The sequence below is a fragment of the Crocodylus siamensis genome, chromosome 3, assembly GCF_052110815.1.
Source record: "Crocodylus siamensis isolate JL-2025a chromosome 3, ASM5211081v1, whole genome shotgun sequence".
NCBI lineage: Eukaryota > Metazoa > Chordata > Crocodylia > Crocodylidae > Crocodylus > Crocodylus siamensis.
In genome coordinates, this window is record NC_143397.1 from 155,901,939 (window position 1) to 155,974,027 (window position 72,089).

A 72,089-nucleotide genomic window follows, 5' to 3' on the forward strand; every position below is an offset into this window, starting at 1 on the left:
AACTTCTATGACTTCTGTTTACTTAGACTATAACAGTTCAGGAAGATCACTTACAATGGTCCTTGTTCTTCCACATTGCTTCACTTGTTTCCAGATTTTTCAGTTTGAAACTCAATTTCTTTCAAGTTCTTTCTCATTTGCCACTGCAGACACTCTATAGTGATCTCTGGGTTAAATAAATATAGGCAGACTATGAATGAGATGAACAACTTAACTTAATTGTAGAGCAGTGAGGACCCTTTATCTATCTCCAATTGATTACCTATCTAGCTACTTAACTGAGGGACCATCTTCCCCAGTCTCCTCAGTAAGGAAAGTTTTAAATTAAAACTTCTATTACAATTAATACATCCCATGAAACTGACTTTATTCTCATTTAAGTCTTTTAATCTTTACATTTTAACTTTTCCTAAAATACTGGAGATATAGATTCACTCCAAGTCGGGCAAGAGATGTGAATCTGAATGTCTTACATCCAAGCTGCATACTGCCAGGCTCTGGATTTGTTGAAATTGGTATATTCCTATAAAATATTTCAGTTTTGCAAAACAGGATTTTCAACAGAAAAAAATGTTGAAAACTTTTTGGTCAAACATACTATTGAGTAGAGGTGATGTCACTATGGCAATGCTTTGTCTATTTCTTCATTTGAGTAGCATCGTTGTAGAACATGAATAAATGAATGTGGACAGCAGTGGGAACAGCATTATGAGCTTAATCCTGTTAGTAGACCCAGTGTGTAAGTAAATGGGCATCAGATATCTCATAGATGGGCATAAAAGGGTGGATTAAAAAAATCCTTTATGATCTGAAATACATAGTCCATTGTAATGGAAAAATCCAAGTGTGTAAAAAAAAGGAGTTTAGCAACACTACATCTTTTGTCTCATAGATTTCATAGACATTAGGGCTGGAAGGGACATCGGAAGATCATTGAGTCCAGCCCCCTGCCTCAGGGGCAGGAAGTCACCAGGGGTCATAGGATCCTAGCAAGATAAACATCCAAATTTCTCTTGAAGGCTTTCAAAATAGGTACTTGAATCACCTCCAGTGGCAGGCTATCCCAGACCTTGGGGACTCGGACAGTAAAGAAATTCTTCCTTATGTCCAGCCTGAAATGGTCTTGCAGGAGTCTATAACCATTCGACATTGTCATCACTTGGGGCGCTCTGATGACCAAACATTCCCCCAGATCCTGATAGACACCTCTTATAAACTTATAGGTGGCCATCAAATTACGCCATGAGCCTGCACTTTTCCAGGCTGAAGAGTCTGATAGCTCCCAGCCTGTCATAGTAAGGTCTGTTTTCCTGACCTCTGATCATGCGCGTGGCTCTTCTCTGGACTCTCTCAAGCTTCTCCACATCCTTTTGAATTACAGAACCCAAAACTGAATGCAGTACTCCAGCTGCAGTCTCACCAAGGCTGAGTACAATGGGAGAATGACGTCCTGGGATTTGCTTGACAAGCATCTACAGATGCAAGCCGGGGTTTTGCTCACTTTACTGGCTGCAATATCACACTGAAGGCTCATGTTCATCTTGTGATCAATCATGACCCCCAAGTCCCTTTCATCTGTAGTGCTAGCCAGCGCAGCACTGCCAAGCCTATAGGGATGCTGCTGGTTTTTCTCCCCAAGATGGAGAACCTTGCATTTTTCGGTGTTAAACACCATCAGGTTCTCATCCGCCCATATCTTGAGCCGGTCAAGGTCAGCCTGGATCGCCCTCCTTTCCTCAGGTGTGGATGCTTTACCCCAGAGTTTAGTATCATTGGCAAACTTGGCCAGTCCAATTCAGGCTCCAATGTCCACATCATTAATGAAGACATTGAACAATATAGGCCCAAGGACAGAGCCTTGAGGGACCCTGCTGGTCACAGGGCCTCATGACAATTGACTTCCATCAACCACCACCCTCTGGGTCTGACCACAAAGCCAATTCCCCAGCCTGGATTGTGGTGGACCTGAGGCCACCATTGGCCAGTTTTGCCAAGATGTGATTGTGGGATACCAGATCGAAGGTTTTTTTGAAGTCAAGATATATGACATTAATCTATTCTCCCTTGTCCAGGTGATAGGTCCCCTGGTCATAGAAGGAAATGAGATTGGCCAAGCAAGACCTACCCACAACAAACCCATGCTGGCTATCCCTCAGGATGTTGCCATCAGCCAGTCCATTGAGAATGGCTTCTTTGATAATCTTTTCTAAGACTTTCCCTGGGTTAGAGATCAGGCTGATGGGCCTGTAATTTGCCGGATCCACTTTCCTAACTTTCTTGAAGATAGGCAGCATGTTGGCCTTCTTTCAATCTTCGGGCACTTCACCAAAGTGCCAGGAATTCTTGAAGATCCATGCCAGGGGCTGAGCTGTGATGCTGGCCAGCTCCCTGAGTACCCTGGGGTGTAGATAGTCAGGGCCAGCTGACTTGAACGTGTCCAACTTTTCAAGATGTTCCTTCACAAGGTCAGCATTGATGGAGGGCAAGGAATCTCCCTCAGATGGACCTCCATGTGGGCAGGGGCGTCCCATGGGACTGGTGAAAGACTGATGCAAAGTACTCATTTAGTAGGTTGGCTTTTTCCTGGGCTTCAGTTGTCCCATCTGGTTTAGCAGGGGTCCAATTTTGCCCTTGTTTTTCCTCCGACTCCCCACATATCTAAAAAAGGACTTTTTATTGTCCTTGATACTAGTAGCCAGCTAGAGTTTCATTGCAGCCTTGGCTGTCCTGGTTCACTCCCTGCAGGTCTGGACCAGTGCAGAGTATTCCTCCTTGGAGGTGGATCCCATCCTCCATCTTTCTTTTTAGAAGCAGGAGGTTCACTAGTTCCTTAAGGAGCCAAGGCGGGTGTTGTGCCCTTTTGCTACCTTTCCTCTGAGACAGAATAACCTGAGCTTGTGCACTGAGGATCACTCCCTTCAGGAGCAACCACTCTTCCTGAACTCCCCTCCCCTTGGGGTCATGGTCCCTTAGAGCCTTACCAACAAGCCTCCTGAGCTTATCAAAGTCAGCTTTCCTGAAGTTGAGGATTTCTGCATTGCTCACTGACTTGCCAGCTTTATGGTGGATGATGAAAGTGATCAGCTCATGGTCGCTGTCACCCAGCTTCCCTTCAATCATTAGGTCACTGATTAGGGCATCCCCGGTTGCCAGTACCAGGTTGAATAGCGCTTTACCTCTCATTGGCCCATAGAGCTCTTGTGTCAGATAGAGATCATCCAGACATGAGAGGAAGCTTTGCGATCACTTGGATTTGGCCAAGCCCTCTTCCCACAAGATGTCTGGGTAGTTGAAGTCTCCCATGACAACCATGGACCAGGAGCATGAGGTCTCAACCAATTCCCTGGCGAGCTCCTGGTCAAGCTCTTGACTTTGGATGGGAGGTCAGTAGTAGACTCCCACCATTTTGTCCCCTGAGCCATGTTCCCCATGGATTTTAACCCAGGGGGTCTCCAGTCATCCTCCTTGGTCACCAGTATTGACTTGCAGGGACACGAAGCTGTCTTTGACATAGACAGCTACATCCCCACCTCTTTTGTCCACTCAATCTCTCCTGTACAGGGTATAGCCATCTATACCCATGGTCCAGTCATGGGTGGAGTCCCACCAGGTCTCCATTATTCCTATGATATTGTAGTTATTTGTGTTAATCAGGAGAACAAGTTCCTCCTGCCTATTGCCCAAGCTCCTGGCATTCGTATACAGGCAGACAAATGTCCCTTTTGGGGCCCTAGCCTTGCCTACAGATTGTTCAAGGGCTGGGGCAGGGGTGGGTTTCCTTAAATGCCTTGGCCTGCTGGCTTTGCAAGGGTTGCTCAGCAGGCCAGCAGTGGCAGTAGTCCCCCCATCCCCTGGCAGGCTTAGTTTAAAGCACAATGGAGCAGGTCAGCCAGTCTGGCTGAAAAGAGCCTCCTCCCCAGCAGAGACAGGTAGAGGCCATCCCTTCCCAGATGCTCACTGCCTCTCTCACCAAAGAGCAGACTGTGGTCATGGAAGCCAAAGCCTTCCCGATGACACCAGTGCCACAGTATCTGGTTTACTACCTGGATCCTCCTCTCCCTCCTCAGCCCATAGCCCAAGACTGGGAGGACCAAAGAAAACACCACCCGTGCCCTGAGACCATTTAGCCCTGCTCCCAAATCCCTGTAGCATTTTGTGACCCAGCTAGGAGTGCTTCGAGCTGTGTCATTGGTGCCCACATGGATAAGGAGCATACGGTAGTGGTCAGTGGGCTGGAGGATCCTAGGGATCTTCTCTGCAATGTCTCAGATGTGGGCTCCCAAGAAGCAGCAGACTTCCCAGGCCAAGGAGTTGGGGTGGCAGATTGCCCCCTCAGTCCCCCCCCCAGGATGGAGTCTTTCACAACAAACACTTTGCGTGTTGTCTTGAGGAGAGCGGGGGTGGTAGCTACAGTAGAGCCTGTGTTGCCTGCAGGAGCTGGAAACTTAGCAGGCTCTGCTGGGGCTGCAAGGGGTTCACACCTGTTGCAAAGCTCCAGCAGGGCAGGGACCTTGGTGCAGTGGGACTTGGGGCCCTTGACCACCTTGGTCCATCCCCTTGGCTGGACAGAATGGGAGGTACCCAAGTCCCATCTTGTCCTGGAGGGAGACTGTGGTCTACCCTCTGCCTCCTGAGGGAGGAGGGCCCGGCAGTAGGGTTTGATCTCCTGCTCACAGTCCCTGATGGCACATAGTCTCTGGACTGTGGCCTGGAGCTCCTCCAGCTGGTATGCCAAAGACCCCAAAAGGGAGCAGACCTCTCAAGGGGAGGTGGCCATGCTTCTGGGCTGAAGATCCTGAAAAAGTGACAGGCAGCCCCTGCAGCTGAGAGCCAGAGGCTTCGTCTGTGTGGAGCCTGGAACCATGGGCTCCATCTGGGTGGAGGTCTCTAAGGCCCCAGAGGGGGAGGCCACAGACCCCAAGGAGACCCAAGGGAACCTGAGGGGTGCAGCATGTGGCTATCTGCAGCATGCCACTGGTAGTCCGGCTATGGTTGGGAATGCCTACCGTGGGGGGGAGGGGTGCGCACAGGCAGGGCCTTGGGCCCTCCCACTGGCCCTCCTATGCAAACTCTGCATTAGCTCATGTGCCAGGCAGACAAGTGTGCCTGTTTGTGCTACCTGTTCATGCAGCTCTGGTCACATGGCTCCCTGGGGAACTGGGCAAAGTAGAGGCCAGGGCGGGATGAGACCCTCCTCAGCCCACTCAGCTGCCTTCTCCCACTGCCTGGGGGTTAACACCTTCCCACCATGGACCCTGCTTACCTCCAGCTGTCCTGAGGGTTGGCAAGGTACTCCGCACCTCTCTTAGTCAACAGGCAGTTCCCAAATGATTGCATACCAGACAACTCCAAGTCTAATTACTGTCTTAATTTATTAAATACCACAGCAGATAATTTGGTACAGATACATGCGACATCTAAGTACATCAGTCACACTTATTTGGATGCAAATTGTAGTCAAACTTCTGTCAGAGTTTTCACAATGATAGCTATCCTATAGTTCTGTTCCAAGTTAACCATAGCCATTTCAGAAGATGTGGACTTCCAGCTTCAGAGTACAACTTCTTAGTGATCCCTTACCCCAATATACAAGCCACATCTCTTGGTGACTTGGGGATGCTGACACTTGGACATATCACTGCAAGGATTCTATAATTAGTATTTACATGGAGAGCCACTGATTTCTCGAGACTGCAAAAAGATGTTATCTTGTGTCCTTAGACCCTAACACACAATCCAGTTGTCTAGGCCGTTGCACTCTGATAGCATTTATTTCCAAGTCAGGCCCATTTCCAAGCTACTTCCTATATGTTCTTCACATAGAAATGCTTCCTAATGTAGGAGTTATATTAACAGACATGCCTCCAGTGAACTAAATAGCATGATTCCTTCACCCAAAAGGGAAATAGGATCCACAATAGGGGTTATTACAAAGTATTTACTACATAAGTATGATTTTTAAGCATCAAAGTTCAGTAGTTCAGTTAGAGCTAAGGATAAAAGAAATAGTCCTTTGAGTATATTCTTTAGAAGAACACCTTCATTGCAGAGAATGTTTGTTTGTTTTAACTTTTAAGTTAGTCCTCTTTTATCTGGTTTGGTAGACAGGAACTAATGGCTAAAATACTTAGAATGTAAAAAAGAAAATTATCAATGAGCATGCTGAAAAACTGTAGCTTTTTGCTGTACTTGTTTTTAACTAGTTTTTTCCATTAGTGGGTACTGACTCTGGTGTAAAAGAGGTTCTACGCAAAATTCTATGTACCACAAGTCTAGCCCATAAAATGGAGGTTAAAAGAGGCTTAAAACTGCCATAGGTCTTTTTGAATGTGCATTGGATTCAAGCCTCATTGGATCAAGCTACGTATTTCCTATCAGAGGGAGTTTTGTATGTAGACCTAGTTTTGTTTTTTGCCCAGTATGTAGAGATGTTCCTTTGGTTGATCTGTGTTTATATGCACTCCCTGCACTGCTTTGGGTATTAGTGATTGTTAGACCCTGACTCCATGAGGCGCCCAGCAACTAAGGAGATGACGGTCCAATTACCCGTGGATCCTGTTACTCATTAGCCAGAGCAGAGCAGAGAGCAAACACCAGCACACATTTCTCGCAACAGCTTTATTTAAAATGGAGACAGCTTCGGACCAGTTCCCTCACTGATAGAATGCAGGGAGCCACTGTGAGCAATAGTTTTTTTCCCCACATTTATACTCTTTGGTTTATACTCACTAACATTTATTCTACCCTCTCCCCTCCTATGTTGCATTCATTTCTCCTCCTATCTCAAGCTCCACCTCTGTTTACTGTTTGCTTCATTAGCATGGAATTGCCTACTCATTTAATTCATTTACAGGTCTTTTTGCCATGAGTGCATGTCTAAGACCTTGACTTCTCTTCTTCGGCCAACGAGCCGACTTTGACCAAAACCAGGAAGCTTCTGGAGGCTTCTTCACTAATCACCATTCACCTTTTTGCATATGTTCATCTCGGATTCTGTTACCAATTACATGTTGTTTTTCACATTCCAGTCTGTTTTACTGTCTTAGGTTGTACCATCTTCCACTTTTTTGGGGCCCCTGTATCTTATCTCATTCCTCGCTGTAACTGGTTCACAGCACACAGACACGCACAAATTTACTTGCTGCTTTTCCCTCAGAAAATGTTTGACACAGTTAAAATGGTTACTTATCATAAGCAAATGGCTGGCTTAGCTCTCATTCTGCCTTGTGGTCAGCAGCTCTGCTAGGCCACAGGTTAAAGCCTTGTATTCAGCTGCAAATCCAGTGCTTTCTGAGATCCAAATATTGTCACCCTAACAGGGATATATTTTTCAAATGCTGAATTTGGAGATTTTCTGCCTTCTTCTCCATCATTTTTCTTCGTAAGAGCAGCATTCTGCCTTCAGTGCATTCTGGCAATTCCCATTGACATCAACAGGAGCTCCCCAGTGAACTGAGGGCAGTCCATGACCCTAAATTGGTAAGTGAGTGTAATGCTTGTGAAAGGTGCCAGACTGACAGCTCCAGGGCTGAAAAAGATGAATCTGCTGTTTACACAAGGGAGAGGAACCAGTTCCAGCAGCAATCTCCTCACAGTACCTCACTAACATGTCTTTAGTCTGTTCTGAAGAAGCTGCAGTTTCAGGAATGAAACAATACCACTGGGATCCCATTCTGCAGTCTATATAGTAGTGCAAATTGGGCATTAGGGCATTGAAAAGTGAACATTAAAACCATAGTGTTCGTAATTGGGGGTTCTGGCACAAGGAAGATTTAATTATTGATTCAAAGCGGAATAGATCCAACAGGCAGGAGTGAGAGAAACCTCAGTGGGTTGAAGAGCTGGATCCTTGATTTTACAGAGTTATGCCTGCACCTGCCAACAGTGCACTTGGCCTAGTGTTTTCAAAAGTAGAGGGATAAAATTAATGAGAAATTAAATTTTGTTTGACTCCTGCTGTCTGTTTTTCAGCAAATGAAATACCTACTGAAATCATTGGAAGTTTCAGGTAAGTCTTCTGTGGATTTTTCCCCTTTATCTGCCATCTTCTCAGAGAATGCTCTGTATATGATAATGGATTAAAACCTCTAAAATATTCTACAAAATTTAATTCCATCAAAAGAATTTCAAAGCCACTATGGCATTTTCCAACAGTCATTTTTTTTCCATTAGTGCAAATAATTCCTTTTTTTACCACATTAGTGAAATAATTACTTTTTTTAATTCTGTGCTCTCCTTCGTGAGTCACTCTTCTTTTTCATAATACAAGTATGAATTAGCAAATGCATGATGAGTCACTTAATTAACACTAAAGCATTTCAATGGATAGACTTGAGCATGACCTGGATTTGTTTTATTAACTTTTTAAACCTGTACCTTTGAATTCCAGACAGGACTGAAACTGCAAACAGAAGTGCCTGAAATAGTTTGCCTGATAGAAGTTGTTCTTACAGTATTGTTGTCACCTAAGCAGTATGCATTAGAGAGTTGGAGAAAAAGGTTGCTCTGTATAAGCACTGAAACTAAAGTTTCCAAATTTTGCTAAGTTGGGAAGTGTGGATAGCTCCAGATAAACACCTTCACTGAATCCAATCATTTTGGTTTGCCACCCAGTACTAAAAGCGTAACTATCAATAATGGATTATGGATTCTTTTTTTTCAAGGGGCCAATGAGTTGACATTATTACTCTACAGTTATTAGGTAATTGTTGATTAGGGACCATAAAGGTGTCTTAACTGTCTTCCTAAAGGTAACATAAAAGAAATCCTAGGGAGGCATAGAGACAACACAGAGGTTCTCTGTTGACTGGCTTAAGCACTGGATACCTTACCACAAACATGATCCGAAAGTACCCCTGTCCTGTGCCAACAAAGTATACCTAGAAGAGATGCACAAGCCCAAAATCTTTTCTGAGATTTTGTGATGACACAGTATCTTGCTTGCAAACAAGAGAACCATAAAGAGAATTTCAAGTCGGTTAAGTTTGAAAAAGAACAAGCAGAATAAGACAGGAGTCCGAATGGCAACAGCTACAAAAATGTTCCAGTGGCTGTTCCCATAGTCAGTATTTCCCATTGTATTATAAGGCTGTTTTACTATTAAACATGTAAAAAGATTGTGATGCATCTTTTATACATGTTATACATATTTGCCCCTTAGGATGCCTCACAAAAAGACTGCAAAACACTTCTGTTCATACGTATGCCAAGACCATACTGTAGAAATGAAGTTTTTTTCCTAGTAGTTTGTGATCATACCAATAGTTAAGATACTTTTAAAGGAGTTCTTTAAGGTGGGTGGGTGGCAGGGGTGACAACTGAGGGTAGCAATGAAATGGGACTAACCAAGCAACCCATAAAAAAGCAATTAGAGGGTAAGATGGCTCCTTGGCTTTTGTATTAGCTAATGCTTTTGTGTTTGGTACATGTGACAGCTGTTTGGCTAGCTTGAAAGATCTCATAGCCAGAAAGGCCCCAGTTCAGCAAAGCACTTAAGCAGCCATTTAATTTTAAACAAGTCATCTCTATTTAGTCCATCCCTGTTTAGCAGCACACTGGTTAGTGTTCAACTTTGGGATCGTACTTAAATCAAATGGGACTTAAATACTTGCTTAAAGGGCACTTATACAAGTTACATTTTTCAAGTGATCAGGCCCCTGAAAACATGCTGCACCTGTGCCATGACACATGAGTATAGTCGCAGAGCACTTTTTAAATGGCCCAGTATGTGAAAAATTTACCTTCTCCAGATGAAGACACTCCACTTTAGAGTCCCTTAGGGAACTTTTGTTCCCTAGGGTTAATTTTTTGTGTGTTTCAGGCTGAGCTGACGCAGCCCAGCCCTGCTCCTGGGGCTGTAAGTGGAGGGAGAGGGGGAAGGGAAAGTAGGGACCAGCACTGAGCTTCAGCTGAGGTTTACCGGGCTGGAGCTAGAGGGGGCAGAGGTGGAAATGGAACCTGCCCCACCTCCCCCCCTCCCCCCCGCAACTATTATGGCTGGAGTCGGGATGGGCCTGAGAGGTGAGGGAGATCTGTTCCACCCCACCCCCTCCACTCAGACCAGACAAAGCAGAGATGGGGAGAGGAGCAGCATGAGCTGCCGGCTTGCCCAGACCAAGTGGGAGGGGGGGGGATGATGGGGGAAATGGATCTCCCTTGCATCACAGGCCCAGTCCAGTTTCCCCCAGTATCCCATCTGGTGTAGCTGGCGGGGGTGGGCATGAGTCAGGATACGTCTGTCCGATCCCCCCTCCAGCTGCAGCCAGGCAGCAAATCCCAGCCTGCAGCTCATAGGGGGGTGGGGGTAGGTCAACAGCATCCTTGGATGCTTCTTGAGCACCCCCACCTGCTGGCCAGGGTGGTTCATGCAGGCTCCCCCACCAGGCTGAGCAGGGCTCTGACTCACGGTGCATTGTATAAAGTGCCATGAGATAAAGAGCAGCCAAGGTATGTCTGTCAGCACCCAAAGTTGCTTTGCTGAATTGGAACCTAGCTCACCCCCTCTTGTCTCTGTTGCCTGAAGGCCAGACGTTACTTCTTGTGTGCCTCAGTGCTAAAAGGGGATTTGACCGTGTTATTGCTTTGGAGCTAACAGTTTCCTGTCATAGCTTCTTCTCACTAGCTTATTGGTATTACAGATAGCAAGGTTTAGTTCTAAAGGTGTTTCAGAAGCCATCTAATTTTTTAGCAGCCTCATTACATAGGCTACTGTAAGTCAAAATGGCCTTTCAATTTCAGGATAATTTGGAATGCATTTGTATGTGTAGTTACTTACCTTTTTAAAATGATGAATACTTGCATTGATATTATTTAATTTTTAGATGGCAAAAATAGGATCTATATAGCCTTGGTATATTTAAAATTATATTAAGGTAATTCACCAATGTATGGTTATGACTAGGTTGCATCTTTACCATATGCACATTAAATAGTGTTTGGATTGGTAGTCCCATTAAATTCCATTGGCTTCTCTGTTAATTTATTCATAATAGAAATAATCCTGCATGGAAATTGTCAAAACAGAACAGTGGGGGTAGGGTACATCTAACAAAGACTCTGTTTTGGATAGAGATGAGTGCATAATGGGGAAACAGATGTTTGTTGTAATTTGAAAAGGAATATTGATTTGGGTATCCTTGCTTATTTATATTTACTTTCCCATTAATAGCTGATGGCTGAAGATGAGTACTTGAAATAAAAACAGCATTTTTAGACCTGAATGTTTATTGAAATCAAATGAATATTGATTTTTTTCTTTGATTGTGAAATTTGTTGATCATGCATGCTTTATTTTATTCAACCAGAATGGAATAACCAAGTTGTTTGTGTAGAAAGCCCTTCATTTAAATTGCCATTACTTGCAAGGAAAGCCTCGTGATTGTTCTGTAGGTTAAGAATTATTTTCTAAAGAATTTTGGTATATGTTTGAATAATCAGTAAGTTCACACTGGTTTTTGTTATTACGCTGGTAAATTGTTTTGCTGTCTAGAGGAAGTCGGTTTTGAAACAAAAGAGATATGACAAATGCTACAGGTCATCTGTTGATGTTTTATTTCTCTAAGATTAATTATAAGGAGACACAAAAATGCAATCGATTTTACAAAAATTAAGGCCAGAAGAGTCCACTATATCATGCTCCAAGCAAGGGCTTAAACTAGATGATCTTTGGAGGTCCTTTCCAGCCCTTCTTCTCTATAGGCATTTATAGACATGCTTTGGGAGTGGGAGGGCCGGAGAGTGGGGTGGGGAGAGAGCGCTTTAATTAGAGCAGCTCTGAGAACCGCTCTAATTAAAGCACCCATGGTGGCATGTGTATCAGCATCCCTGTGCTGAAAAATGGCAGCAGTGGCACTTTAATTAAATCTCATTCAATGAGCTTTAGTTAAAGCACTCCTGCTGCCATTTTTCCGTGTGGAGATGTTGATACATGTGATGCTGGAGTCTGCTGGAACATGCTAATTACCACACTCCATCAGACTTGATTAATCAATTCTGTTCTGATGCGCAGTATTACAGCATGTTGAAGCAGCCTCTCTGCACATCTGTAGGTGCCCTATGTCTCTATTTTAAATGATTTCCTGAATGATGTGAACCATTAAGTATCACCCAAACCTGTGAGAGACAGATAAGGTAAAAAGAAAAATCTCAATATATATCATACTTAGAACATTCCTGTTGCTGTTATTATATGAACAACTGCTCTTGCGATGCTTATGTCAGGTGGGATTGTTCTTAAGCAAAGTTTTGTGTTTTGGCTGCAGTGGTAGGGAAACATATGTATGCTGAGACACTGGGGCATGAAGAGCTCTTCACAGCACTGCTGCTGAGGCGGATTTGAGAGAGAAGTGATGGGCATACTCATTAAATGTTGATACATAGTTGGAGAAAGTCTGGATACTTACAAGCTCAGATCCACTTGCACATGCCCTGGTGTTTCTTCAGATCTTTCACATACTCCAGTAACTTTCCCAAGTGCCAGTCTTTCTGTTGTGTGATACTTTGGTATTAATTGATATACATATAGAGCGAGATATAGCAAAAGGATGAATTAGTGTAAGTAGCTTAAATGTATCCAACTTTGATTTCTGCTACATTTAAACAAATGTGTTAAAGAGATCAAAGAACTCCACTATGTTTTCAAAAGCAACAGTTAAAAAAAGAGATGCTAATATCATGACAGTCATTACAGAACCAACACAGAATGCCCTTACAGATGGATCCAGTGCCTGTGAGATGTGCCCATAACATTCTTGATAAAATAATGTTGATGCAAGTCTGTAGTCAAAGTCATTGGCCATAAAAGTCAATAATGATACTAATTCAGTAGTCTTGTGACTGTTAAGCCACAAGAAAAAAATGCTACTCTGTGGTTTCACAGTTATTTTTCAGACTAAGACACCAGTCCTGAAAAGAATTAAATATGGTGTTTCAATTTAAATACATAATTTCACTGAACACCGAGACTATTTGCATGCTTGAAATAAAGCATGAGTAAATTGTTGTAAGACTGAAATATTCAGTTGTTTCAGTATATCTTTTTCCAAAATTATAACAATTGTCTGATGTGAGGACTTGAAATATATTGTTTCAGTACATAGTCTGTACTTCTAAGTTCAACAAAAAAGTGTATTTGAACACTGGCTCATTACATCTTCTAATGTGAAATTGCTAAATGTATGTGAATTAAAGTGTTTTCAATAAGTTGTACTGCCAGCTGGTATTCTATAGCCAGATTTTGCCCAATGAGACTTATTGAAAAACTACAGATGTGAAATGCCCCTCATCAGGTTCATGTGAAGAATGAAAGCTCTCACTCTAAATTAAAGGACTCCTCTCTATATAAATGACTGAAAAACTAGCAGCTTACTTGTACTGGGTGTTTAGACAATTCTCTAGAGGATAAACTTCAATATCCTGGGGATGGCTGCTTCCCAGAAATTCTGTCTTGCCTCCTTTCTCTGACTCTAGCTGCTACCATATGTAGTCAGACTAAGTAGAATATAGTAGGCCTCTAATATTTTGTATGGGGAAAAAATGAGTATGTGATGCACAGAGATGGCACTTTATGGATCCACTGAAATCTCAACAGCCATACCAACTACAGAATCTAATATAATGTGATTCAATTTATTTTATTTTATTTTATACTTGAGATTTCAAAGGATAATACAGAAGTCAGACACGGGTGATAAAATAATGCATGGTGGCTGAATCTGAGCCTCTTGTACATTGCTTTTGTGCTATCACAGGGGGAAAAAATTGTTATTCAAAAGTATCTCTAAGGAGTCCAAAACAAAAGTCCTCATTGCCTAGAATGGCTTGGGTACTGATTTAGGATAAAGTTCTACAACAGGTAGCAGAGCTGGCTTTACAGCATAGCTTTAACCATACTAGTGACAAAACAGGGCTGACTTGTGATGGCCAGAACCAAAGAAATTAATAAGCAATAAATATGTGCTTCTTGGAGACATTTGGAACTTTTGTCTAATATGAAGCTTGTATTTCTGTAACCTGCAAATGTAACTTGTAATTGTTTGTGGAACTGACCAGGCCTCCCTCAAAGACAAAGCTCTAGCTGTAAAATTAGCTGACCTAAAGTTTTTTCTTGCTCAGAATTTAGCCTTGATGATGATAAAAACTGGATTCAACTGCTCAGTTTATCCAGTACATTTCAAGAAAGGACAGCTCAAAAAAGCATAGTCAGAGAGTTTTGAAGGGGCTGGATTTAGGCTGGGTAATGTTAATTTTAAACCTGAAGATGTTGTGTTGCAATTTGCTTATTGGATAAACCCAAGCTTGGGCAGTAACTTACTATAATAATTTCTAACACCTTTTAACCCCATAGGATAACAGCTACAAAGCAATATTATGAATGGCTATACAACTAAAAATTAGCAGAATTTGAATATAAAAGAACACAGACATCATAGTAACCCTCAGGAAGGACAGAACAGAAGGGTCATTGCTGTCCCATACCCCCACAGATCTCTCTGACTCCCTGTGAGAGCGAGGACCAGATCCTGACTGAGGGGCTTCCACTGGTTCTCCTTCAGGCAGCCCAGTTCAGAGACATCTAACTTAGCTGATTCAGCTTGACGTGCATCTTCTAACAGAGGGACTATCGATAAGTTACTAATAAGTGGAAACTCTTGGTTAATTTCTTTATCTGTTTTATTATCACTGTCAATTTTAATCTGTATTGTTATGTTGTCTGCTTATTAGCTTAACCTTTTTATTAACTGTTATATAGGCAAACTATATCTTTTGTTGTCATAAGTAAAATTCATTCCTTTTTGTAAGTGAAACTTGTCATTTCACTTTTCCAGCATCACATTTCCACCATCACCTTCTCGATCCCAAACCAAAAAGCCCAGTGGCTAATAAAGTTGCAGTCTGCAACTAAATTGATATATTCACAGTGCCCACAGGGCCTGTGACACTGACTAAAATGAAACTCAACTGATTCAGACCAGGGACTGAAACTCAGTCTCACACTTCCCAGATGAGGTCTTAATTAGACTTGGTCTGTCTCTGTCTGCCCTGTTGGAGATTAACCTTTTTGTATAAGTAAACATATGTTGGGCTAGAAACTTAAGTATCAATTTCCCATGTCACAAGTGAGTGCCAAATGAGGGAGGCAGTTTCAAGTGCCTGGCCTCAATGAGGTGCAATAAACACTTGAGCCTTGATCTCTTGCTTTCCAGATGAGGGGCTTAACTCCTGAGCTCGCTCTTGCTCTTGCTTTCACTCTCTCTCAAATGGGAAATCCCACAACTCACTGGTTTTTACTTCTGGCCCCTCCATATCTCATTCTCTGTCTCAACTGCCTGTAATTGTAGCTAAGTACTAGAAGGAAAGACAAATAATTCACAGACCCAATCCTTGAAAGGCTGTCCTCAAGAGACAAGCAGCACCCTGTGGATAACTTTGTTGTGGGTTTCAAAGAGAAGAGAGAGGCTTTGAAATACATGGAACCTATATGTCATTGGTCCCCAGCAGAATTGTTATGGCTATATACAATGGTTCTGAGGTTCTCAGAAATTATTACTAATTTACATTGTCTGAATACACAACCTCAGGCAGTTTGAAAGGGACAGACTGTCAAAAATTTCACCTACCCTCTGAAAAATTGGTCCCTTTAATGGTACCTCCAAGAGGGGATGCAAACAGTACGGTAAACAAACTGTGTTTTGTGTGTGCATACATCTGTATATGTGTGTAAAATTCACTGAATATGCATTAAAAGAGTGAAGCTTCTACTCTAATAATTTGCTATTCAGGTAAGAGTAACAAACTTTTGAAAATGTTATACATGTTGTCCTGTGGGGTCAGGCCAACTTTCAGGATCTCAATATTGCGCGGTTAGACAGGAGGGTGTGACAGAATTGCACATATCCAAACACACAAATCAATTAAGTGCATATACACACATGCACACTACCAGCTCAGACACATACACATCCAAACCAGCGTAAACATATTGCATACCTATCACTGATTCAAGCACATACACTATACATCCCAAAAGTTAGACACAGATCACTAATTCATATATCATGCACACAATGCCATATATTATACACACACACATGCAACCTACCTACAAATACGCACAAGTAAGTTCCTAACTTGGATGGTACAGTGTGTATGTGTATGCTTGGGGTACCTGGGATACATGGGGGAAGGTTCAGGTGAGAGAGAGAGTTAAATTGTAGGGAGTGAAAGTTGCCAGAACTGGGATTAGAACCAGTAGACTATAGAGAAGCTGGCTGAGGAACGGGTTTACTTAAGGTAGACCAGGGCTGGAAACTGAGGCAGACAGGTGAGATATTGGTGGGGGGAACAGATAAGTGGTGGCAAGGAGGAGACAGCTAGGAAAGAAACTGAGGCAGAAACCTGGTTGCACAGGGGAAAAGGAAAAGGCAGTGGGGGTAAGACAGTGGCAAAGAAACAGGGGGTTGGAGGCAGAGAGGAGCTCAAGACAGGTGTTGGAGGTGGCAGTGAGCCAGAAGCAGGAGAGGGAGAAATGAGATTCAAGTCAAAGGGGCGAGCAGCAGAGATTGGAGCAAGGCCAAACCATAGTAAAGCAAAACCCAACTTAGGGGTCCAAATAACAGTTTTATTACACAGACAACACACTACACAGCCATGAAGTTATTGGTACACACACACACACACGATGGCAGCAGGAGAAAGAGACTCAGTGGAAGGGCTGGAGTCCAGGTAGGGAAGAGAAACAGAGTCCAAGTCCTTGGTTGAAAAGGGGGTGGAGGGTGATAGCTACCTATCCAGGCTGGAAAGGGGTCCTTGTCCAGTAGGTGTTGTCCAGAGGGGGATCGCCGGCAGGGCCTCTGGGTGGATAGGTGGTGTGTCATGGTACTGGTCCAGATGGAGAGGGTGTCCCACTGGGTCTGTCTTCACTGCCCCTTTTTATAGGGGCAGACCTTGTGTGACCCTAGTGACAGGAGGCATGCCAGGCAAGGGTCAGCCCCCAGTGTACTGAGCATGTGTGCTTCATGCAGGGATGTGCAGTTTCACGTGTCTATAATGGCGGGGTACAATGGTAGAGTTGCTGGTTCTGCAGGGTCTTTTGTGTTTCAAACGCTGGGTTCCTGTCTCTGTTCCTGAGTAAGATCCATGGTTCCTGGATGAATCAATGCAAGGTGATGACCTGGTCGTTACAGGCCATTCAAGCCTGCTACCCTTCTATTTCAATCATTCCCAATCACTCTCATTCATCCGGGAACCAATTTACATGGGAGGGGTATGTGACTCATACAGTTGCAACACGGGATGCCCAGGCAGAGGACACGAGATGGAGGCTTGACATACAAAATGGAAACTTGACATGACTTATGCTAACTTACATAGATAGGCCTAAAACAGTAGTCATACAATACAAAAGCAGTACAAACATAATAATTATCACCTATAAAACAGTGGGTATCGATATCAAAATAGCAGGGAACTTATTTGCAAAGTGGGGAGAGAAAAATAAAACTTACTACCTAAAATAAAATGTTAAAGCTTATTCTATATCTTAGCTTACTTATCCTTATCTATAGGGAATAGAGAGGGAGAGAAAAAGAAAGTCAGAAATGGTTGGAGAAGGGGAGGGAATGCATTTTAAAAGAAAAAAAAGAAAAACGGGGTTTTGCTATAATGTCAGTGAAAATAATCCGAAATATTAAGAATCTGATTTGCATTTGTGCCACATATTTTTACTCCCTTAGTTCATTTTCAAAGAGTTCAGGTTCTTTCATGCTAATGAGGGCTAGAATGCTCCAAAAATGAGATACGTGTACGTACATACATATACATGTACACACACACACACACAAGTATGTATATGTATATATGTGGATGTATGTGTATATATGTATGTATATGTGCATATATAGATGTGTGTGTGTTTACAGGAGGTAGAGTATTTCAGTCACAAGCTCTTACTTTCTTTAAACTATAAGGTCTTCAGTGGTAGACATATTGTGAGAGGGCAATAGCAGGTTCACATAGAAACCTATCTGAATAAGCTGAAGAAGCTTGACAATGAGAACAAAGGTTGTTTAATCTGTCTGCCATATTTCACGGCAGGCAGATTCTATCTTTAAAAATAAAGAGCACTGCCAAAATATCTAGGTTAGAAATTCAATATTTATATAAAATTATATAGCAAAATCCGACTTTTAGCAACCAAAGTAAATAAAAATACACTTAAAATCTCACTATTTAATCATAGCTCTGTTATAAAACTATTGCATAGCTCAAGGGTCAGCAACTCCTAGCACACATGCCAGAGTGTATCACATGAAGACATTTTGCTTGGCGCATGTGCCTCGGTACAGACAGTGGGGAACAGGCCAGGGCTTCTTGCATCTCCCCCACTGTCCACCCAAGCCATAGACTTTGGTGCAGTGACTTACAGCCTCCTGGCTGCCTGCCACAGCAAAACCAGGTTCTGGGCAGGCCCCTGCCACCCACCATGGAGCCTGGACTGCTTGCAGCAGGTGGCAGAGAGGCTGTAAGCTGCTGCACTGGGGTGTTTGGAGTCCCAGCCCAGCTTGTTGCTGGCGGCAGGTGCATGTGTGCCTCTGGGTGGATGGTGAAGAAGGGCCCAGGCCTGCACTGCTACAGCAAGGATCAGACCCCTTGTGGCTCCCCTGCCATCTGCCACTGGCATACCAAAATCTTCCAAGTTGTGGTTGACGTATTTTTGGCACTCTGCCGAAAAACATGGCCAGCCCCTGGCCTAGCTTGTATTTAGTCGTGAGGAAAATGAAAGCAAAGATACAAAAAAGCACACAAATAGCCATATATAGTTCACTTTATATACATAAATGCCCCTTTACATTTCCTCTCTGATAGTATCATTAAATACATTACGTATTTAATCGCAATCAGGCTTAAATATATTCAAGTTCTTCACATGCAGAAAGTTAAGCAACTGCCACATTTTTGCAGGGTCAGGAGCACTGACTGATGTAGCGCATTAGGTTAACAGGGAGTTACATTTCATCATTATGATGTTATATCTTGTAACATTTAATGTGATTTCAGAGAGAGAGAGAGAGAGGAAATACTGGAGGATGGTGAAAATTGAAAGTTAGAAGGTAAATCTTAAATTTAAGAATATTGATAATATTGAGGGTTGGGTATACGTTATAGGAACCAGTGTGTTATTTAGATTAAGTGCAGTACCAGGTACTGCTGTTACCCATAGTCTTCCAAGTTCTCTTTCTGATTAGATGAACAAATGCAATATGCCATGCATGGCTTCCTGAGATCTGCAACCTGGCAATGAATGTCTTGCATTTCAAAACTTGTTTAACTTTATCTCAACTACATAGTTGGTCCAATAAAAGATATCACCCTAAGAAATCCCTACTTCTCTCTAAAAAATGTAACCATTTCATTTTCACCAAAATCTCTTTAAGGATAAGGATAGATTGCTTATTTTTATATGTAAGTTAATTGAGCCCACAAATATTAGTTCCAGGTGTAGAACACAGAAGGTCCGTATTCTTCATCCTAACTCTCATTTTCATACTTCTGTCAAAGATTATACACGATCTGTGTAAAGTAAGCGAGTCTACTGTCTACTTAGGAGTCTCCACAAGGAAGCCAAAAGAGCCACTGAAACTCAAGACAGATCTTTCAGCCAATAGAATTTTAAAGCCAACTTAACTCAGTCTGTTATATTGATGACTTGACTGACATAGCTCTCATAATAATCATATAGCCAAACTAAGCTGACTTGAACTGATAATGCTGTCAATAAAAAGCAAAATCTACACTAAAAAGTATTTGACCTATATTTTCCTTTTCTCTAAGTAGGCACATCTATTGAATATTTTATATAGCATTCTAAATAAAATCAAAACCATGCTTTCTTTCCCTGTTAAAACCTGAGCAATTCCCTGAGATATAAAGAGAATATCACAGGAAAACTATGAATGAATATGTACATGCATTTCCTCAAGCTCTGCTCTAGAGTATCCCAGCACATGTCAACTGTTACACTATTATTAATTCACAAGTTAAATGTATAGCAGCCTTAGTATATTAAATTCCCTTAAATGCCTGGCAAACATCACCCCGTGGGGCCTCAAACTGTTCACCCAGAATCTCTGTGTCACCCCTTCTCTCAGTCTGTTGCATATGATGTGGGGGATATCTGTAGTACACATACATCCTGAGCAGTGCTGAGCTTTTTGGCTTTGGACTAATATCATGAATATCTAAGTAGATGCAAAAGCAGTGTTTTAAAGAGTGTTTCTGGAGTATGTGTGCTGAAAGTTGGAGCAAGTTGTAACTAAGTCTGTAGATGCCCTGTACGCAAATTACTACACGTATGTTTATTTCAAGGTCAGTGTTTTCCAAATTTGCCTCTTACTTCCACATGCTCAGGAAGAGCAGGGTCTGACAGTAAGGCGGGGGGAAGGGGTTGCAGTGGAAAAAAGTGTGTGTGGGCGGGGGTGGGGGGTAGGGGAGCTCAGAGAGCAAGATTATGTTCCATGCAGTAGCAGTGGGTGGGGGGACAAATTCAAGGCAAACCTCCAATAATTAAATTTTATACTTGGAAAATTATAACAAATTTTATACATTTTTCATATATAGAATCTTACTGCAGGGTCATGTTATAGATTTCATAGATTTCATAGACATCAGGGCTGGAAGGGACCTCGGGAGATCATCGAGTCCAGCCCCCTGCCCAAAGGGCAGGAAGTCAGCTGGGGTCATAGGATCCCAGCAAGATAAGCATCCAATTTACTCTTGAAGGTGTTCAATGTAGGTGCTTGAACCACCTCTGATGGCAGACTGTTCCAGACCTTGAGGGCTCGGACAGTAAAGAAATTCTTCCTTATGTCCAGCCTGAAACGGTCTTGCAGGAGTTTGTGACCGTTCCACCTAGTCATCCCTTGGGGCGCTCTGGTGAACAAATGTTTCCCCAGATCCTGGTGGTCACCCCTGATAAACTTATAGGTGGCCATCAGATCACCCCTGAGCCTACGCTTTTCCAGGCTAAAGAGCCCCCTGGCTCTCAGCCTGTCATTGTAAGATCTGTTTTCCTGACCTCTGATCATGCGCGTGGCTCTTCTCTGGACTCTCTCAAGCTTCTCCACATCCTTTTTGAATTGTGGAGCTCAAAACCAGATGCAGTACTCCAGCTGCGGCCTCACCAAGGCCGAGTACAAGGGGAGAATGACGTCCCGGGATTTGCTCGAGAAGCATCTATGGATGCAAGCCAGCGTTTTGGTCGCTTTATTAGCTGCAGCATCGCATTGCAGGCTCATCTTCATCTTGTGGTCAATGATGACCCCCAAGTCTCTTTCTTCTGTAGTGCTATCCAATGTAGCACTGCCAAGCCTATAAGGATGCTGCAGGTTTTTCCTCCCAAGGTGGAGAACCTTACATTTTTCGGTGTTAAACACCATCAGGTTCTCGTCTGCCCATTTGCTGAGCTTGTCCAGGTCAGCCTGGATCACCCGCCTATCTTCTGGCGTGGATGTTTTGCCCCAAAGTCTGGTGTCATCGGCGAACTTGGCCAGTCCACTCCTGACTCCAATGTCCACATCATTAATGAAGATGTTGAACAGGATGGGTCCAAGGACAGAGCCTTGAGAGACCCCACTGGTCACAGGGCACCACGATGAGTGACTGCCATCAATTACAACCCTCTGGGTCCGACCACGGAGCCAATTTCCCAGCCAGCGGATCGTGGTGGAGCCAAGGCCACAACTGGCCTGTTTGGCCAAGAGGTGATCATGGGATACCAGATCAAAAGCTTTTTGAAGTCAAGATATATGACATCAATCTCTTCTCCCTCGTCCAGGGGACAGGTCACCTGGTCGTAGAAGGAAATGAGATTGGTCAAACAAGACCTACCCGCAACAAACCCGTGCTGGCTGTCCCTTAGAATGTTAGCCTGGGCCAGTCCCTCAAGGATGGCCTCCTTAATAAACTTTTCTAAGCTCTTCCCCAGGATAGAAGTCAGGCTAATGGGCCTGTAGTTAGCCGGATCCACTCTCCTCCCTTTCTTGAAGATCAGCACCACATTGGCCTTCTTCCAGTCTTCGGGCACTACACCAAAGCGCCAGGAGTTTTCAAAGATCCATGCCAGGGGCTGGGCTATGATGCTCGCCAGCTCCTTGAGTACCCTGGGGTGCAGGTTGTCAGGGCCAGCTGACTTGAAGGTATCCAGCTTCTCAAGATGTTCCTTCATGAGGTCAGCATTTATGGAGAGTAGGGGATCCCCGTCACCCGGATCTCCCTGTCCCATAGCAGGCATGGGCGTCCCATGGGACTGATGAAAGACTGATGCAAAGTACCTATTTAATAGTTTGGCTTTCTCCTGGGCATCAGTTGTCAGTTGCCCCATCTGGTTTAGCGGGGTCCAACGTTGCCCTTGCTTTTCCTCCGGCTCCCCACGTATCTGAAAAGGGACTTTTTGTTGTCCTTGATGTTTGAAGCTAGCTGGAGTTCAGTTGCAGCCTTGGCTTTCCTGGTTTGCTCCCTGCAGGACTGGACCAGTGCAGAATAATTCTCCTTGGAGGTGAATCCCGTCCTAAATTTGAGTAAATATGGTATATGCTCCTTTAAAGCATACACTTCTAGTTGTAAGCTATCCTAGCTTTAACACAGGCTTTTTGCACTCACTGTAAGTGATTTTGTTTTCTTTCTTCTATCTGACTGATAGATATGTATATGGTATCATGGTCCTCAATTCACAAACCAAAGGCTTGATCTTGTAGCCTTTATTCATGTGACTTTTTCTACTGAAGTCAATGGCTACTTGCAATGAGGGTGGCCAGAATTTGATTTAATGTTGGTTTATAAGAGACAAAATATTTTTTGTTAGAGCTCAATAATTAAGTAACCTCACTATGTTTCTTTTACCAACAGGTTAGATGTCACTGTTGTATTTCTAAAGAGAAAAGGATCAATTCTGTTTTTAGTATAACTCCACTATTGTCTTATTTAAAACAGTATATGCTAAACCAAGATCATTCTTTAATCCCCTGCAAAAGCTAATGTAGTCTAGTAGGGATGTGTTTAGTAATCTATTATAGGCCAATTGAACATGGTATCAATTTCTACAAGGAGGTCAGAAAAGCACTTCCATCTCCTAACACATTCTCACAAATTTTGTGAAAAGGGGGTACTAATTTCAGTTGAAATGGACCTTTTTAATTTTTAGATGTTCTATATGTCTATACCTATATGTAAAACCAAGATCATAAAGCTAAACAATGGTAAATTTCAGAAATAAAATTCTATTCAGTTTAGTGATTTTTGTTGGAAGCCAGTTGATACTAAGAGATATTAAGTGATAAAAAAAATTGAAGGGAAAAAATGGTGATACCGCTCAAAATGTCTTATTATTTGAAGACTTGAATAAGAAAATGAGGGCAAATCTTTACCTTGAGTTCTTTGGTTTAAATGAGATTCACATTAAGGCCACGTGAAAATGATCCAAAGAAAGGGTTGGTTGTCAGTTCAGTTTCTATTTGACATGTATCCACATCACACCATCAGTGTCTTGACTGAAAATGATTACATTTCAGGCTGAATGGCCAATGATCAAGTGAGCTGAGAGGATCAGTTACTTCAGATCATGGAAAAGGCCTGCTAGCAGGACAGATATGAGGGAGTTAACATTGCTACTGTCACTGTTCTACCTGCTCTTTGCATACAGAGAAGACTCAAGACTCTAGGGCTGTCAGTTTTGTCACCTTTCAGAAGAAACAAATTCACTTAAAAAAGGCTGACAGTCCTAAAATTAAACCCAATGAATTTATTTTTATTTATTGACTGCAAAGAACACATACTGCTGTCACTCCATAATTCAGTGAATTACATTTACTTTGAGCTATTCACTTCAAATTTGAAAAGTTCAATATTGCCGCATACCAAAGAAAATTTTAGAAGTGTTACGGTCAGCCATTGATCCCCATAAAGTCTGCACGTTCATTGTACTGATGATATTTAATTAGAAGCGTGACTTTCTAATTCTTACAATTGAATAGCTGGCAAAAAAAAAATGTTTCTATACTCTTATTTCTCCCTCACATTTGTGCTTAAAATCCAGTGATGTTATTACTGGAACTGGTTAACTATTTTAAAACTATGGGAATCCAACTAGAAACCACAGGTCAGACTTTTGCCCTTATGAGGGCACATGTGACATGCATTAGATGCCCTTTGTTCTTTGGTAACATTCAGGGACCAAGGTCCTTACATACCCAATATGAACAAGGAAAAGTGATGGCCTGGTCCCATCAACAAAGATTGTAGATTGAATAAGATCTTAGTACAGGGCCAATCTTGCTGGTATGTTGCCTAGCAGAGTGGGGGTATGATCTACAGTTGAAGCTTTTCAAGTCTTTCACTTTACAAATAATGGCAACTGCCCAGCAGAAATGTAGTGGTGTGGTCCTTCCCCTCCTTCACACAACATGGGGATTACTTTACAGATGGAATAGTTTCAGCTTTCCAGATTCAACCCCCCCCAATCAAAAGGAAGATTATACAACTAATCTTCCAGTAAAATTATTTAGTTTCAGTCTTAGTACTACAATTCTATTTTTTCAGCAAATCTGTATGCTAGTAATGCTCCGCACACTTTCTTAGCTGCCATTTGGTGCCATGATTCCTCAGTGCAAATCATTGAGGTTAAAACAGAAGGTTTGAGAAGGATGAATATTGCTTTTTCAGAGTTGCAGCAAGAATTTTGTCACCAACATGTGACTGCAAACGTTGCCCATCTCTGGGTACTGGCATCATTACCAGTTGCCATTTAAGACTTGTATAAAATGTCTTGAGATTATACTTCTGAGAAGGGGGATCTGTGTGAAGATATAGAGATACAACTAAGAAAATCACTTAAGGCTTGATCTTGTGGTCTCTGTTAATGTGACTTGTTCTACTGAGCTCAATGGCTACTCACAATGACAGTAGCCAGGATTTGATTGAGAACATCCTTTTTTCTTAAGGAGCGGGGAGTCAGTGTCTTTATTGCTTTATCCAGACCTTTCACTTGCAAAAGCTTTCCTTTCCTCTCTTTAGTGTTGGCAAGAGCCACGAAGCAGCTGCGAGTGCTGAGAGGTGTGAGTGTTTTGCAGCCAGTAATAAGCAGATGATAACCTTGACGAAGACGTACATCATCCCGACAGCGTTGGCTTTGCAGAACAGGACAGATCTGCAAAGGCAGGTCTCCCAGATCTGGGAGGAGGGAGAAATCCTAATTTAAGGCTTTCTCGTGTTGCCCCCTTTTTCATCCCCTACCTGAAATCCCTGAGCTGATGCTACTCTTACCACAACCAACCAAAACCCCCATCTCCCTTCCCCCCAACCTCCATCCCATGCCGTCTCACTCCTGGTACCCAGAGGAGAGCATCCCCTACCCAGGGCTGGCACAAAGCAGTACCGCTAGGTGGCATTATGCTACCACTCTTCAGAGACTGGCTCAGCCCTGTACCAGGAGCAGCTGGGCAGTGAGTCTGAGCGTGGGTGGATGTCCCTGGGAGGCGAGGGCTCAGGAACCCAGCACTTCAAGAAATCAGGGGACCCAGCACTTCAAGTTTCAGGAGACAGAAGTGGGGCCCCAGGGGCTGGCCCTCTGGAGGCTCTGCCCACCCCTACAGCTGTCCAGCTGCAAACAGCTGCACGGACTTTCCTGTGGTTCAATCCCAATTCACTGGGGGGTGGGAGAAGAAAGCTGCCAGCTGGGCAGGGCTGCCAAAGAAGCCGAGAGCAGCAAGCAGATGCAGTCTTTGCAGAGGGAATCCCCCCTGGGAAGGGACATGGGTGGGAGAAAGTCCCCCCCGGCTCCCAGGGATGGCAGTAGCCTAGCTCTTCTGAATGCAGCCCAGGGCACTGGGCAGAGCCCCCACCCCGACTGGGAGGTCACTGAAGAGGGGGCTTCTGCTGGACAGTGTCCCCAGGGCAGGCTAGGACGTGTGTCCACGCCTGGAGGTGAGGGGAGGGGGGACGGGGACTCTCTGGCGTGTTCCCCAGTCCCATATAGCAGTGTGTGTGTGTGTGCTCGCGCGCGCGCGCGCGCGTGTGTGTGTGTGTGTGTGTGACAGAGAGAGAGAGGGAGGGAGGGGGGAGATCATTGGCAATGGGCGGGAGAGAGTGAGGCGACTCCAGTTTCCTTTTCTTCTTACCAGCACCATCTCGGCTCATTTTCTCTAAGCAATACAACTTCACGGACAGCTACCTAGCCAGCCCTCCTCTCTCCCATCATGGACCTACCAGGTAACTGACCATCATCATCTCCCACCCCACTAGCTGCTCCTTTCCAAATGAGGATGGGGGGTAAGGGGCACAGCTCCCCATGATCGGGAAGTTGGAGGGGGGTGATGCCCCAGCGAGGTTTTAATTCTCTTTAAAGAGGGAGGCTGGAACTTCTTAGGGAGCATCTGTCAGGCTGTTTTCCCTGTGATGGGTGGGGGATTCAAGCCCCCCGCCCCCCGGGGATTTGAAATGTCCTGCTGAGTTTTAAAGGGCGTGGGGGGGACCCGGCCCAGCCCAGCCCAGATCTGCTGCCCTTTGGAAAAGACACCAAATCGGTGCCAAAAGCCAAAGGATGAGCCCCCCCCCCACGCTCCTCACCAGGGTACCACAGCCTTGGCGAGGATGATCTAGTTGGGGATGGTCCTATTGCCCCCCGACCCCCCCCTCTCTCCCGGACCAGGGTACACAGAGCATTGGCTCGATCTGGCTGGAGATGGTCCCATTGCTCCCGCCCCCCTCCCCCCCCCAAAGACCGGGATAGACCCAGTCTTGTCTGGGATGATCTGGTTGGAGCTGGCCCTGCTTGGATCAGGACTAAATGCCCTCCCGTACTGCTTTCCAACCCTCGTTTTTTGTGCTTCTCTGACGAAATAAATAGCGAGTTAATACACTTCCAGCCAGTCCGGGTGGTGGTGGGGGGGGGGCACCTCAGCCACGGTGGCATCCAGTACAGCTGGCTTTGCTGTAGGAAGGGGCTTAACCCCCCCCTCCTTTTTTGTATAAAGACCCCCTTTTTTGCTGTGAAAGTCTCCTCTCGGTCTAGTCCCAGCTCGGGGGGCTCAGCAGCGTGCCACCGAAGGGCAGCAGAGAGGAGCCCGGGCGAGGGCCCCCGGGCGCTGCTTCATTAGGAGCATTAATGAATGGGGGCGGGGGGGTTGTGTTGCTCTGAAGCAAAAGGGGCTGTGGGGGGGGGGGGATCTGAGGCTGGCGAGCGAGGATCGCTTTTTGCAAGAAGAAGAACTGGGGGGGAAAAAAGGACTGAGCCTTTCCCCTCCCGCCTCCAAGGGCTGCACGGCAGCACCCCGGGCGCGGGGCGGGGGGGGGGGGGGGGGGCGAGGATGTGCCCAATTAGCGAGCCCAGGCAAGGGAGGGAGGCTGGCCCTGCGCTCGGGGGGGCCCTGGCGGCTGGTGCCTGCCAGCCCGGCGGCTCCAGATGCTCGCGGGCTGCCGGGCTCACTGCTCGCCTTGCCGTCGCCAGGCTGCGCGCCGCCCGCCCTTTGAGGACGCCGTGCCGCGGGGGAGGAGGACCTAGCCCCCTTGGCACCCCGCCGCCCGCGGGGCCGGAGAGCGGCGGAGGGCAGAGGCGCAGCCCCCATGCCGGCGCCCGGGCGGAGCGGGAGCGGGAGCGGGAGCGGCTGCCGGGCCGTGCCGAGGATGCCGCGGCGGCGGCGGGGGGCGGCGGCGGAGCCCGCGGGCTGCTGCTCCTGCCTGGCGGCGGCGCTGCCCCTGCTGCTGCTGCTGCTGCCCGCCGGCTGCCCGGTGCGGGCGCAGAACGACACGGAGCCCATCGTGCTGGAGGGCAAGTGCCTGGTGGTGTGCGACTCCAGCCCGTCGGCGGACGGCGCCATCACCTCCTCGCTCGGCATCTCCGTGCGCTCGGGCAGCGCCAAGGTGGCCTTCTCGGCCACCCGCAGCACCAACCACGAGCCGTCCGAGATGAGCAACCGCACCATGACCATCTACTTCGACCAGGTCAGCCCGGGCCCCGCCGCCCTCCTGCCCCCCGGGCCGTCAGCCCCCGCCGCAGCTTCCCCGCCCAGGCTGTGTCTGCCCCATCCCAAACTAGATCATCCCCCCCCCCGCAACTACATCATCCCCGCCCAGGCTGTGTCTGCCCCATCCCAAACTAGATCACCACCCCCCCACCACCCGGCAACTAGATCATCCCCGCCGAGGCTGTGTCTACCCCGAGCAGGGCGCAAGAGGAGCATCCCCAACTAGATCGCCCCCCACCCCCACCCCGGCCGAGACTGTGACCACCCCGGGCTTGGGACGAATAGGACAAGCCCCAACTAGGTCGTCCCCCCAGCTAGATTATCTACGCCAAGGTTGTGTCTACCCCAGTTTGCAATAGGACCATCCCAAACCGGATCATCCCCGCCGAGGCTGTGTCTACCCCGGGGAGGGGGCAAGAGGACCATCCCCAACCAGATCATCCTCCCAGCTACATCATCCCTGCCCGGGCTGTGTTTAACCTGAGCTTGGCGTGGGGGGAGCAATAGGACCCTCCCCAACCAGGTCATCCCCCCAACTAGGTCATCCCCCCTAACTAGATCATCCCCCCAACTAGATCATCACTGCCAAAGCTACGTCTACCCCGGGCTTGGGGACGGGGGGAGCAATAGGACCATCCCCAACTAGATCATTCCCGCCCCCAACCAGATCATCCCCCTGACTAGATCATCCTCGCCAAGGTTGTGTCTACCCCGGTTTGCAGTAGGGCCATCCCCAACTAGATTCTCCCAGCCGACGCTGTGTGCACCCCGGTCTTGGAGGGCAGGAACAGTAAGACCTTCCCCAACCAGATTATCCCATTCCCTCCCCACCGCAACTAGGTCATCCCCGCCAAGATTGGGTCTACCTAGGTTTGTAATGGGACCATTCCCAACTAGATCATCCCCGGCAAGGCTGTGTCTACCGCGGTCCTGGGGGAAGCAATAGTCGAGGAGGGTCCTGCGTGGTCCCTTCCTGGTGTGTGGGACTTGGCTGAACTCGAGCTGTGCTGAAACCCTCCCTCCCCCCCAGGCTGAAGGATGCGCTGGGTTTCCTTAAAGATCGGAGATGCCCCACGCGCTTTGCCGCCCGGACCTCCCCCCTGCGCCGGCAGGCCCCCGGCGGCGGGCTAGGGGCCACGGGAGCCCGGTTCAGCTTCTTTCCGGCTGGAGCCGGCGTGGGTGCCCGCTGCTCGGGGCCATCCGGGCTCCGACACGGGAGCGACGCGCCGGGCGGCACCCGCGGGGGAAGCCCGGAGCTGGCGCAGCCTCAGCCCTGCCTGGAAACCGTCTGGCTGAGCTCCAGAGGGGCCTCCTCCTCCTCCGGAGACGCTGTCGTAGACTCCGAGAAAAACCAGGGGTGGCAGGGACCTCCGGAGGTCATCTACCCAACCCCCTGCTCAAGGCAGGACCAGCCCCAACTAGATCATCCCTGCCAAGGCTTTGTCCAGCCGGGTCTTAAAAAACCCCCAAGGATGGAGAGTCCACGAGCTGTCCTGGTAACCTGTGCCAGTGCTCCCCCCGCGGTGAGCCAGTTCTTCCTAGGGTCTAACCTAAACTTCCCTTGCCGCAACTTGAGACTTATTTGCTCCTTCTTCTGTCATCTGCCACCCTAGCTCCATCCTCTTTCAACGCCCCTTTCGGGGAGTTGAAGGCTGCTATTAAATCCCCTCTCAGTCTCCTCTTCTCTAGACTAAATAAGCCCAGTTCCCTCAGTCTTTCCTTAGAAGTCATGTCCTTTCTGCCTAGCCCCCTTGCTGCCTGAAGGGGTACGGAGGAGGCTTCCCACCCCCCATGCCCATGCTTTCCCTTTGATTATCACGTCTGGTGGGCATTTCCCATTCCCCGTGCTTTTGTTTTCTTGTGCACACCAGCATGTTTCCTATCACCCCTCCTGTCCGTGTTCCTCTAGAGGAGCGCTGCGGGTGGCTGCCGGGGGTCCTGGTTCCTCTGCGGTGGAGGGAAGGGTCGCGCGGATGGCGGAGGGAGGGGGCCTCGCTTCCTTACCCGTGGACACGGTTTCAGCTGAGGAAGAGGGGCAGGAAGCAGATCTGTATGGAGGCTGGGAGGATCTGGGACCCCCCGGGGCTGAGATGCCTCCCCTCAGCCAGTCCCTTCTTCCTTGTGAGGCTTAAGCAGAGACGCTTGGATCCCCAGTCGGATCCAAGGAAGCATCAGTCTCCAGGCAGAGAGGGGCATGGGGGGGATGAAAGCAGGGACTTATGCCCAACGTGCCCCCCTTTTCTGTCCAACTCAGAGAATGGTTGGCCACAGAGGTAGGGAGAAACCCCAGCAGGACGGGGAACAAAAGGGACCTGCGGGACCCCTTCTTCACGGCACGCTTTCAGCTTTTGCTTCCTTGCCACGGCAACAGCTCTCCTCGAGTGCACTTGGGAAGGTTTCTTTCTGTATGTGCCTAGGCAGAGTTACTGCAACCCGGGCACGATGGCTGCAGGGGAGAGGGAGAGAGGGGACCATATCCGTGTAGGGTGGAATCAGACTGAACTGAAACAGCTGGGGCTCGATCCTGATTCTGGTGAGCTCCCAGCCCGCTTCGGCCGCAGTTTGGGGGGGCCTTGGTGATGCCCTGTGCCCGGGGCAGCTCACCTTGTCACTGTAGAAGATGCCAAATCCGGATGACTCAGGATAACATCGCCACACCCTGAGCTTCCCCAGGCTGCCCCTGCGCCCGGCCGCCTTGTCAAATGTCTTGGCAGCATTCACTTGGCTCAGGCAGTAGCCATCCAGCAATAACATTAAAGACACTGCCTTAGAGGTTAAAAAACAACGTAGGACTTTAAGAATTTCCCTTCTTCTTGGCTTCAGGTGCTGAGCTCGGGGAGAGTCTCCTGCTGATGCTGTAATACACCTCACTGATTAATTTAGGTCTGGTCAGCCCAGTCCTCCCGAGAGAGGATGGAGCAGTCACAGGCGCCTAAACATAGGGATTATGTACGAGATCCATGTCGGTCCATAGGTTATATATTTATATATATGTGCGTGTGCGTATGCGTGTACGTGTGTGTGGAAAGCAAGGGGCTTTCCCTAAGCTCGGCACCTGAAACCAAGAATAAGGGATATTCTTAAACTCCTACAATTTTTTTTTACCTCTATCAGGCAGTGTCTTTAATAATATTGTTGGACAACTACTGCCTGATAGACAAGGCACACACATGCACACACAATTATACACACACACATATATATACACACACACATATATAATTATATATATAATTATATATATATAAATAATATTTATATATGTATATTTATATATGCATATTTATATATTAAAAACAGATACATATATGTATCTATTTATATATATATATAATTATTGATATACGGTTCACATACACACATATATATGTGCATATATACAGGGGAAGGAGAAAGACCACAAATAAATGTACAATGTTTGGTTTATATCACTAAGTATATTTATATATTGAGAACCAGCAGTCTATCTGTTTTTTTTCAATATATAAATACATAAATCTATATCTATAGATAGATAGATATAGATATATATTTTAGTATACAAATATACTATAAATATATATATTCAAAAACAGATTATCTATTTTCAATATATAAATACACTAAATATACAAATATACATGCATACATATATCTGTTTTTCAATATATAAATATACATACATATATACGCTTTTCAATATATCAATATACTCATTGATATACACAACATAGTCAAACATGGTACATTCATTTGTACATTTATGTCCATTTCAATTAACTCCTCGGTCACGCACATAGTTATGTACGATGCATATACAATCATTATACATGTATTTGTATAAATGTCTACACATGCATGCACATAAATGTGCACGTACATATATATACGGACTCAATCCCCGAGACCCCCTGAACTTACAGAGCAGGACAATATTTCCCCACCCAGTGAGACCTTCCGAGCAGAAGAAGGACAACCTTGGAAACTCCAATATCGGTGTGTTTCTGTGCACATTTATGCGCATGCATGTGTAGACATTTCTAGGAATACGTGTATAATAAGCCCTATATATAAATGTTTGTGTGTAATAAGTATGACTGAGGAGTGAACTGAAATGTATATAAATTGAAGCCCTTCCTCCTCCCACTCAGATGACTCATTTCTAAATCTTACGACTCTACATATCTGCTTAACACATCCGACCTGGGGTGATACGTAGTTTGGGTGGTGTCATTAGAAAGACCTGCGTGACTGACAGCTGTTGCTTCTTTTCCCCCGTCCGTCTTGCCTCCCACCTGTCCTTCCCTGGGAGCGCAGGCTGCTCACTTGGTGAGCCAGGCTGTGCGTTCAATCCTGCATGAATAAAACCGGTTATAAACAGCGATCCGTTTTAAACGCCTCGATAACTAACTCCTTCCCCCTGAAGCCCGGGTTTAATTGGCTTGCAATTGCCATCTTGAATAGGCTTTAGATTGGACATGGAGCTGATGGGGGATTTTTACTGGCACTGGACTAAGGCGGAGCCTCATTTCTCTCTCTCTCTCCCTGCTTTGTTTTATTTACTTTCCAGGTATTAGTTAATATTGGCAACCATTTTGATCTTGCTTCCAGTATATTTGTAGCACCACGAAAAGGGATTTATAGCTTCAGTTTCCATGTGGTCAAGGTCTATAACAGACAGACTATCCAGGTAGGTAGTGATTTCACTCTCCTCACAAGATGCTTTATTCACTGAGTACTTTGTTTTTAAAATGTGGACCTCATGAGGTCCTTCACTGGGTCGCTACATATAGACACGAGGAGGGAAGGATTAATGCCTTTCCTGATTATTTAAATAGAGATGTTGTCTGCTGTATGAAGTGATAAGTGTGAAGTAAGAGTAATTGTCCATTGCTTTCAGTTTAGCTTGCCTGTGTCTTTTGGTCACGGATTCAAAGATGCATGCATACACAATACATCCATAGAGGCATGCATCATGCATACATTTAGAAATGCATGCATGCATTCATAGTGGCATGCATGCACACATGCATACATCGCATACACGCATACCTGCATACCTACATACATTCATACAGGCATGCATGCATGCATACATACATTCACAGGGGCATGCATGCATACATATGTATATTGCAGACATGCATATATGCATTCAGAAATGCATGAGTGCATATATTCATAGTGGCATGCAGACACATGCATGCATACATTGCATATATACATTGCATACATGCAATTATTCATAGATGCATACATACATAAAAGCAATGCATGCAGGCATGCATTCATGCAGTCATTCATATATTCATACATGCATTCATGCAATCATTCATAGATGCACGCATGCATGCACACATAAAAGCAATGCATACATGCATGCATTCATGCAATCATTCATAGATACATACATTGCATATGTACATTGCATACATGCAATTATTCATAGATGCATACACGCAAACACACATGAAAGCGAATAAACAAATGAATAAAAGCAAATAAACGCAAAGTTACGTTGAAACCCCCTCCTCAGATTTTGTTTCTTTGCATTTTAGGTAAGTTTAATGCAAAACGGCTACCCGGTGATTTCAGCTTTTGCAGGCGACCAGGATGTCACCAGAGAAGCAGCCAGCAATGGAGTCTTGCTCCTCATGGAAAGAGAAGACAAAGTGCATCTCAAACTGGAAAGAGGGAACCTCATGGGAGGGTGGAAATACTCAACCTTTTCTGGGTTCTTAGTCTTTCCACTATAAAGAAACCAAATGGGAGCCAGACCTTCGAGCTGGAGCAAGGAGTCCATCCGTAATGAGACCCCCTGAACTTGGCAGAACATGACATTATTTCCCCCACCCGGTGAGACTGTCGCGGTAGAAGAACGATGACCGTCGAAACTCCACTATTTGCTTTGAATATTGACAATTCCTCCGGAAACCTACGCCTCTAATTAGTTTTAGACGACGGTGATCTTTAGGAGAAATGAAATGATCGACCTGAGCAATTTGTATCTGTGATTGTAACGTCAATTTCGGATTTTATTGTTGGGATCATTGACTCTTTTTTTCCCCCCTCCTTTCTGTTGTTGTTGTCCTGATGAGACAAGTAGCTCGGATCACGCGATGGCTTGTCAAAGGCTCCCTGCAGAGACAGAAGAATCCACCACCCGATGAAGTGTTCTTTCAATGCTTTCTTTCTTTGTGTTGTATAGCCTTAAGGGAAAAAAAAAACAAAAACAAAAAAAGCAAAACGAACAAAAAAAAAAGGCTTCAGTTTCAGTCCTGTATTTTCTGGGGGAAGGGGTATTCTGGACATTACTGTGTCAAGAAGTGCTTTATCCAGTGAAGCAAAATTTGCACGATTGGAACCTATTTCGTTTTTGTGTTTGTTCGTGTTTTTCATCGACTTTTTTTTTCTTTTCCGATTTTTTTGTGCTAAAAGTGTAAGCTAGTTTGATCAGTAAGACGAAACAAAGCACCATACTTATCTGTAGCTCCAAGTAAAACTAACCAATGAACAGTTTTGTCTGCACTTTCCAACTGATCTTTATAGACTCATTTTAGAAAGAGAGAGCTACCTGATCCTTGAGTTATAATCTGAAACTGGGCAAGGAAATGACATTTCTGAATTGTCCTGGCATTTCTAGAAGCAACAGTGGAGGCTTTGAATATCGTGCCGACCATGCCCTAAAATATATTGTTTCTTTGCATTCCAGAGTGTATTTTGGTGCTTTTATCTGATATTTATTTGATGTGTTTGTTCACTAATGCCTGACTACACATTGTGGGAGCACTTAAGGATGACAAATCAAAATCTTTCCCCTCCAAGCTAAATAAAAGAGGATGTTCACTCTGCCTGCCAGCATCAGGCATATCAACAGTTTCTATTGGCTTCTTTGCCAGCACATGGGGATGGGATATTGGAGGCCTGAGATTTCAGGTTTATACAGTATCTGTGAATTCACCTTAAGTTATATCGGTTTTGTTTATTTACTGCCTGTATAAGCTTCTTCTTCTAATACACAGGGTCCAAAGAGTTTTGGGTATAGACTCCATTCTGTACTGCATAGCAGGAAAAGTCACTGATTCCAAATGCTAATAGATGACACCTCAGGTTGAATTCAAATTCATCATCTTTGTCTCAAGGTAACCAAAATGCTGGACATTTTAAGATTCAGCGTCAATGGGTATGACATCCTTCTTGCTTTTTGAATTCTATCCAAGGATCAGAGTATTTGATTGTGTGCTTGAGAGAGACTGTACTCATTCAAAGAGATCTTTTGTGAGATATCTTATTTTCTTTTAGATTTATTTGTCTTGCTATTAAGTCCATATGTGACTGGGTGGATTGGAGTATTTTAGTCAGATTCTCTCCTCTGCCACAACTTAAATGAAAAGATATTTGCAACATGTCAGTGGTGGATATGTTGTAGTAGAAAATCATGGCAACGTCATTTATTGTAAATTTATCATTAAAGGGACACAATCAGTTAAAAAATCTTATATTCTTAAGAAATCCTTATCTGTGTTGCTTATAATACCTCAGATTATTAAAATTGAAGAAAATTTAAAAATCCAATGTATCCTTACCATTTATGCTGTTTGTTTACTTTGGCACTTCATTAAGTTTGGCAAATGAAAAACAAGTCACTTTCACTTTTGCTTTTAGATACTTACACTTTGCGGTTCTTATGCACAACGACTGTATTTTGTGCTTTCAAACCCTTCAGGGGCATGCATAAATCTAAATGGAAATAATGTTTCCATTGAAATAAAAAGTACTCGTGAAAATAACTGTATTAATATTAGCCATTTTTAAACATATTTTAAATCTACTTTTGGTTGTAATTTACCCAAAAAAATCCCCTCAGAAAGTAGACACTGAAGTGGAAGCAGGAACCTTAGCTTGCAGTTTCTAAGCTAGCCCCATGGGCTCCTCTACATGAGATGCTGCTGCACAGTAACTCTGGTTACTGTGCATTTATTTAGTACTTGATTATACAAATACTAAATAAATGTGCAGTAACCACTGCAGTAGCCTATCAGCTCAAATATCTTTGAAGGGGTGTTACTGCGCAGTAGCCTAATAATACTGTCCAATAGCATATTAGCACTGTTAGTCCCGTGATATGCTATTGTGCAGTATTACTCAGGTACTGCACGGTTAGTATCTCGTATACATGTGCCCCCTGACAACTTTTTTGTAATCCTGCATATTATAATCAGTAGAGACCTTCCACTGACCTCAACTTTGTCAGCATGACAAGGTGAGAAGGACTTAGCCCTGATTCTGACCTTAGTTAAGATGTTTAATGAACAGATTTCTCCAAAACAGAGATGTTCTGGAAAGTTACCGGTGTTGCTGAATTTGCAGAATCTCCAGTACAAACCCCTCTTCCTCTTCAAGTGCAGCCATCTCTTCCTAATTTATTTCTTAAAACTTAATGGACAGATCAGAATTTCAACCTGTCTCTGGGTTGGAGGAATGTCTCTGATACATTATTCATTGCCTTTCTGTCTTCTTCCAGTCCTGTGCATCTTATGCAAGGGTATGCATTTAGGAAAGTAATATAGAATTTTAAATGAAGTGCAAACTGTATTGCATATTATTATTTCACAGCAGCTACACTGAGAGCTGCTTTCCTCTTCCCCCAGAATTCTCTGAAAATGTTAGCTCTTTTCCCTCCCCACTATTTCCTTTTGCTTTAAATGCAGTTGTTGAATCCAAAAGGGCCCAATCTGGTCTCGTTGAAGACAACTGATGCTTCAAAAGGAGCTGTTTGTATCATAAAGGGCAGATACAGGCACAGTATTGCAGAACTCAAGAAGAAACATTAATCAAGGTTGATTAAAAACAACAACAACAACAACCTCCTAATACAGCTATAATTGACAGTAAATTTAATTAAAACAGATTTAGGGTTTCATGTGCAAGCAGTGGGAAGGTAATGCAATAGAAATAGTGGCCAACAGGAGCCTGTAGAAAAGTGTCAGGGTGCCCCCAGCTCTAGGGGGGGAAACTGAAACTCCTAATGTTTCTTCTTTGCTGCTCTTTGGATGATGGAAACTAGGAGCTGCATCAGACATGAAGAAACAATTACAATGTATCCCACTGAATTCCTATAGCACAAACACAGCTGGCACTTTGTCCTTCAGGTTTCTGTATGCCTTCAGCTCCCACTGGAGGCAGGAGGATGCTCAGAATCTCTCAGGAGTGATCATTACTTTGCAGGATTGATTTGTTTGTGCTGGGAAATACAAGACCAAGAAGACACTCAGGAATTCCCTTGTGCTTGTCAGGTTTCCTCTTCCTCCCTCCCTGCCTTTTATCTTTAAAAAAAGATCATCTTGTTTCTATTGGGGGATGATTCTATTTACTCTTGAACTAACTGTGCCCAAGTAAAGGGCAAGTTTAGAATTTGTCTACAGATTGGGTTATTTAGGAATACCTGAACATATATTAAAGTAGTAAATAAGGAGGCATTTTTTATCACAGAATAATATTAATGATGCATGTATTTATTAGGAATAGTGACTGCACTTTAAATTCCTATCCTACTCTAGTCCATATTAACTTCCAATTGTTGACAAATTCCTAGAGAGCTAGCATCATCAACGCATTGCTTTTATCATTACCATGGAAAATGATTTGTCAGTACAAAGTCTAATAAACTAATTTGTTAAAAAAAATACATTTGTTAAGAGACGGTGCATGGACCAAACATTAAGTTGTGCAACAAACACCAGATCTATAGTTGTATTTGGCTTAATGGCTTAATGGATCAAAGGGTGGGGGAGAGTTGTTTGGGTTTTTTTAATAGTATGTGAGCCCAGCTGTTGCTAAATTCACTTTTTTCTGTTGCATCAGACTCCTTATTTGGCTTGGTTTCATCTATTGGAATGATTTGACACATAACATGTAGTCATTGATCAAAAAGCTAATGCGATCATATTTCATTACGTTATAAATGCTTGGAATTTAGAGAAGTACATCACAACTGCAAACCTCTGATCTGATACTTACATTATCAAGTACAGGCAAACTGAAAGTCTGCTTTCTTCCCAAAATTTCTGAGTGCAAGGACCACTCCTGGTTGTCTAACTCAACATTTCCCAACCTATGGTACACGTACCACCAGTGATACACAGACAACCTGTCAGTGGTATGCATTAATAGACTTATAATAAGTACTTTATATGACAAACATTTGCTGGTGGTACTTAAGGTTATATCGTTTTAAATTGGTGGTGCACAATCTCTCAGAGTTTGGGGACCATTGGTCTAACTCATATGAAAAAAATTCTATTGATATAGATGGGGCTATGTGCATGAACAATCTGGACAGGATTAGGCCTGAATTAGGGGACAAAAAGACATCTGTCATAGGATCTAATCTTGCTTACTTTAAAACTTAGTGGTAATAACACCATTGACTTTTGTGGGATCCCATATCTGCCATGGACAACATTCTTCAGCTTAGAAGTCTTATCATATTGATCATAAATCTGTTAATGTAACTTGAATCCTAGATAAATCTCTTTAACTCAAGGCATTATAAATCAGTCTTCAAAACAAGCACATTTCTGGTTTTACATAACTTAATAAATCATACATCTGATTTTATTTTTTTTAAGTTTTTATCATTGCTACCAAAAATGAAGTATTTTTGCTTATGTTATGGTTTTCTGAACTTTGCCATGAAAACACACTGCATATGTTAATTTTATATTACATTTCAACCTGCTACCCTGACAAAAGAAATCAAATCAAATCAAATCAGGAAAACAAAGGTAAAAAAAAACTGTTGTGAATATTCATAATAAACGTATTCCATTTTAATGCTCTCATTTCCTCCATTTTAAATAAGAAAGAAATTTTATATAGCTCAAAATTAAGATTTCCAAAATCTGCTGTAAGTTTTCAATACAGCGCCATAAATAATGACAAAGTATGATATGGGGATGCAGATAATAATTAGCAGGTTAAATCCAGTGCAGAAATCTGCATCAATAGAATATTAACATAGTATAGTTAAGCACTCAAAAATCAGATGTCAAAGTTCATACTTTTTTTAACCTTAATGATTGCAATTACTGTCATTACCACTGTAATAGTGATTAATGTCAACTTTAAATATGCAAATGTGAAAAAATAGGCTGAAATACCTGATTCTGTGTTTTGAGTCAAAGGATTTAATTGTGTCAACATCACAATGATTTAGCAGAAACAGAACCTTTCAGTTATGTTTAACTGCTATTAGCTAAAATGAAAGATAATCACTACACTAAGCATATATTAGCTGACTAAAAATATTTCTAATAGATGCTTTCATCTGTGTATACGAAAATATATTGCCCAAAATAGAATAAAATCTGTATATTTTGAGGTAGAGAGATGTAGGTAGATAACATTTTGTTGTATATTTGTCCTTCATTTTACCCAAATATTACCTGAGTCAGTTCTCTACCATTTTATCTAAAGATTCTGTAAATCTATATATGCTGTATACCACTGTTATATCTGGAGCTAAAAATAGTGATAGAGAATTATTACTGAACGAATTTTATAACTTCAAGTGCAGAGAATCTCTGTCTCTGTTTAGGGAGTATTTAGAAGGAAGTGAAGCACAGAGTTAATAATAAAAGGCTTTCATTGCCTCAAGTTCTGTTAAAAGCTCTTGTGATGTGTGAACTCCTCTGTGCTGTGTAATGCATCCTGAGAAGTGCTGTAAATGCCAGACATGGAGTTATCACAAACTGGAGATTCTTTCTTTAATATGTCGAGGCTGGTTGGGAAATGTGTGCTACGCTTCAATATGAAATCTGAAAGGGAAAATACTCTTTCCATCATTAGTTATTTAGCATTTTCAGTATTTTCCATTTTTTTTCTTCTGACCATTATATCTGACTAACATACATAGCTATACATCTGTCAAATGTTTGAGTCAAGAATTCATAATCCTACTATGTATTCATAAGTAAAGAATTTATAGTTCTTCCACTTCCCTTCTTTTCTCCTTCTTCCCAAAATTAGTGATTTCTAAGAAAAGGGTATCTAAGGTGGAATTTATTTGTAAGTCAATAGAGAGACGCTGTGATGTACAAGCTATGTAAGGGAGAATCTTCCTCGTCTTATCAAATTATTTATCCTTAGTAAGTGCACATCACTCTGGCCTAATTCTAGTTGTTTGGTTAGATAGATAGTTCGAAGTATATCCATCTGGAACCTCCAGCAGGAGATTTCTCTTCTAACCTGACATTTTTCTGGAATTCCCTGCACTATCATTAATCACCATCATCATCTTGCTACAAAAAATAACTGTACTCTTGATATTGGGTATCTAGTAAAATGAGCTTCTCTGACAGCTTCATTAGGATAGGAAAACAGTGGTTTTTCTTTCTCTTTCTGAAGGATTTCTACATTTCCTAGTACTAAAGTACAGATTTATGTTTACACTATTCTGTAAAGAAATGGGTATTCCAAGTGTGCTTCTTTCCTTATATATCACCATCATTCACTCCCCTTACCTGTTTTTAGGAATACCTGATCCTAGATCATTTTGACAGCAATCTTTATAAAATATATTACTCTGATGTTGGAGGGATTTTAGTAATGCTTCTTGATGAGTAATTTAATACTAATAAACTACTATATATGTAAACCTTGCCTCATTCAGATGATAAGAGTTTTGAGACCTGGCTATTAGTTACATGACAATGCTGTTTCACTCAAAACTCCCATTAAATAGAGCCCACTGAACTGGCTTAAGAAAATGGAAAAACAAAGACAACTATAACATAACAAACATGAAAGTAAAATCTTCATGAGTCAGTGATGACTGATAAATATTTTGATCTCCTTAAGCCTGCTTCCCAGAGGGGAGAACTTGCATATCATACATATCTGACTGGCTTGTTATAATCCTCCTAATTCTTAAATAGCGTATTGCTAGAGGTACTAGAAAGTCTCTTTGTCCTTTAAAGTTTGTCCAGGAAAAATAAACCTTGAACTTTAGGACTTAGGTGGCCAGACGAGAAGAGGATTGCCTAGCATTTGAGAGATCAATCAACATGAACAACAGTGGGATAGAAAATATAAAGTGCAGAGAACTCAGAAACTAGGAAGAACACTTAACTATTTATACATACACTGGTCCCAAAATAAATATGGGAAACATAGTTTATCTGTATGAGCAACCATATCCAGAACTCTTATTCTAAGTCCTGATTCTAATGTGATTACCATGATAATATGAACTGGAGCATGTGACTAGGCTGGACTCAGATATGTACACTGGGGATTATATTGAATATCTTTTAAAGGAAAGGGGATTCAGTGCAGTTGCTAGGCAGCTATGTGATACACTGTATTTTGTTTGTAGTGGAATTTGGGAACACATCATATCTATGTAACCTTACCCTAAACAAAGCCCTAGTTCTCAAGCAGTTAAAGGAGCCAAACAAAGATTATGCCACAATTTACATTATTAGGAGACCATTGCAGATGAAAACTGAACGTAAAGCCGACTAATTATTTTGATTTGTGGGTTTCCCCAGAAGTCAGGAAGTTGTCTATTTTAAAAACTGGGCTCCACATGGACCATATAGATGGATCTATTTTTTTGTCCCTATACATTTGTCTTTTGTCCTTATGATTATCTCCCTTTATGTCCAAATGCAGACCTGCTGGTAAATATAGGTTTTATCAAGCAGGTGGTTTTAAATTCTGGTAGCAGTATGTGGAAAGACTATTTGGCATATTTATCTATTTGGCATATTTATTTCTGAGTGGCTATTTTCCCTAGTCTCCCATCAAAAGGAGTGTGCAGCCAATCAAAGTTTTCAGTCCTTGATAAGGGGTTGCTCCTTACTCAGGATATATAGCAACCAGCATTACAATTCCTCCTCACAGCACTAATTCTCCTTGCTGTCTAGGCAAAGCATCAGGAGTGGACAAAACCTTTGAACACCTTCTGTACCTGCTCCTGCATCTACCCTCCATACACCACCTATAACATTTACAGCTAGGCCTAGGGCCAAGTGGGGAACGGTGTGAACAGCCTCCTGGAGCTCCTGTCATCAGTTTTGGGAAGACAGACTGATAATCTGCAATTCCTCCTTCAGTGCAATTGGGCTGTCTACTTTATTTTGATTCTACCATTGTTGTAGCACTTATTCATTTCCCCCAATGGGGCACTAATGTAGATGGTTCAACAACACTTTTATTACTGTGTTTTCTAGATGGTATACAGTAGCTTTCCTAACACTGATGGAATTAAGCTGATACTGCAGCAATGAGGATAGGCTGCTAGGAGATGCAAGGTTTTAGGGAAATTAAGATTTTTCTCTTGTGGAACCTAAGCGCAGCAGGGCTCAAGCTATGCACTTCCCCAGGTTTGAAAGAAAACAATGAAGGGAGATCTACAAATATTCTCCATGGGAAAGAAAATGCTGCCAAAAGTTTCTTCAACCCTCAAAAAAATCCAGTTGGAAAAAAGGCGATGCCACTAAAGGTAAGTTGGGGAGACAAAAGGAAGGATATTAGGGTTGGGGGATGAGGGACATGGATTGAAAAGACCACAATGAAATAGAAATTACAGTTTAAAGAGATAAGTGACAGCAATAAATGAGAGCTGGAAGACTGAAATGAAATCATGTCATGTTGAAGCAAGAGAGAAAAGGATGTTAAAGAATGTTATGTAGTAGAATAGATAGAGGTGATGAAATAGTGGGATGGAAATTGGAGAGCAGACACGAATATGCTTCTGTTGAGTGAGAGAATTTTAGGAATGAGTAGTTTTGGAGTAAGATCTGGAGAGGAGGGTAATAAAGGAGAAAGACAAATGTAAATATGAAACTGGTGGGGGCGTAGAAGAGACATACAAACATTGTAACTGCCATGGGGATCTGTAGTGGAGTTCATAGGGATGCAGGGAGAAAGAGGGAAAAATGCAATAGGGAGAAGAGGAAAAGAAGGAGCTGGTAAAAACCAGATTGCTCTGCTGGGGAGGGGTGCACAATAAGGAATTACAGGATGAAGAGGAAGAGTTATGAAAGTGCCATAAAGAAGAAGGAGAAATACGTGGAGGAGGAGGAAGAGGTTTGGAAGGCTGAGTGAGGATGAGGAATATGGAAAAGCACCTTTCTATACCAAGAAATGACGTATTTAGGGGCAGGGATGGAGTTTTTCAGTATGGAAAAAGGGACACACTCATTCAGAAACAGACTTCTGAAGAGCAGTTCTGTGGCACCTGATTATTTAGCTTCTCTTACAAATGCACAGTTTTCCATTACATGGAAGAATCCTTCTAGCTTTTATTCTCTTCAGGTGTCTTATTCCTTTTTGTTCTATAAATATTCATGCTACATAGGCTCCCTTCACTGTCCAGAAGTGCCTAAATTCTGCCAAGAGTTAATTGCATTCACAGGGTACTCAAACATCAACACTTATCAATGCTGATGGGAATCAGAGGGCCCAGAACTTTGTAGGATTGGGCCCTATGCTGTGACATGGTCAAAAGGTATTGCTTGGTCCATATGGCAGCTGACAGTCTCACCCTTTTGGTCTGTGTCACTTTAAAATGCTTCCTGCCAGGCCTGGTGGTAGAGTAGCCAAGGCTCCAGAACATGAATCTGAGCCTTGTTCCAGGTTTGCTCCCATTTGACCCAAAATGAGTATCTGGCTTTTCACACTGGGGAGTCAAAGACTCCTGGATGTGATAACAGCTGTAGCAGTCTCTTGTGTCCTATGAGATACAGAATCTGGTCTGCCTCAACTACACTAGCCTTACTTAGTAGGCCTTTGTCTTGACTTCAGCCATATACAAACATTCAGTTTCTCCTGAGTGAATCACTGCTGTCCTAGGAGAAACCACAAGTGTACAGATGTCCAGAATTTTTCTCCCAGAGCAAAAATGGCCACTCTAAGAGAAAAATAACCTGCAAAAAACACTGGTTAAATCACTCCAAGGTTAATTTCTTTTCAGACTGTGAACATCTGTACACAGTCTCTTCTGAGAGAAGCCACAGCAGAGTCCTCCAGGATCCCAGCATGCTTTGATCCTGATTCTTCACCCCCTCCCCCGAGAAATAGTGTTTCACTCACTGGATTCTGCTGCTCCAGACAAATAGGGAGCAGAATACCCGCCCTTCACAATCCCCACATTTTGCTGCAGGGAGACGCAGGCAGTGTGGGTTGGTCAGCCAGTCGGACCTGCCCTGTGCACTCCTGCTGCTCTGTTATCAGGCAGACTGAGGAAGACTGCAGAGCATGCTGATACCGGTGCACAGGGGCCCCTGCGACATCATAACTGCAAGCTGTCTGGTCTTCAGGGGCTCAGCATTCAAAAGTCTATTCTGTCTGGGAGAATTTTCCCAGATTATTTGAAATGCGTACACAGCTTGAAAAATGGTTTTCACTCTTGTTCTAAGTGTTTCCAGCAAATTATTCAGTTTATGCTTCTATTTACAGAACTTATGTCTTTCATAAATAAACAAAAGAACTAGGTGCAATTTTCTGAATTTCAAAGTGTTGATGAAAAGTGGGAACAAAATTGTTGTCAAATATATTGAACTTCATCTTCTTTGGTGCCTTTTTGTATTAAAAGTGGTGGAAATATTTCATAGCTTCATAGATTATAGAGTCAGAAAGGACCCAATGGATCATCGTTTCTGACCCTCAGCCCGTGGCAGGAAAAATGACTGAGGTCAGATGACCCCAGTCAGGTGTCTATCAAACCTCCTCTTGAAGGCCTCCAAGTTAGGTAATAGCACCACCTTTCTTGGAAGCCCAGTCCAGACTCTGGTCACCCTTACTGTAAAAAATGTCTTTCTAATGTCTAACATAAATCTACTCTCCACTAGTTTGCACCCATTATTGCTAATTACTCCCTGGGGAGCTCTGGTAAACAGCACATCCTCTATTCCCTGTTGTCCTCCCCCTGATAAACATATAGAAATGTCAAAATTGCAGATTTTTAAAGAAATATTCATAAACAATTTCCCCCTATTCTCAGCTTTCATCTTCTGTGAACAATAATTATAGCACATGACTTATATAACCAGTCCGGTTCTTTGTACAAAGAATTCCAAATAGTTTATACTCAGAGGCGTGCTGACTATGAACAGTCCACACGGAACACATTTCTAGAACCATGATCTGTTCATGGGTAATTTATAACTAATACAGTGATAAAATCCACAGGATGAATTGTTCCTATAATGAATATTTCTGTTAACTGTAACGTAGCATGAAGTCACTTCTCTACTCTTCATCACCACTGGTATGCTGTTTTATTTTTTTCCAGAGAAAAGAAATTACAACTTGTCTCCCCGAGAGGGAATTAGAGAAATGTTGGGAATAATTAGGCCATCTGGTTCAGTAAATTTAATAGAAAAATGTGATCAATGCATCATGGCTTAATCTGTTCTCCAACCACAGCATAAGAGTTCAACCCATCAGAATTATCAGGGAATTGGGATATCCTAAAATCAGCCCATATATCAGGTCAACAACAGGGATGAGGCATAAGCTCTTCAAGGGACAGTATCACCCAAAGATAATTAGACTTTTGTTCCTGTTATAATATTTATTTTTAGCTTCATTTAGGCAATAAGGGGTTCTTTCAATTAGTGTGATATCATTTATCTTTCTTACAATACATCTACACAAGACACTGACTGCGCAGTTACTGCTCAGTCATTTACTACTTGCATAACCAAGTAGTAAATGACTGCATGGTAACTGGCATTACTGCACAGTAGCATTCCCATATGGGCTCCTTGGTGGTGCTGACTGTGCAGTAGCCTGTTACTACTGTGCAATCATGTCACATCATAGTTCATACTGAGGGACACTACTGTACAAGTAACAAGCTATTGCACAGTAGTAACAAGCTAATGTGCAGTCAGCATCTTGTGTAGACATGGCCACATGGAATAATATATCTAATCAAACAGGGAGCTGTATTTGAATTTTCTGTCTAGTATTTGGTCCAATTTATTTGGTTTTGGGGACCAGTCTTATTCTCATTTAAGTCATTGGGACTTTATCATTAAAACAAAGGAAGCAGGATAGGGTATCATATAGTTTGTGCTTACATACTATTTAAACTATCAGAATGAAATATCATTCCTATTAATTGATTTGTAGAATTTAAGACCAAGAATTATCTTCTAATCTTAGTTTCCTGCATAATAAAAATGGATCCTGTTCCCCTTGTATTGAGCCCACTACTGTGTGTTTAACTAAAGCATATCTTCCAAAAAAGGCATATTATAGAAATTTCTTCAGTAGATGGCACTGCTGGGATTAAAACTGTTGCTTGACTAAAATGCAAATTAGCATTTGAAAAGGACTGCTGGGATTTAGATATAGAATGGCTTTACAGGAGGTTCTTGTCTTTAAACAGGGGTTCTCATTTATTTGTAATTTGGATCATTTAAAAAGGTTTATTTGCATTACCTCTAAGGGTGTAGAAAAGTAGGTCAAGTACCACAGGTAAAATCAGATACTTTTCTCAGGAGGGTGACTTAGATGATGTAGGTATGAACAAGCTAGAGCTGTGGCAAATGTATATTAAAGATCCAAAAGCAATAGCATAGTTACTATGTCTTACTGAATCTACCTTAATTATTGCCATTCAACAATGTATCATAACTACTATATGGGATACAGTAGGTAATAAGAACAGACTTTCCCCAAATAATTGTTTGTAAATAGCCATTAATGAAATTTCACCAGAACACTTGTGTTACTGTTAGGATCATTACAGAAACGTTTCAGTACAATGCCACAACAACTGTATTACTGAATATCTGTGACTTCACGATCCATTCCCTGGGTTGTGATGAAAACCATGTTTTCCCTGGATCCAACACAAAGTCAGAAAGCTCTCTCACCTGAAAAGGACCAGAATGGGTTCATGTTTGTACGTGTGGATTTCCCCCCATTCTGTCTCCAATAAGCAGGATGGTTTCTCAGTATGAACTCTGAAACAGAAAGTACTTCAACAAATTTTTTTCTAGTAGCAGGGCATATCTGCTTAGATGAATGTCACAAAGAACCATCCCAGAAAACGGAATAAACAGCCATAAATTGCCTCATCTTTAGGGGGTTCAGACAGAATAAGAGTCTCCCCAAGTAAAAGCTATTCTGTATCCGTATAGATTACAAAGAATGGTTTATTATAGCAATTAAAATATATGAATGCAAGGATGCCATGGTTTACCTAGTTGTATGGCAGGCTGGGGAGAGATTTCGCTTCAGCATGAAATCCAGTCCCAGTTACTGTATTCCAACTTTCACAATAAAGCTTATAATTAATAATAAATCCACAAGCACATAGGAATTGACAGTTATCACCATGCTGCTCCCAAGGTTGCCTTGAACTTCATGGAGGTAATGGAGAGAGAATTTGGATCTTCTTACCTTTGACTCATACACTGAGTGGTATTTCAGGAAAGGAAGAATATTGTATTGCTTATTATTAGTACAGATTCTGTAAGGGATGATTGATTTAGATTCCATTTATTAGAACATAGTAGTAAACATTGAAACTGATCAAATAGAAAAATAGTTTTCTAGTATTTTTGTAAACAAAAGGTATGAGTTCACTTCTCAGAGTTTCAAAGGAGTCAGATGCACAAATACAGGAACACAATTGGTAGAAAAATGTGCACCACCTTCATTAAAGAAATTTTGAACTGTGCTTGCTTTTATTTCCTACCATTTCTCAGTGATTATTCTGACAGCCAATGCTCTTCACTAATTTCAAAAGTTTAACACATGGCAACACACATGTTAATTCCTCATAGTTACAGCAAAATCTAAACAAGGTCCTGGTCCTAGGCAAGAGCTTCAACTAAAAGGGAATGAATTGTCATCCCTCTGTTTTAAATGCTTTGCCATCCATTCAGTAGCATTATACAATGCCATAGGGCTGTGAAAATTAGCAACATAAAAAACGAAGAAAGGAACATTGAAGAGATGTAGTAAATTGTGAAGTAAGCGAACAGAAGGCATCTGTATTCCATGGAAAACTGCAAAGCTCTGCAACAAGTTTTCCTCATGTTTTGAACCCAAAACACACCTTTTCTGTAGTTTCCCACAAAAGGAAAAATCTCGAGGAAAACTAATTTAGAATTTTTCAACTAAATTGAGCTGGAAACTCCAAAAGCCTTGATAGACCCCTAGATCTTCAGACCCAGCACGGCACACCAGGGGTTGTTGGCTTGAGCTGGAGTTCAGGGTATCACAGTCTCAACTGCAGAGCTGAGAACATAGACAAAGAGAAATCCTGCTAGTTATCTAGACCTCTCTAGATTTTGCAGATCACTAGGTCCCTGACTGTGTGGAAACCCTCTATGGGAACCTAGTTCTCAGCTAAGTCAGTGTAGGTGATCAACTTTAGTGGAGCTATAATTATGTGTAATGATGCAGAATCCGTCCCACTGAAATTAGACCAAGACTTCAAAGTTCTTTTCTGATGGTAACTAATGTCCCAGTAACTGTGGGTTACAATTATTACACACACATGCACGCGCATGCATGCACTCATGCATGCATATTTGTATAAAATAAATCCAGGTCACTTGAGTCATGTCAGAGAAAGGCAGAGACTACAAAAGGATCCAGGAGTTCTATTTTTCTACCAACAGTGCTTCTGCATTATGTGACACCCTGTAATTTTAGCTAAGTCATTTCAAACCTTTTATCTGCAACAGATACTAACTCTTAACTATATTCCCTCCTTATAGGATCATAGGAAAGTAGAACTGGAGGAGACCTCAAAGGGAGACCTCCAGCACCCTGCTCAAGATAGGAGCATTCCCAACTGAACTGTCCCAACCAAGTGTCTGTCCAACGTGCTCTTGACAGTTTCCAAGGATGCAAATTACACAACTTCTCTAGGTAGCCTGTTCAGTGCTTGACTAATCTCATAATCACAGTTCCTCCTGTTCACCAACTTACATTTCCTTTGCAGAAGCTTGCAGACATTGCTCATAGTCCTGCACCCTATGGCCACAGAGAAGAGCTTATCTCCATCTTCTCCATAACCACCTTTCAGGTATTTGAAGACTGTTATTAAATTATCCTTCACTCTTCTCTTCTCCAGACAAAGTAACTCTAGTCTCTTCAGGTATTCTTCATAAGTCTTGTCTCCCAGGCCCATAATCATGTTTGCTGCTCTGTGTTGGAATCCTTTCCAAACTGCCTACATCCTTTTTGAAGTGTGAGGCCCAAAGCTGGACACACGACTCCATGTAAGGCTTCACCAGAGCCAAATAGACTGAAGAATAATTTCCCCTTGATTTTCAAATGACATTTCTGTTGAGACAATTCAGTATGCAGTTACCTTTTTCTTTGTTTTTTGGCAACAAGAACACAGTGTTGGTTGGTCATATTCACTTTCAGTTTATGGTACTGTAACCCGCAGATCCTTCTTTGCAGTACTGCATCCTAGCCAGTCATTCCCAGGCTGCATTTGTCCATGCAATTATTTCAGTCAAAGTGCAGGACTTAGCATTGCTCTTATTGAATCTCATCTGACTTTCCAGTCTATCCAGGTCATTCTGGATCCTAGCCTGCCTTCCTAATTGTCTGCAGGTTCACCCAAGTTGATGACCGCTATAAATTTGCTAACTGTTCATTCAGTCCCATCATCCACATGATTAACAAAGATATAAACAATGCCAGACCCAGAATAGATTCTTGTGGAACCCCACTTTATACTTCTTCCCAAAGATACATTGAGCCATGGAAGACTGCTCATTGAGAATCATGATCCAACCAATTATGTATCCACCTTAAAGTACTTTAATATAGTTTATATTTCCATAGATTATTAATAAGAATATCATGAGAGAATAAGAGACAGTGTGAAAAGCCTTATTAAAGTATATCACATCTGCTGCTCTCCCTGCAACTAGAGAACCTGGATATTTTTAACAGTGTCTTTGCCTCTGTTTTCTTGAACAGAGACCGGGACATCCCAGTTACCAGAGGTAGGGACAATCTTGGGGATAGCCAGTCAGGCCTTCAGTCAGTGCAGATGTAGTTAGGGATCTTCTGGTAGGGCTAGACATTTTTAAATCTGTAGGTCCAGATGCCCTCCACCCAAGGGTGTTGATGGAACTGGCAGGGGTCATCATGGAGCCCTTGGCCTGGCTGTATGAGCATTTGTGGGCATCTGGCCAGGTGCTGGGGGATTGGAAACTGGCTGATGTGGTCCCAATTTTCAAGAAAGGGAGGAGGGAGGACCCAGGTAACTATAGGCCTGTAACCTTGGTGCTCGGGAAGATCTTGGAGAGAATCATCAAGGAGCACATCTGTGGGGGGGCCATCAGGGGAGATCATGGTCAGGGGCAATCAGCATGGGTTCATCAAAAGCAGGTCCTGCCTGATCAACCTGGTTGCCTTTTATGACAAAGTGACTAAATCCTTGGATGATGGTGTCACCTTGGATGTAGTATTTCTAGACTTTAAGAAGGCCTTTGAAACTGTCTCTCACCCCATCCCATTAAGTGACTGTGGCATTGATGTCTACACAGTTGGTTGGGTAAAAAATTGGCTGATGGGGCACACCCAGAGAGTTGTGGTGGATGTGTTGTACTCAACCTGGTGAGATGTGAGCAGTGGAGTACCCCAGGGCTCGGTCCTCGGGCCCACACTGTTTAACATTTTCATCAGCGACTTGGATGAGGGGGTAGAAAGCACGCTGTCCAAGTTTGCTGATGACACTAAGATATGGGGCAAGGTGGACACACCTGAAGGGAGAGAGAGGCTGCAAATAGATTTGGACAGACTACAAAAGTGGGCAGATGAGAATAGGATGGGGTTCAACGTAGACAAATGCAGGGTGCTGCACCTTGGGAGAAGGAAGCCACAGCATACATACAGGCTCCCCCTCTTGAAAGCACAGAGGCAGAAAGAGATCTTGGAGTCATTATTGACTCCAAGAAGAACATGAGCCACCAATGCCAGACTGCAGCCATCAAGGTCAGCCATACCTTGTCATGCATCCAAAGATGCATCTCAAGCCGATCCAGAGAGGTAATACTTCCCCTCTATGTGACTTTGGTCAGGCTGCAGTTGGAGTACTGTGTCCAGTACTGGGTGAGGCACTTCAAAAGGGATGTGGCCAACCTAGAGAGGGTTCAGAGGAGGCCCGCCCGCTTGATGAGAGGGCAGCAGGACATGCCCTATAAGGGGAGACTGAGGGACCTGAACCTGTTCAGCCTCAGCAAGAGGAGGCTGAGGGGAGACCTGGTGGCTGCCTACAAACTCATTAGGGGAGATCAACAGCAAATAGGTAGAGCCCTTTTCTCCCCAGCACCACCTGGGGTGACAAGGAATAATGGTAATAAGCTGATGGGGAACAGGTTTAGGTTAGAGATCAGAAGGCAATATTTTACAGTTAGGGTGGCCAAAATCTGGAACCAGCTTCCCAGGGAAGTGGTCCTCTCCCCTACTTTGGGCAAATTCAAGAGGAAGTTGGATGATCACCTGTCTGGGGGCTTGTGAACCCAGCATTCTATGGAAATTGCAAAATCAGGCAATGTCCATGAAAATCTGCAGAAAAAAAAAACTTACTAAAAATAAAATGCTGGCTCCCCAGCCTGCCAGGAGGAAAAAAGGGATGGGGGGGGAAAGAGGCAGCACACAAGGGAACAGCCAAAATGACTTCTGCCCCCACTGTTCGCTGTGGATTGGCTGAGAGCTACCTGTCATGGAGGCCTGTGCCTCTCCCCCAATCAGCAGAGAGGGGCAGACCTCTTGGCCAATCAGGGAGGAGGGGCAGTGGCTGTGGGTTGAGATTGAGGGGTACCAGCAGAGCTGGGGGAACAATGGGTTGGGAGAGAGGGGCACCACTAGGGCTGGAGGGTTCTGGCTTGGGAGTGAGGGGCAATGGCAGGGGCAGGGCACCAGCATATCAGGGCTGCTCAGTGCCACAAAGCAGTGCAGGGAGACAGCTGCAGCTGGACCCATATTCTGGTGAGTGAAATGGCAGAGGGAGCTCTGATTTTCCATGATAAAAAAACCCAAAATTAAACACCAAAATTTATAGGATTTTTAAAAATTATTATTATAGTGATTGAGGCACTGGTAGGCTACCAAATTGCTGCAGAATTGTAAATGTATCAATAAAATATTGGGTTGAACTGATACCTATATATACCATGTAATTTCATTTTAATCAAAGAAACACAAGGATTTTGAGGTTTTTAATCAGAGCTTCTGCAATTTGTCAACAGAAAAACCAGGATCCCTGATGATGACTACTTCCACCCAACTATATTCAGTCAATTTAATTCTATAAAATGATTCCAAGCTGCCATGGCCTTGGAAATGTATGATGTGAAAGCAAGAAGTTCAGCTGGCTGTTGTGAAGCCTGTTATCTGGCTCATACAGTATGAGTCAAGGACAGAGGAAATGGGATGCTTAATCTCAATGTTTTCATTGGTGAAACATCCTAAATGAACAAATTACATCTGTCTTGAATGGTTCATTTTGAAGTGGTATCTTTAATAGGTGAATTTTGGTTTTCTCTCTTACAGCTAAACAGCCTTTTAGAACAAAAACATAAAATTGAATCTGCTTCAATGAAACTTCAATCTGCCTTAGTCAAACTGAATTTTCATGCCTGATATGCTGATTGATAGTGGTGGAAGAGGTGGTTCCTGTATCTAACGGTGAAACTTAGATACTGTGTGAGATATTGGTAACAGGGGCATATATTGTCCAGTGATATTTTAAGCCTACAATAAATACCAAAAGAGGAAATTACAGCATTTTTATGGGAGCATGGAAGAAAATATACAGAATAGCTTTACATTTTCTAGGTGATAATATTTGACTGTATGAACAAGCTGCTCAGTTTTTCTGACAGAATACAGTAACATGTAAATCAGAGACGCTATCTTGACACTTAGCATATAATACTCTTAAAGTCTCTTATGCAAATATTTGTTGATGGGCTAAATTCTAGTACACTAGAGAACCTAATTCAAAAGTGAACTAGAAGGAATGACGATCCCTTCATATCCTCTTTAGTGACCAGTGGCATTAGGCCAGTCAATTCTGTTCAGTTATAAGATGCAGTTGGACTAGTCACCTCTGTAAAATTATCAGATCCAGATGAGAGGGGATCAGGTGATCCCTATAGAGGACTAAGAGGTAAGTTTTTAATGTTGGCTCTGGAGCAGGTGTGGATGTGGGTGGTTGGGGGAAGAGGGTGTAGGAAAAAAGTAGGTCATGGAAAGGCTTCTGTCAGAAGGCTGGCTTTATTTAGTTGTTATTTTGTATGTCTGCAAGATAATGCTGTCAACCTGAATGGTTTAGCTGTGGCATTAGTCTTTTCTAGGCTAAGAGAAACAGATTAGTGAATTACACAGATTTTTTATACAGATTTTTGATACAGAAATGCTACAAAAAGTTCCAGAACTAGTATTTATCACAGTAAAGGGAAATGTCCCTCTTTCTGATTAGCCGCCTCTAATAACTTCTAAATATAATATCTGAAAGACGGGCAGACACTTTATGGAGTACATGGCTATGCTAATATGCTTCAGATACATTGCGATGGTATTCAGGCAATTTTGTATGCCTGTTCTCTTATATAAGTTGTTTCAGGTTTTAGGTGTATGTGTGTTTTATGGGAAATATATTGCTTCTACTACATTGTATTTTATTATTTTGGCAGGTAGCAAAATTAGGAGGCAAATGGTAAGGCCAACCTTTTCAGTCCAACTCATTTTATAACTTTGGTTACTTAGACTTGAAAATTTGGCCTTAGGATTTATACACCAAAAGATCATGCAGCTTGTATGAATGAATGCATCCTATTTAGTCCCATTTAATCCCTTATAGAAAAAAACTGCAAAGACAGATGATACTGTGTGGGAAGAGTTAACTTCGGGATCTAATAATTTTATATATGTGCACTAGTTATCACTGTTCTCTCATAGTGAATGTGTCAAAGCACATTTACATTAAAAGCAAAGTAAATTAGATCTGAATATATGCATCACAATGCAGTTTTATAAACGTTTTATTTGATAATATCCTAAAACCTGTTTGTATTTCCCTGCACATTGCCTATGTTTCAGTAGGTCATTAAAATGTTTCAAGCCCAAATCAATAGCACTTCATAGTAAAATATGTTTACAGCTGCTATAATTTGGGGGTTTGTTCCCCCCTACCCTTTTATTGTTCTATGTTAATGTACAAACAGTACATTTTACCCAGTGGAATCACAGTTCCACTAGTTGAAATGCTCTGTGAATAAGTATTCAACTATTTAAAAATGGCTGAGGATGAGGTAGAAATCACTATGTAGAACAAGGTTGAATTGCCTATTAAGCACTGGAATGGATGCTTGCATACAACCCTGTATGATCTTGGGCAAAGGGGCCCTCCAGCGTCCTAGCTTGTCCTGCTCCTGTTCCACCTCCCTTCCAGGGAGAACCTTGGTGACTTGAAATATGCTCTACTGCTGCAGCCTGAGTGACAGAAAGTACCTCCCCCTGACAGCTGATAGACAGTCCCATGGTCCTCTGTTGGCTGGTGGCTTTGTCCCACCAGCTCCAGGTGTGACAGATCCACAGCTTCTGGGCTGTGGGGAAGGGCTGGGTTGTCACACCTGGAGCTGGTGGGACAAAGCCACCAGCCAACAGAGGACCATGGGACTGCCCCCACCCCAACCCCTGCTGTCCAGAGCCCCTTAAGTCTCACCCTGCCATCTGACATGGCCCAGCCTACCCATGTCTCTGCAGTCTGCAGAGAGCTCTGCCTCCTTCCTGGCCCAGACACAGCCCAGCCTCTCTTGCCATTCCTGAGCTCTCTCACCACCCCCTGGGCATGGCTCAGCCCATCCCCACAGTCCCCAGAGATCACCATCCCGCCCCACACATGGACATAGTGCAGCCCTCCCCTGATCCCAACTCCCTTTCCTGCAACCCCCTTCCTTCTCCCTGTGTTCCTGTCCCTCCCCAGCCTCCCTCTTCCCCACTTCCCCTGTTTCTGGGCCTCCTCCCTCTTCCCATTGACCCTATCTGGACCACTGGGCTGTATCTGTGTGGGGTGCAGGACTGGGGTCTTAGGACCCAGTGGGGCTGATTCCATGAAGGTGTTGGACAGTAGGAGATGGGGTCTGGCAGATCAGCACCACCTCCTCCCAGTCTCAAACTGTGGACATCCTCTGTCCACTGGGACCTGGGACTCCTGATCCTTCTCTCCCCATGTGGACACAACCTATCCTTGCCTCTACAAGGTCTAAAGACCCTGGACCTACACCCCAAGATGTGTACTGACAAGCTCACCTCCAGAGACCCTAGCTGAAAGAACGGAGACCTGCTGAAGGGCAAAGACTTGCACTGGATCTGGCAGCTGGTGCCAAAGGGGTAAGGATCCCAATGGCTACTAGAGGGGAAACTGGCAGGCTTGAGGGACAGTAGACCCTCTCTGAGTCTTCTCTCTGACAGCCTGACAGCCTGACAACTTAGAGAAGGAGAGGGTATTGTGGGGAGAGGGGAGAAGATCCCTTGGGGTGCCAGCTAATGGGCCCTGATTCTGCCCTGGACCTGTCATCTGTATCCAAGCAGACAGAAAAGCCTGGAAAGCCCACCGAGATATTAATTTTGGGTCTCCCTGGCTGGGTGCTTTTAGCATTCCAGGCTATTTTTGAAGCATGCAGACAGCCCTTTGCACTTATGTACAGGTAAACCTATTGGTAAATCAATCCACTGAACTTCAACCTGTTGACTTGAATATTTGTATGCACCCTAAGTAGTACAGTGGGCAGATCTGAATTGCATGTACAACACAGGCATCGTAATACAAAATGCCTTGGCTTGTTAAATATAGTTCCACATCCTAAGCCTGATTACGTTATGTGAAAAAAGTTATGTGAAAAAATTGCAAAGGGTTGTCTGCCTGGAGCGCCAGTGAGCAATGGGTTAACACCATGCTCAGCTCCCCAGCTGTAAATAGTGAAGTAATGAAGCCAAACTGAAGGCCCAATCAGGAAGTCAGAGAAGAGGTAGGTATCTCTAGTGACCAAATATTTCCTTGGAAGCTAGATGGAAAGAAAAGATTAGTAATGGAGTCTTGGGAGAAAACTGCCCTGATGAATTGTTCTCGCAGAACTATCACTAGTAGTTCATAACACCTGCTATTGTATGCTGTAATTATGAATAAGTAATTTTGAACATAAGATTCTCAATATTTTGAACAGTAGACTTGAATTTTACTGGTTTTTTTTTTATTTTACCTTTGAATGATTCAAACTTTAAAGAGTGTTTTTGTTTGTTTTCAGGGTAATATAAGTAGGTCTGCCCGTGTCTCAAGATGGCCAACCTTAGCCCATGGTAATACCCAGTCAGTCTTAATTTGAGAAGTAAATTTGGAATTCTTTTTAATATGCTCTGGTTTTTGAGTTTCAGTGTGTGCACTTCCATGCTTTGTTTTTATGTCCTTGTGGCTGTGAACACTTGCTCTTCACAAAAGAAAGCTGAAGTTCTAAAGTCATTGTCTGACTGCAAGACCTAGGGCTTTAAGAAAAGCATGAAATATAGAAATGACAATGAAATTGTTTAAACAAATGTTACCTGGTCAAAGTTAACTCTCAGGAAGTAGGACAATGTGTTTGAAATAAATTATATTCTGTTTACACACCATGGTGTCGTGCTCCAGCTGGACTCTGCCAGCTTTGCCTAGCAACAGATGCTGCCAAGCACTCTCTCTCCTCACAGTTTGGAAAGCCCCTATTTGATTTGCTGCATGACCCCAGGCCATGTGCTGAGGAAACCCCATCCCCTGGGGAAAAACCCGCGAACACTTTGGCGGGAAAATCTGACCAATCGGGGTTTGAGGTTGGGCTTGTCATCTGGCCTATAAAGACTGGGGTGGAGTTTTCCACCGGGGGCGCGGACGCCAGAGAGAGAGCGCACGCAGACGCCAGAGCATCCATCGCTCGGTCAGCTAGCTAGAGCAGAAGCCGGAGCTTCCACCGCTCGGTGGGTAGGCCTGGCCAGCTCCCCACGACTTCTCCTGTCTCCGGAGCAACTGTTTACAGATCGGTTTGTTTTATTCTCGGGAGGTCCATCGTTTTGTTGTTTTCACCCCTCACCCGACCTAAGAATCCTTCGTTTTGTTTTACAGCCATCCCTTACTCGGACAGGGCCGGATCGTTTTGTTTTCTCAGATCCATTGTTTGTTTGTCGTTCGTTCGTCCCTCTCCCGAGCCAGGACAGAACGCGCAGCCACATTCAACACCGGTGGCGCGTAAATAATTGGATCCATCGGTTTTGTTTTTGTTCATTCGTCCCTTATTCGGACCGGGATGGACCCAAGTGTAACTGCCTGCACAGCCACATTTACATCAGTGGTGCGCAAGTAAGAAATCTACTAAATAAAAGAAAATGTTTTGGAACCGCTGCGAGTCCACCTCTCCCTCTCGCAACTTATCATCAGGGGATAGAACCCACCAGGGCAACAGCCGCAGCCTGGCTCGTGCCCCACACACACAGTTTAAAAAAAACTATTTAGTAAAAGTGTAACAGCACGTTCTACAAAAAGAAATTGTGCCCCGTTCAAAGCAGTTACTAAATAGGGCTGTGGAATTCTAGGTAATGACTCGGGCAGAACAAATTACTGGCAGGGATAATACACAACTTCCAATATTTGCAAGCTCTTCCTCTAGTCAGCCAGAGACATGCTTGCATTTCTGTGCTGTGTCCAGAGGAGTGTGGCTGTGTGATATGTGGTGCTGCAGACACATCTGTGGTACCACACACTGCATATTCAGCTGTTCTCTGTGCTGCAAGGTAGTGGGGGGGGGGCAGGGGAGGGACGGGGAGAAGGCATTGACCCCTGGATATCCAGGGGTTGAGAAAACCTTAGGCAAAAAAAAAGCAGTAGCACACATGTGCAGGCTGCTCAAAACCAGAGCCTGGCTGGCCAGATCCACACTTTGGCTGTGGGAGAGGATCCAAACGCCAGGATTGCCACTGCTGCAGCCCCAGGAGGCCTCCAGATCCCCAGGTAAGGCTGCTGGGGCCAGCCCAGTGGTGGCCTTAGCCTTCCCTTTCTCAGCTGGGGTAATATGCCATGCACCAGAAGGCGTGTAGCCCAGGCATTCAGTGGGGACAACTAGCAGTAGCACAAGGTGCCTCACTGCTAGTAATCCTCAGGGATTAGTGGATTACCATCCACTCTCATGTGGACGTGGCCCTGAATGCTTTTAGGTATAGAAGGTTCTGCTATAGAGGCTTAATACCTGCATGTAACTTCCTCTTCTTTGTACTGAGAAAGCAAGCCCTGACATGTTCAAAAATCACCGTGTCAGGCCTCTGATGAGGGCAAATGTTTAGGGCTATAAATGTAGTTTAGAACAGACAAGGGATAGTGGAGGAAGCGTGATGAAGAATAGCCTTAAAGGTTTATAAGTGTCATTCACCTCCTTACAAGTGGAAGAAATTGCTCTGGCACAGCACAGAAATCATAGGTGGGCTGCTCAGTGTCAAAGCCTGTGATAAGCTAATGGATCATGGGATGATAAGTTTTCATTAATCATTATTACTTTACTGCACATGGTGTTTTGCTAGAGAATCCCTAATGAACAGATCCACAACATTCCTTAGAGAAAAGTCTCTCCAAAGGAGTAGAAGAAAGCTTAAAAGTGAGATTTAAAGAAAAGTTAGGGAGGGTCAGAAGAAAGAAAGTCTGTAGGAGCAGGATGAGCTGATGACAGAATTGGTTGTATATATTCAGAGGCAGGCTGGAGTAAATTCAAGGGCAGGGTAGTAAATGAGTGAATATGCTGAAAGTCAAGGGTGATCTGATAGAATTTTCTGTAGTGAAACAGCCTGGCCACAATACTGTAGATCATGTACAATTAAAAAGTGAATTTTAAGGAAACAGTATGAAGAGAATATGAAAACCCTACATAAGGCATGAAAACTATTAGAGGGGAAGGACAGCAGTTCCAAAGAAAACAAGGCAAATAACTTAAATAACTTATTTTTAATTATACATTAAATAGCATGACTTTCTCTTTGTAATAAGATAGGTTTTGCAAGTATTCCAGTTCTAAGCAGTAGGGCTCCTCTACACATTCAGGTAAAGGCACAATAGGATCTAATGTGTAGTCCACACAACTGTGCCTCCCACCATGCATGGCAGAAATTGCGATTGTTGTATCCAGCATGAGATCCAATCATGCCTTATTGCTGGTGCAAGCGGAGCCCAGGATCATGATCCCAGGCTTCCCCTGCAGTGGCAAGTAGCAAACTTCAATGGCTGGGAGTCCTGTCAGCATCCCATGCGCTGCCATGGCTATGAGACCCATCAGCTGCAGGACTCCTAGCCATGACAATGTATGGGATGCTGCTGCGGTTGTAAGCCCTGTCATCACATGGTGCACCCCCATGCCTGAGAGCTCTATCAGTTGATGAGGCTGCCCGTCACCAGAGTGCATATGCCCACACATGCAATTAATGACACAATAAGGAAAAGCCACAAAGTTAGCATGCATTTTTAATGGAATAACTTTGTGGCTTATATCTTGTTTTATCATGATGACACTGGTTGATTGAATGTGTGGCTGGGCCACAACTTAAGATGTGATTAACTGGTTAATCACATCTTAAGTGCAATGTGTAGCTGGGGTCTTAGAGTAGTACAGCCATGATAGACAAGGAACTAAGTGGTTGGCAAGGTTTCTTTTGGATAATATCTTTTACTGGACCAACGGTGTACAGTTGGGATAAAATTAATCAAGCTTTCTAATGGAAAGTATTCTTCTTTTTCAGTGCCTTGCATTCAAGGCTTATCTAACTTTATTCCAATCACACAGCTGGTCTAACAAAAGATATCATCCAACAATGTTTTGCCTCTACCAGTTCTTAAGTATTCAGCCATGTACCATTCCAAGGATAGAAGAAAATCAATTTGTACTTCCTATGTGTGTGCACACACTGCCAAGCATGCTGTCACAACTCATGATAGGATAGATTGCAAGGTTGCTGTTATGTCCCTGTTCCAGTGATCACTGTAGTCACTGCAAAGGATATGGAATAGTTCAAGTAAAAGCCATTGATGGACATGTTCTCTGCTGTTCCTTCCTTCCATGCTCCGCTGCCAGTGTACTCCAGACAAACCTAGGGAAAACAGTGTAAGAGTTAGTGGATTTATTTCTATGACAGCTCTAAACATCCATAAGCATCCATCAGCTTTAAGTGTCCAGGCCCAGGAGAGGTATATAAGGAGGTAGTCCAAGCAATGAAGGGAGTAGTAAACAGGGAGAAACAAATAAGACAGCTTGCCTGAGGCAAGAGGAGGAAGGGGGAGAGGAACCAGGTACCAGATCTTGCTCTGGCATGGTAGCTGAGCCAGGGTTGCTCATGTATTTGGCTTGCTGAGAACTGTTTGGTGGTGCTTGAGTGTGTGCTCTGAGCAGCTGAGGGGACTGATTGTTGATTGATTGCTACCTAGGTGTGTCAAAGGGCTCTAACAAAGGGGCCTAGCCAGTCCAGGCCCAGGAGAGGTAAGTAAGGAGGTGTTTCTGTAGCAAAATCCCCATTTTTTTTTAAATTTTAAAATGCATTCGCTACCCTCCCCAACCATTTCTGACTTTTTCTCCCCCTCTCTATTCCCTATAGATAAGTGTTAATGAGCTCAGACTTAGTATAAGCATTAAACATTTTTATTTTGGTAGCAAGTTTTTGGTTTTGGATATCCACCATTTTATATTGTATAATTATTAGGTTTGTATTGGTTCTTACTGTTGTATATTGTATTATTATCATTTTCGTATTGATTTTTATTGTTTCATATGGATATTGTATGGTTTAGGCCTGTGTTTGTAAGTGAACCAAAGTCATGTCAAGATTCCATTTTATACGTCAAGCCTCCATCTTGTGTCCTCTGCCTGGGCATCCCATGTTGCAACAATATGATTCATTGTATCCCTCCCATGTAAATTGGTTCCTGGATGAATGAGTGTGATTGGGAATGACTGAAATACAATGGTAGCAGGCTTCTACTGAATGGCCTATAATGACTGGGCCATCACCTTGCATTGATTCATCCAGGAACCAAGGACCTCACTCAGGGACAGAGACAAGACCAGCATTTGAAAGACAAAAGACCCTGCAGAACCAGCAACTCTCACCATTACAGACACCCGAAACTGCACATCCCTCCATGGAGCACACGTGCTCAGTATGCCAAGGGCTGACCCTTCCTTGGGCATGCTTCCTGTCACTAGGGTCACACAAGGTCTGCCTCTATAAAAAGGGGCAGTGAAGACAGACCCAGTGGGATGCTCTCTCTATCTGGACCAACACCATGCCATACCACCTATCCACCCAGAGGCCCTGCCGGCGACCCCCCTCTGGACAACATCTACCCCTTTCCAACTTGGATAGGTAAATATTACCTGCACACCTCCTCCTACAATTTGGACTCTCTGTCTCTCTCTGTCTCTCCTCCTGGACTTCAGTGGACTTCAGCCCCTGCACCAAGCCTCTCTAACCCCTGCTGTCATTGTGTGTGCATGCGCATGTGTGGGTGCAAGGGAGCCAATAAGACATTGTGGCACCATCTCTCCTGTTCAATAAAACCACTGTCATTTGCAACCCCAAGTTGGGTCATGTTTTACTAAGTCCCAGTCCCTTCCTTATCTTAAATTCCAGCCTCATTCTCTCTCTCTCTCTCAGCTGTAGCCCCCACCCCGTCCACTATTTTCCCGATCTCCTCTCAATTCCTACTGCCTTTTCCCTGTGACTTTCTGCTGCCTTTCTTTGCTTTCCTACTGCCCCTGCCACCTCTCAGTCTCTTCTGCTGCTTTTTTTATGATTTTCTGTTGTTCATCTCTCTGTTTTCAGGCTTCCCCCACACCTTCTGTAGTCATACCCCCTCCCCCATGCAGCTTCCCAGATCCTTGTGGTTGTCCTGCAGTTTTCTCCAGCAGCTGGAGCCTTTCTCCAGCTCCCAGCACCTACTGCTGCTCCCTGCAACTTCTCTAGCTGCCCCAGAGCCATCCTCTGGCTCCCCACATCCAGAGCCCCTCTTTAACACTCACACTTTCCTTTAGTCTCATTTTCCCTCTCCCCACCTACCTTTTCAGCTCCCCCATAGCTCTAGCTCCAGTCCCAGCCTCTGTGTCGGCATTGCTTCCCTGTTCTGCAGGCTTTGGGCATTGTCTTTTAATCAGTTAAGATCAATTAACCTAAAGTTACTCCCGAGGCTCAGTTCTTCAGCCCAGGCCTCTGTAGTATACTGGTTCTAATCCCTGGTAATTTTCACTCCTTATGCTTCTACTTTCTTACCTTGACCTTTCCCCAGGTATCCCAAGTACACCAAGCACATACATACATACACATCACAGCACCCAACTTAGGAACTCACCTGTGTGTATGTGTAGGTGGGTGGTATGTGTGTAAATTAGTGAATACACATATATATACATATATAGATATTATTGTGTGTGTGTGTGTGTGGTATATAAATTAGTAATCCACATATGTGCATTGAATGTGCAGGTGTTGGTAACTGGTAACTGATTCTGTCTAAATTTGGTGTGTGTAGCATGTATGGACTTAAACTGGTGATAGGTGTGCATGATCCTAGACTAATTATTTTGAACATGTGTATATCTGAGTTACTAGTGTGAGTGGTGTGTGTGTGTATATATATGAATTATATATATGGCATTGTGTACATGATATATGAATTAGTGATCTGTGTCTAACTTCTGGGGTATATAGTATATGTGCTTGAACTGGTAATAGGTATATGTGCCAAGGCTGGTTTGGATGTGTATGTGCCTGAGCTGGTAGTGTGCATGTGTATGCACCTAATTGATTTGTGTGTTTGTATAGTTGCAATTGTCACACCCTCCATTCTAACAGTGCAATATTGAGATCCTGAGAGTTGGCCTGACCCCACAGGCCTACAGTCCAAGTGAGTAGGGGAGCAGCAAATGGGGGAGAAGCAGACAGAACAGTCTGTAAGCAGTTCACTAGTCAGGTCAGTTTTCTGCCCCTCCCTTTGAAGGGGAGCCTGAAAGGTAAGATTTCTTTTATATGTAATTAGGACATACTAACTACATAGTTTTATTTTAGCAGCTAAAACTCAGGAGTTAGACCAAGACTTAAGTTCCTTGTTTAACTAGAGTCCAGAGTGAGGGGGAGTTTCTTTGGAAACTCTTTCTCATGTTTCTTCACTCTAAGCTTGCTGAGACAAGAGGTTGCAGGGAAAAGGGAACTCTTCAGATCAAGGCACAGCAAATATGCCAGCTAAAGAGGAGTTTGCTAGGGAAGGTCTACTTGGAAAGAGAGGCAAAAAGTAAGAGGCAGCAGACTAGAAGACCCAGAGACGTGGCTAGAGGATGTTGTAAACCCAGAGCCATTGCCACTACCAACTTTTCCTCTGCTTCTACCTGCCTAGGCAGGAGAACACACAGTTGAGGTTTCCACCCAGGTTCTGGTTTGGTGATGTACAGAGTGCGGCTTGCTGATTTCTTCCCATGTCAGCCAGGTTGGGGAGTGCCTGCAATGTGAGTGGTGCCTTTTGGTTGTGTCCTTCAGGGAGAAGGCAGGAGAACTACAGAAGGAGGTCGCATAGCTCTGAAGCATCCTCCACCGTGAGGACTTCATCAATTCTATGTTGGAGGAAACCTCTAAGACTGTAGAAGAAGGACTGCCAGAGGTGGTGCTAGAAAAGAAAGAGGGCATGGACTCCCAGGAAGGTGGAAGCTGGAAGCTTGTATCTTCTGGCAGCAAGAAGTGGTCATCCCCCTTTGTAGTGGTTTGCCTGGAGAACAGATGTGGACTACTAGCAACAGTGGAAGAGAGCATTCCACTGGTGAATGATGCGAGGCAAGGAATCCCCAAGGTGGGAAGGCTTGAGACAACTGCTACAAAGAGGAAGCAATGATGGCTGGAGACTCCCTTCTTCAGGGGATGGAGGGATACTTCTGTTGGCCTGACATTTTGTCCTGAGAGGTCTGCTGCTTGCCTGGAGCCCAGATCCAAGATGCCATGGAAGGATTACCAGGGCTTGTCCTACCCTCTGACTACTACCCCATACTGCTCTAAGAGAGCTCTGGCCAGCCCAGACAGCATGCCGGGATGCCGGGGGACTCTGGTTTATCTTAAACCAGCAAGGGGTCTGGGACAGACATTACATAAACCAGTTCGAGCCAAATCAGTTAAGTTTGATATTCAACCAGTTCTATCTCAAACTGGTTTCAACTGAACATCTGTTCTGTTACAGGTTTAAACCAGTTTCTGATCACTTAAATTGGTTTATGTGTAATGCCTGTCCCTAGCCAAGAAGTCCAAGTCGATGTCCTTATAATAGGAATTTCTAAGTACTTCATTTCTCATCAGTTTTCTGAGAATCCTCCTGGAGTATGTAAATATGGAATTTTGCCATCATAATGAGACTGCACACAGGTCCACCTGTTCTGAAAGTATGAGAGAATCTGTTACTTAATGGTTCTGGTCCAAAGCAATCACTTTCCTTGCAGATATAGCTCATGAATGGTGCGTTAGTTTACTTGAAAAATCAGTTCTTATTTTTCATAGCACCATAGGGTTGGAAGGGAGTTTGAGGAACACATAATCTAACCCCTGCATAAATGCAGTTAGGTGCCTAGCCAAGCTTTTCTTGAAAACATTCAGTGAAGGAGGTTTCACAATTTGCCAAGAAAACTTGTTCCATTGTGCTACTTTTCTTACAATTAGACCCCTGGTTAATTGCACAATTACCTGGAGACGAGCTAGATTTGAAAAAGAGCTATCACAAAATAAAAAACTCCAACCAGCTGTAAAATAAAGCTTCAAAAATGTGTACTAACTTTATAGCTCGTTGCTATCCAGCTTCAATTTGCACATGTAGCAAAGTCTTCCCTGTAGCTGGGAGCCCCTTCAGCTGACAGGGCTCCCAACTAAAGGGGTGCCCCATGTCCAGCATAAAACAGCCCTGGGCCCTGGAAATTAAGACAGCTGGGATCCCTAGGGCTCGAGGGTGTGTGAAACAGCCACAATACCTAGACAGGATTGAGACAGCACAATCCCCAGGACTTGAAGGTCTGCAAAGCTCCCAGACCCTGAGGATCACAACCAGTGTGATCTCTAGGTCTTGGGGGTGTATGAAACCCCTGGACCCTGAGGACCATGACTGTCATGATCCCTAGGGGCCTGGGGGTGTGGGAAATCCCTGGACTCTGGGAATCACACCTACAATCAGCCTCAGCTAGGGTATATGGGGCTCTTGGTTTCAGGATCTTGTTTCTTGCCAATGCAGAGGAAGCCTGAGATCGGGCTCCCCCTGCACCACCAGTATGGCGTGTTGGGATCTAAGGCAACACAACTGCACCTCCTGCCATTGCATGTGTGGCATGGCAGGAGGAATGACTTTATGAATCACACCATAGCTCCCATTGTGCCTTTACCTACAGATGTAGATAGGGCCTTAGGAAGCTTTTTCCTGTGATTCGTTCTAAGTTTTCCATTCCTGCAGTTTTAAAACTTTTATTACATGTCCTGCCTTTTGTGGCAAGGGAGAACACTATTACTTTTCTTGATTTGAATCCTTTCAGATATTTGAAAACTGCTTATTCTGGCTGACCCCTTTTCCTTCTTTCTAGCTGGACCCCCTCTTTCCACCTGGAGGCTTAATCCTGTCTTTTTTGTATTTACCCCTTTTAACAACACATCTTCTCTGACTATTCAGTATGCCTCAAGCTCAGCAAGAGGTGTCACTGTCTCTCTGGTTTCCTTACATACCAGAAAGAATGCCTTCTCCTATATTCCTCTTCTTCCTTCAAGAACTCCCCTGACAGGGTCTCCTGTATGTCCTTGTATTTTGGCAACTTGGCTTTAAACTCTGCTAATACCCTGTGGATGCATCTGTGGTGGAATGCCGGGCTAGCGATTTCGGCACTGTTTGGGGAGCCGCGGGCTTTGCGGAGCAGGCGAGCGCGCGGCTTGTGGGGTGGGATTGGAGGTAGCTTTATAACCGCCCTCGAGTTTCACCGAGCTGGCACAAGTAGATGACTTAGAGTAAGTTGTTAGTTTTCTTTGTAATAAGTCTATAGGATGTCCATTGGTTCACGGGGTTCCGGAGCTAGCCCTGGCTGGCTGGAACGAAGTTGCAGTAAATATAAGTATAGAGAGCGTAGATATTCTGTCTAAGCTACGAAGAGAGGCAGTCGAGAAGTGGAGTGTCCGATGGTTCTTCAGTTACAGTATGCCGGATACAAAGGGGATCTGTTGGTTCATGGGGTTCCGGAGCAAGCCCTTGCTTTCCAACACTGGAACCAGTCCAATGCTAGGTGCGGCTGCCGCTCCTTAAGTCCCAGAACTGGTCAACAGCTCATAAATGGGATGGTGAATACAAAACTGTAACATGGTGAATCGTTGTCAATTGTCAGATTTTTGAGGCCTTGATTTTCGCTGGGATACGCCCAGGCGGGGATGCTGAGAACTGGCTGCAGGGTGATCAGGCCTACAGGATCGTCCAGTTGTCATCTCTGCTACTTCCTGCCTCTTTCCTCTTTTATAAATGTTGGTTGGACTGCCTCTGTGACACTAACTATGATATAAGGTAAGCATACAGGGATAGGATAGTTTCTTTTACACAGTAGTTACTAGGTAGATTTTCTACATAAGTTTCGTTTCTGCAAAAATGACACAGATAAGAAACGAAATTTACAGAATGCGCATGTGCAGCTTGATACAAGTGTAGAAAGTGTACAAAGCATTCATTTTGATTAACAGTCAAGACTTCAAGGTTACATAAATGTGAGAGTGCCGTGCAGCAGTTATACAGAAAAAAAAAATAAAACAGTTACAGCATCTACATATGCAATAAATGTGCCTAAACTTTCTGCGCAGAAAATTCAGGCACCTCCAATGCATCTGAACGTGTGCCCGTCAGGATCAATTTGTTCCCAATGGGAGCAGGGAGCAGTTCAGCCTGGGGCTGCTCCTGCCCTGCCCTGCCCTGCCCTGCTGTGCCCCCCCCCCTTCCCCCCCCCCGGCAGCAGCCAGGGTGATCTGCAGGGTGGCTGGGGGAATTGAAGCTGGTTCTGATCTTCGTAGGGTGGGAGAGAGCTTTCCTGGCTGCCAGGTAACTGCCTCCCTGCCCCATGGAAATTGAGATGGGTCCTGATCTCCATGTGGATGGCAGGTAGTTTCCTGCTGAGCTGGATCAGCTCTTCCCACCCCCTGTGGCCTCCTGCTACCTAGGCTGATCAGGAATTGCTCCTAGTCATCGTCTACATGTGTGCTACAGAGCATCAGTTTAATGCAATGATTTCTAGTGTCTGTATATACAGGTACTAGAAAATGGTGTATTAGTCTAATCTACTGGGCAGTAATTGCTGTGCAGGTGTAGATGGTTATGCTTTACTGTGTATTAGATTAGTTTAAGGCACAGGAAAGCATCTCAGGTAGAAGCATCCTGTGAACAGCAGTATCCGTTTACAAGGGGTCAAACCTTAAAATAGACTGTTTATAATGCTAGTCAAGTACTGGGTTTCGGGGGGGGGTGTTGGGGGGGTTGTTTTTTTCAAGAAGACTTATAGTGTCTGGGAATGTCATTTACTTATTTGCACAGTGCCAAGCTCAATGAAGCCCATCTTCATTGCGGCTTCCAAGTACAACTGCAATATATATATGTTAAACAATAATAAGATGCCTCAAATGCTCTTAATAAATTGCTCAAAAGAGACTCCAAATGGAAAATGGCCTAAAAAATCCACAGCTAATGTAGATTTAGTAGACTGAGTTAGCAAAGCAAACCATAATTTTTTTCAGTTTATGAGCGCAAGAAAGAATTGAACCTTTTAAACTTAACTCTTCAGGAAAAAAAGAAAGAATATAATCTTGTTACCTAAATACTCTTTTCCTTTAACAAAATACCCTGGGCATTTCAGTGGTTTATGGTAAAAAAAATATTTCATGCGCTGTTTTCAAGGAATTTGATGTACTGGAAGATTTTCCATTTTTGTAATTCAGCCAACACCCGTGAATGCTACACATGTAAAAGCTGTCTTGAGAGATGTCAGTAACAATATTTTTAATATCTGTATATATTACTACTGCATCAGCATTTGGTCACTGTCAGTCCAACCTTCAGGAAGCTGAGTGTTCTCAAGGTACATATTATATAAACAAAACAAAGGGTGTAATAAAATGTCTTATGGGTAGCTTTGATTGGCACTTCATATCTTATGCTATTCCAATAATATTAACATACATCTTTTGGGGGGATCCATGCAAGTCCAGAGTAAAGAGTGAAGTATTTATGAATTATTTTCTTGATTTCTTATGAAATTTTCCAAATCAAAATGCCGCTTCTTTGACTGCTGCTTCTGCACATATTTGATTATGTTGTATTGTAATTTACAACACAAAAGTGCATACCCCACTAGCAGTATCTGAATTAGAATTTAGTAGGTTTATAGCTTTGTTTGGCCCTAGGCGCAAGTAATAAAATCCTAGTTTTAAGTACCATTGGGGTTTATGGAATGAAGACATCTGCATTATTATATTAAAATGTTCCTTGGTGTAATAAATATAACTGACAGTAGTGCATGACTTTCTTTATGAAAAATATGTTGATAGCAATATAGTCTTTAAATACTGAAGAAACTGACGATTAAAATTTTATGTTTCTAGTTACCAGCTAAATGCTCAACAGATGTCCATAATACCAGTTTACTGCTGGGTGTACCTAATAAAACTTTTAGTTAAAATTAGATTTAAAAGTACTGATGAAAAGACAGTATTAACCTTCCACTAATTTTAATAATGTTGCTGAACATTTAATATTCTAATTTAGCAATACACTATTTATACTCTCTTAGGATAATATATTGGATCATAAATTGTGTTTTCTGTTTCTACCATGAAGATCTTGGAGTGCTTTGGATTTATGATATGGTAATCAAATGTAAACTTAGACCAAACAAAAGCATTCATCTCCTTTTAGAAACATAAAAGAATATTTTATACGGACAAGATTTGGTTGGTATGTGTTCACTCAGACTCAATTTACTTTCTGACATTTATTTATTATACAGATGATTCAAAGATACTAATTAAGTAAAACCTTGCTCAAAACCAGTTAAAACTTTCCCAAATGACTATTTCCTTCTAAAACTAATTTAGTTTTTAAAGATTGCTTTTCATAAAGAGCTATGCCAATCAGTTTCATCTCGGCGATGTAATTCATTCTACTTGGCTCTGGTTACCCAGCCTTTACAGATTTCCTGTGTCCTTGCAGAAACTGATTTTTAGAAAGTAATAATAATACTGGTCTTAAAAAATGTTTTTATTTCAGTTGTAGGCCTTTCCAACAATACTAGCCAGGGAAAACCATCTGTTAGCCTAGATAACACTTGTGTCACCCAACAATATCTCATCCATCCTCTAGCTGTGAAAATCATTATGGCTGCTTACAAACACTTAAACAAACCAAAATGGTGCTTTACTTTAAATTTGGCATGCTCCCACACCAAGCCCAATGTGTCCCTAGAAGAGGCATTAGTTGGGTCTGGCTTTTCCAACATCTGTATAAATTGAGTGATTTAATGGGGCCTTTTCAGCATTTGCATCTAATAGCTGATTGAATTGGCTTTAGCTGAAATGCCCAGTCTATACAAAGCTGTGGAGTCGTGTCAAACTAATGTGCTGATGCTTCCGGTAAAGCACTCTTTAACATCTATAAGCAGCTTGTGTCACCAGACTTTGTCAAATTTCTAAATGGTAACAAAAATTGTAAGTTAGAAACAAAAAATAAGTGGAAGAAATAATTTTGTTCCAACTAAAAAGTTGGTTGATTTTTAATTTTTTTTTTAACTTTGAATGTGAAACCTTGAGATTTCATTTTTTTAAATCTGAAATGATTTTGAATAAATGAAAATAAGGGAAATTTTATCCCTTGTATGAACAGTTCTAATTAAGCTACATTTTTTTAGTCTTTCCCAGATAACAACATTGATTAAAAAAATCTGTAAGATAAAATCAAATATGATTAAACCTCGAAAGCTGACAGCATGATATAAAAGTTTTTTTTAGCTGCCCTCCCAATCTGAAGCATGAAAAACACTGAGTTGTTACTGGAAATTATTCAACTTACTGGAAGACTTATTGACAACAATGTATTCAACAAATTTAGCTCATACTACCTGTAAATTCTCTTCAACCTTCCATATTTGCTGATTTATTTGAAACCTTATGAAAGCTAGCTTATTTCATCTCTGGATTTGTCTGTGAATGATTTGCTGAGATTCATAATTCCTACTTTGTGATCATCAGCGCACATACTGATGTACTTGATCCTTGCCTGGATCACTCCCAAACCCCACAGATATTGCAAAATAGCTATGTGAATATGTTCATAGTCTGTCATGTGCGCATTTTGTAAACAGTTTTGCTCATAAGAGTATTTGCAAAAAGCCACTAAGAAGCATTGTGAATATGGGTTCAAGTCTCTGATTAAGTCGGTTTGTCTAAACAAGATGCTGTTGTGCAGTCATTACTGTGCATTTATTTAGTACTTGTATTAGCAAATACTAAATAAATGCATGGTAACTGAAGTTACTGCACAGTAGTGCTAGCAAACATCTTTTAGGTGATGCTACTGCACAGTAGCTTAATAATACTGCACAGTCACACGTTGGCACTGTCGGCTACTGGGCAGTCAGCATCTTGTGTAGAAGTGCCCAGAGATGAATATTTTTGCAACGCTTACCCAGCTTTACTCTGAAATCTGGTCCTTTCCTCTAACATCCTGGCTCTGTCTCCTGTCTTTTATCCTGATCGCCATTTTGTTTCCCTTACCCCTTTCTCACGTATCTGTTTTCTTTGTGCTGTTCCTCTGCTTTCCTACTCAGGCATCTACTTCCCTACTTTATTACATCCAGTTTACTTGGCCAAAAAGTATTCCTTTCTTCTCTCACTTCGTGTGCCTTTGTTTTTACTCCTCTCCACTTCCTCTTCCTCTTTAAGCCTTGTGGTTTTTTGTCTCTTTCATTACCCACATCTTTTTCTACTTGCTCCTGCTTTTTTTTGTTTTCTTTTTTTTCCCCTCCAGTCTGGAGGACCACTGATACACCCAATCTGATACTAATTAGTGGCCTACTTTGATAGAATGACAAGTTATAGATAAGCATTTGGTTCACTATTCTTCAATAAGAGGACACATCAAAAAGCAAGCCAGCGATGTGAAAGAGGACTGAACAAAATACATCTTCATTGATCCAAAGATTACAAAGAGTTGCTTAAGTATCAGGGTAAGGGGGCAAGATAAGCCAGTTAGAAATTCCTTACTGTAAAATCAAAGGAGATAGCAATGTCAGACTTCAGGGTTTTGGAAACAGAAAGGAGTTAAAGTCAAAATGGAAATTGAAGCTTTGTTTTTTGGGATTTTTTTTGAAGAGCAGCCTTTCCTTCTGAATAGTCTGAAAAAAATTAATTGTGCTCCTGATTAATTATTTCTTATAATGTAAAACTATGCCAGTATAGAATAGTATGCCCTTCAGCTATGAAGTATTTTCCCTAAGGAAAGTTTTGTGCACATTGGAATTTGCCCTACTTGGTTACAAATAACAGATGACTATACATTTATGGTGAAAAGTGGTCAGAAAAGTAGTTAATCAAACTTAATTAAATCTTTTTATTTAAAAAAAAAAACTTCCTTTCTTTTAAATTTATGTAACAAAATAAGGGCAATGTGAAAGAACTTTTGTCAGGTTCCTTATAAATATGTCATATGGAACCAAACCAGAACATCTACTACCCTTTGTTCCTCACCCCAAATATTGATCTGTTGTAATAGTACAATAAGGATATATTCACAGGATAATCAAGGTGATTGCCTAGAACACTGAAAGACTTTTAGAAAGCTGATGCACAAAGATGTTTCAAAAGCATTTTTGAACAGAGCTTTGAATATTTATAACAAGATTTATTAAATAATATCAAAGAGTCCTACAAATATTAATGATCAAGCCTGTGGCAGAATACTTGCAGTGAAATGTCAGGTGGGTTGGGGTACTTTAACCCCTAGCCCCCACAACA

The 72,089-nt window shown here is 43.1% G+C and overlaps 1 protein-coding gene across 1 annotated transcript; it reads left to right on the forward strand.

Annotated features, from left to right (window-relative positions):
* Nucleotides 1-26,107: 26,107 nt before the first annotated feature.
* CBLN2 (cerebellin 2 precursor) lies at nucleotides 26,108-40,530 on the forward strand. The gene is made up of 4 exons (XM_090039584.1): nucleotides 26,108-26,259; nucleotides 27,497-27,990; nucleotides 32,563-32,682; nucleotides 33,551-40,530. Exons 2-4 carry the CDS (start codon nucleotides 27,613-27,615, stop codon nucleotides 33,746-33,748), a joined length of 696 nt encoding a protein of 231 aa, XP_089895710.1. The 5' UTR covers nucleotides 26,108-26,259; nucleotides 27,497-27,612; the 3' UTR covers nucleotides 33,749-40,530.
* The last annotated feature ends 31,559 nt before the right edge of the window (nucleotides 40,531-72,089 follow it).

What these genes read in the sequence shown, in the direction of transcription:
- CBLN2 (XM_090039584.1), top strand. Translation starts at nt 27,613, where the DNA reads ATGCCGGCGCCCGGGCGGAGCGGGAGCGGGAGCGGGAGCGGCTGCCGG. An exon ending in TGACCATCTACTTCGACCAG is followed by an intron (nt 27,991 to 32,562) that starts GTCAGCCCGGGC and finishes TTTACTTTCCAG; the next exon opens with GTATTAGTTAATATTGGCAA. An exon ending in ATAACAGACAGACTATCCAG is followed by an intron (nt 32,683 to 33,550) that starts GTAGGTAGTGAT and finishes TTTGCATTTTAG; the next exon opens with GTAAGTTTAATGCAAAACGG.